The 72089-nt window shown below is 35.8% G+C and overlaps 1 pseudogene; it reads right to left on the bottom strand.

Moving 5' to 3' along the window:
• Positions 1-44809: 44809 nt before the first annotated feature.
• LOC129501945 (glutathione S-transferase P-like) lies at positions 44810-45428 on the bottom strand (annotated as a pseudogene).
• Positions 45429-72089: the final 26661 nt, after the last annotated feature.

Raw genomic sequence — 72089 nt, 5'->3', positions numbered from 1 at the left:
CTATTATGAGCTGAATCATGTCTTCCAAAAATTCATATGTAGAAGCTTTGAACCTCAGAAGATAATCTTATCTGTAGATAGGTCTTTACAGAGGTAACCAAGTAAAATGAGGTCATCAGAATAATGATTTTCAAATACTACTGGTGTCCTTATAAAGACAGGAAATTTGAAGGCAGAGATGCATACAGGGAAAACATCGTGTAAACATGAAGACAGCCACTTATAAGCCAAGAAGCTAGGCCTGAAAAAGATCCTTCCCTTAAAGTCCCCAGAAGGGACCAACACTTAAAGCACTGATTTCAGAATTCCAGCCTCCAGAACTGTGACACAATACATTTCTCTTCCTTAAGTCACTCAGCTGGTGGTATTTTGTTAAGACATTCCTAGTAAAATGCTACAGACACCTATTATGTGAAAGATAATGTTCTAGGTACTGAAGAGACAGAAATAATGAACACAATTCATATTCTGAAGGAATTTTCCAGTAAAAAGAAGAAAGACAACATATATACAAATGCAATCATTGCGACATTTGCTACTCAGAGGAATGTCCAAGGCATTTGAGGTACATTGTAGAGGAGGAGACTACCTCGACAAGGGCCACCAGGAAAGTGAGGATCTCAGAGCGCAGTCTTTTTTTTTTTTTTTTTTTTTTTTTTTTTTATGATAGTCACACAGAGAGAGAGAGAGGCAGAGACATAGGCAGAGGGAGAAGCAGGCTCCATGCACCGGGAGCCTGACGTGGGATTCGATCCCGCGTCTCCAGGATCGCGCCCTGGGCCAAAGGCAGGCGCCAAAACGCCGCGCCACCCAGGGATCCCTCTCAGAGCGCAGTCTTAAAAATTAAAGTGGATTCAAGGCACTTCAGTGGCTCAGTGGTTGAGCGCCTGCTTTTGGCTCAGGTCATGGTCCCAGGGTCCTGGGATTGAGTCCTGCATCAGGCTCCCTTCAGGGAGCCGCTTATCCCTCTACCCTGCCCGTCTCTCTCTCTCTCTCTCTGTGCCTCTCATGAATAAATATTTTTTAAAAACCAACATGGATTGATGAAGATAGAAAACAAAAGACAGTCTATAGTGTAAAGATGATGAATTATAAGTGCACATCCCAGGTCATATAGGACACTGTAGATCCTTTTGGAAGATCTAAGCTTGTAGATATTACAGGAACAGTCTTTGTAAAGATAAGGAGATGCCGAAGTAGAACAAGTTTTTGTTGTTGCTGTTGTTAAGGTTTAGTATATATGCTAGAGATTTGAGATGAAGGATGTCAAGTATATTTGTATCTTAATGTATAAGATACAAATAAGTATCTTAATGTATAAATTACAAATACAAAGTTAATATAAAGTTAAACTGGGAAAAAGGGTGACCAATTTGGTTGCTGTTGTTATAATGAAATAATGATGATATTGACAAAGCAGTTGTTATATGAAAATGAGTCTGTAATCTACAAATGGGGTAATGAGTTTACAATGGTTAAGCCATTTATTTAAGATTACATAGTTGATCAATGACAGCACTGAAATTTCAAGTCACGTCTGACTATAGAACCTCTCTTAGACTACTCTACTATATTGCTTCTGAAATGTCTGTGCAGTCAACAGTGGAACCATGAGACATCAGAGAGGCAGAACAGAGCAGTGTTAAGCAGAAGGTAGTGTGGGTACAGGCCTGGAGAAGCTTCTGTTAGGGTTTGTAGCCAATATGATTGGAAAGTGGACCATGGTGTGATCAATCAGCCTCAGGATTTATAATTAGAACCCAATATAAAGAGAGGTGCCTCCTCAAGAGAAGTTTTGGGTAGAATATTGTATTTTATGAGATGTATTCACCAATTTATTTGACGGAAAATTAGAATCTCAGGGCTCAGGCTTGGGCCTTGTACCAGTCAGGATAGGCTACCTTCTGAAACAAACATTAACAATCAGATACACTAGTTTTTCTGATATAACAGGCAATCCATGAATCTCATAGGTTTAAAAGAATATTGACTTATTTCTCTAAAGACTGTTGCACCAGTAACTATATGATTTATGCATTAGGTGACCCACAACATTTCTACTCTCATGTCATTGGTCAAAGCAATTTACATGGCCATAAGAAACTTCAAGGAGGAAAAAAATAGTATTTCCCACATGCATCCAGAAAAGGAAGAATAAAAATACTTGTGAGCAGCAGTAGGGTCATCTACAGAAACAACTCAAATATTTCAATGGCTTAACTAGGAAAAAAATGTATTTCTCCTGTCACAATATCAGATTACTTAGGTCATTAGGTTGACAATACTGGTGTGTGTGTGTGTGTGTGTGTGTGTGTGTGTGTGTGTGTTTGTGTGTTCATTCAAGTGATCTGACCACACCAGCTTTGTAAGCCATAGGTCTCTTCCCTGTTTTCACTGGCTCCACTTCAGTCTTTTTTCAGATATTGGTTTGGAAGGAATTAGCAAGGACCACACATAGAAACATTCTGTGCCCTGGGGCTGGGTGTGGTGACATCTGTTCTATTTATATTCCATTGACCCAAAAGCAGTCATTCAGCCACAGTGAACTATAAGAGTCATTGGGAAAGTTCTCTGGCTGTGCCCAGGAAGAAAAGCTGAACAGATTTTTGGTAGCCATTTGCACACTGGATGGACTCCAAGTCTCTAAGCCAAACAGCTGACTGCCACTTTGTTCTGATTTCATAGAAAGTAGGTCCTTTAATAGAGACAAGAGATCATTGGTCATTTATTTTAGAAAAATCAACAAAACCTCTTAACACTCTTTGTTTAAGAAGTCAAAATGAATTAGGAAAACGTGAGTTATCAGCTATTGCTTTTGATTCAAGAGAAATATTATTTTCTCTCTCAAGTACAAACCTTCCTGATAACCTGAGTATGTAAAGAGAAAAACTTCTATTTATTGAAGTAATTCCATTTTTATTTTAAGGAAAATTTATTGTCTGCTACAAAGGGCCTTTTAACTCAGGAAGAAAATACTAATTTAAGGAATAAATTAATATATATTCCCTTTGTGCAGAGGGTCAGAAACCAGATGAATGGGAAGGCCATTTTGTTAGATAATTTTCTATACTATTATAATCTTAGCAAAGCAAGAATGGAGATTTGTTCATTTCTTTTGAATGAGCATGAGAATATGTGCCTATTGTTTATAACAAATGTTATTTGAGTAATACCATAAGGCAAATTTTGTCTGGTCTCAAAGGCTGTGGGAGAACCATTTTTCTATAGGAAATGTGATAAGAAAATGAACATTCTCTAGTATTTGCTATCTTTTGATTATAATAGACTTTGCCTCAGAATGGACCAAGCTTTGATTTTCACTGAGTATACTAAAATATATCTTGAGGTTACTATTAACAATTCGGAAATGCTTGTAAGAAAATGTGTGGGTATTTCTCTGTGAATTGCTCTGCACCCAGGGTCCATATTAATTTTAGATATTGTACATAGCTCCATTCAAGGAAACTCACCTTATGCATATCTGCCTTTGGCTATAATGACTATGGGACGAGATCGGGCACATTCAGGGTGGTATGACCGTAGACTATAATGACTATGTGAAACAGTTCATTTTATAATTTTAATATAGCTCCAACCTACTATAATTAGAAACACTAGCAATAGTGTTTTGATTGTATAATTAGAGGAAATAAAATTCTGCTTAGAGCTTACATAGATATTTTGTCTGAGATATTCAAAGTCTGCTAATATTAATCAATTGCATAATAGCTGATTCTGCAGGGCACAAATACAGAGATTCCCTTGTGAATCTGGACGTTGTTTTCAGTCTATATCCTTGAATATTGATTTTATGAGTAGACAGATGTTTTATTATGTGGCAATATCCTTTATTTAAACTAGCATATTTCTAGTTGTAAATTAAAATGTCATTCAAATGAATATTTGCAAATACCATGTTTTGAGAATCTATTCCTAGCTAGGCATTGTTTCAAAAAATAAGCATAAATACCCCTCGTGATTAAGTACTATGTAGTTCACCTCGGAGACTACGAAATGTAAGAGAAATGGGGAACAAAAAATTACTTGTCAAACTCCATACAAGTATTAACTTAAGCAGGGATAAACCCCAGGACTGGATAACCAATCCTTTACCAATCCATAGCCGCCCCCTCCCCATACATATACGAAATTATGACCACCAATTTAAAATATGACAGGCAGCAGAGGAAGTTGAAACTAAACAAATGTTGGTTTTATCTCCACAGTGTTGGGACTTAGACTCTTTAATGATAACGACCCAATAGTCTGCGGCACCTCTTGGTATCATTAGTTATTTGGTAACACTATCAAAGTTTCCCATGCAATGCCTTCGTTGGTGTATTTTCTTATCTAGAAAGCCTTTATTCCACTTCTCTGCCTGATAAATTCCCACTCTTCTCTTTCGTTTCTTCACTTTTTCTTCTAATCCTTTGAATAATTCATAGCTCCTATTGTGTTCTCTTTGCAGTGTATATTTATTAGAAAATTGTCACATCACCGTTTGCTATTTAAATGTTCATATTCCCACCTGGTTTGTGAGTTTCTTGAGGAACTCCTCAGTGCCCTTCATAATTGTTGCTCTTAGTTGGTGGGTTAGTAAAAGTGTGACAAATAGCTCTCATTTATACTGATTAAAGGGACAGTATGTTGTGGAGAAAACACTATAATTGTATGTCACTTAATTGGATCTCTATTTTCTGCTCTGTAAATTTAAGATGTCGGGCTGAGTACCTTCCATTTTATTTCTAAATTAACTGTTGTCTGATGACTCCAAGCGCTATGTTTTCACAGCGGGTATGAAGCATACATGGAAATCAAGGGAGAGGTATGACCTCTCGCCATATTCATTTTTTACATTTCTAATAGATTAAATAATAGAACTCAAACCTTTTCTATCATGATAAAAGTCAAATGTCTATAGATAGAACATAGGGAAGGAAGAATACTTTCGGTATGTGATTGTGACATCCTTTTGCTGGGATAATTGAGAAGCCATTAGTCTCTAGTCAAAACTATAATGTATACAATTGATGTTCCTTATCAAAGGCTCATTTTAAGACATGAGGATTATTCCCGATATTGATATGCATCTTAGTATTTAAAATAAGCTGAATCAGGGGCACCTCGGTGACTCAGTGGTTGAGCATCTGCCTTTGGCTCACGTCGCGATCAGGGGTCCTGGATCGAGTCCCACATCAGCCTTCCTCTCCCTCTGCCTATTTCTCTACCTCTTTCTGTATGTCTCTCCTGAATAAATAAATAAATAAAAATCTTTTACAAAATAAAATAAGCCAGTTCGAAACTCTGTAATTGTGGTTGGGATCTTATGAGTTCCATCTTTGCCATTCTCTTGCTCAGTGAACTTGAGCAAATCATTTAAAACTAAGAGCCTGTTTGCTTCTATGTGTAGGTATATATGTCAAATGAGCCAGATCTTCTGTAAGTTTACTTCCAGGTTAGAAGTTCTTTGGATTCAAAGGTACTTTATTCAGGTAAATATGTTAAACAATTCCAATTTATCATTTTAAGAATTTCCTTTAAAATCGTATTATAATTATTTGCTTTGAAAATGAAAGGAGTAAAACTCATACTTCCATTCATTTTGTCAATAAGAATACAGATATATTACAGATGACTTGACACACATACAGCAGAAAATAGTTTCACCTAAATGACCCAAAGTAAATAAACCATAATTACTTGCCATGTACTCATCTAAAATACTTGATTTCAAGAGCTCCAGGGCAGGGGGTGAAGGGTGCAATAAAGTACTTGTTGTTTGGCCAGAGTAATGTATTAAATACATTAAAATAATTATTTTCCCCATAAGAACAAACCTCATACAATTTCTGGCTTTCAAGGTCCTTTTGTTATTCCATAATGGCAAATCTTCAACACTCTCAAAGAAAGACTGTAAATTTGCAAGCATAAATATGATAATGCTTCCACAAATATGCTTCGAGCTTATTGGATAAAAGACGTGTCCTTGGTACCTTTTAGCAAAAGGCTAATTTGACCCTGAATATGTTGCCAACAAAGTTCCAGCTGTTGATTCTCCAGTGAATAAACTGGATGCACAGACTTTTGTAGAGTGCAAAGTAGAGTGCAAAAACAATGAACACAAAGGAGACTTAGTACGTAGTTTTTATTATCTACCCAATGTAGTGTTTAGAGTTGGTGATGATAGGTAAATGATAATATAAATATCTTTTTTTTTAAGTTAGCACAAATAAAGTAAGAAGGTTAGACAGTAAGGAGTGGGGAACCAAGGGCCAAAAATATATTCTTCACTAGCTTCGTACCAACTTGCAAAGTGGCTCTCAGAAGAGGTATTTATAGCAAGGTATAAACCATATTAGTGACTGGAGTTTGAAATTCAAAAGCTTTGGTTAACATGACAGTCTGCATTCAAAGCAGAGCTTAATGCCTAAAAGCTGGTCAATAAACATTTTAGTACTGCTCTTTTCCAGTGATCTGAATTCAATAATGTTACCTTTCCAGAAGCTGCAAAATGGAAAGTGAAAGAATGATTTATGAAGCTTGGCTATGCATGGCCAGCTAAGAAAGCTTTAACTGATGCTTGCAGGATTCTCTTTAATGAAGTACAAGTTGCCAAGATAAGTCTAGGTAAATGAAGCCTCTGTCACATTACGTTATAGCAAAAGAAATGACAGACATAGCTCAGCAGATGGAGGTTAGTGCAGAATGGTGGTGTCAAACAACGTAGTTTAGGTAACTGCACAAAGATGGAGCAGATGCATTAACGTTATTACTATAAACAAGTTCATAATACCACAACACATTCGTGGAATCTGTTCAAATTAAGCATAGCAGCTTTCTTTGTTTAAGTTGTCACTTAGCCTGCACGCAGGTCATAATTCTGAGCCATCAAATCCTTTCAAGTAAAAGCTCCTCTATTTAGCACCAACTTCTATTTAGGTGGTACTGTTAACCTTAAAACCCCTAGTGGGTTTCGTATAATTTCTCAAGGCGATGTCTGAATACTTTGTGGAAAATGTTACTTTTAGGGCTGTGATTTAGATGAACGAATTGTCACCCTTTCATATCCAGTTTTCTTGGTCTGAATGCAAACTGGAATCCTGAACACAATGGATTGGGGGAACTCATCTGTGTCCCCTCTGCAAAACAATAGGGGCTGGGGTTGGAGAATATAAGCTATATTTGTGACTTCACTTCAGAAGGGTCTGGGGATTGATTTTGCTTGAAAGGAATAATAATTGCCTTGGATCCATCTTGGAATTCATCTGTGGGGAATGCTGGCTGCCTGACCATCACACCAGAAATAGTCAAAGATGGCAAGAGGGAGTTAATTGTTCAGTGACATTTGACCTTGAACTTGCCTAACAAATAAATATTAGATTTCCCTTCTCCATTTCTTTTTACATATCATGTTTTTTTTTTTAAAAAAAAAAAAACTCACATGAACAAAAATAGAAAAGCAAATGTAAAAAGTACCCACATGTGCGCATGCATACAGATGCTGAGAGGGAAATAAAATAACACCAAATTGAAAACCAAGTGTATTGGGTAACCATCATAAGAAAGTATCCAAACTTTCATTTCTGAGAAGAAAGTTCACCGAGTAGAGAAGTTCTCCTAAGATATGCTTGTATTACAAACTGAGCTGCAGTCAGAAATGTATGGACCATTCTGTGAGAGAGAGCTAAGAGGCTTTGAGAGCAACCTTCTGAAGAGAAGATGCTAAACTTTTACGACAGCCATGCAACTATATTTTTGAAATGGCGAGTGGTACCTGGTGATAGACTATACAGTGTTAATTGTTCTATTTTAAAACTTTATTTCTGTACATTTTCTATTAACTGATTTTTAAAATGTAACTTTTTCTGTACTGTACTACTGTACTACTTTGACATTCTTTTCCATACTCTCATTTTTCTTTCCTTTTTTTGGAAACTTGGCATTTGGAACCTTTAAATCTTTTTATTATGGGTAAGGGTAGAAGGTTGCTGAAGAATGTTATAAATGGTAGTTTGGCTCTGGGCTTATCTACAAATGCCTACGTGATAGAACAGAAATATGCCATTTGCAAATCAGGCATGGCTTGTAGCTGATTGATACCAGATAAAGGGCCATCTGGGCAGGATAAGCAAAGTAGTTCAGAATATTTCATTTGCAAAATAAACTATTAGAGGAAAGTACAATATTCAAGCCCTAAAATAGAACAATTGACACATATAAACATTTCCCTACTCTGTCTCATTTCCCTTTTTTTAGAAGTCCATGGCCCAGTTAAATCTTAGTTTGTTAATTGCAGGTATCAAGCATCTTCTTCCTTTTTTTTTTTTTTATCAAGCATCTTCTATAATGAAGGTTTCTTTCTGCTAAATCATTTGAAGAACCTAAATGTGAACTCCAGCACAAGAGAAGGAAAAAAATCGTCCTGCAGGATGTGTTTGGGGTTGTAGTACCATTCCCATGGGGCTCTTACAGCATTTCTCAGAGGCGTCCAGGTCCCACCTACCAAACACTGCCCCCCCTTTAATAGTGTGTCACACACAGAGCATGGTAAATAATATGTTCCATAGCCCCACCTTGGATGCTGTCACCCCAGCATCTTAGATACGCTTTCGACAGGACTATGGCCTATCCCTTTTTATTGTCGGATCACCTTCTTTCTGCATTGGTATAAGCACACAGTTGCCCAGAGCTTCTAAATAATGGGGTTTAGGTTGGAAAATATACTTTAGGTTTACATGTCCTTTATGGTGACCTTCTAGCATTACTCACATACCCCAAGACTCACCAAACTTACTGATATGCCTTCTCAAGTTTCTGGAGTCCAATTGCCAGGAGACTCTGGCAGTAATCCCTGACTCTTCAAAGACTGCCACTGTGCCCTCTTCCTCACTACACCTTTCTTTTATTCTGTTGTGCCTCGCTTTTTCATTCCCCTGAACTTACCAGGATCCTCCCTGTTCTGGCATTTCAATTCTGCTTTGACATGGGGCACCTGGAGCTCATTGGGCTAAGCATCTGCCTTCGGCTCAGGTCATGATCTCAGGGACCTGGGATCGAGTCCCACATTGGGTTCTGTGCTCAGTGTAGAGTCTGCTTGTCCTTGTCGTTCTCCCTTTATCCCTCCTAACTCATGCTCGAGCTCTCTCTCACTCTTTCAAATAAATAAAAAAAATAAAAAAAAAATTCTTCTTTTTTTTTTTTTTAATTATGCTCTTACTTTTGTTGGAATGAGTCACTCTCCCTTCACCTTGTTAACTCCTGCAAATAGTTCTGGTCTCAGTTTCAACTTCACTTCAATGTCTATAATAATACAAATAATTTCTTCTATATTCCTTTTTCATAGCAATCCTAACAAGAGCAATAAATTTTTGAATTATTTTAAATCTGTTTTCTCCACTAGACTTTAAGCTTCATGGTGTCAGGGGAAAATATTGCCATACTTAACTACTGCATTTTTGGTCCTATAAAGTCATTGAGTACTAAAGAAAATTTGAGGGATGAATGAAGGAAGGAATATATGTGTAGAGGAATGAGTAAAATGCTCATTGTTAAAATATTAACAAACTACTTTCTCAACTTTTCTAAACTTAATTTACAGTTTCCTTATATATTTGAAAATGCCCATTGACCTGCATCTTTTAGTAAAATGAGTGTTAGTGGTTTTTGAAAAATGTTTATTAGGTAAGTGAAAAATGTGTTATTTCTCTACATTTTTTGATCATTAATATTTTTAATCACTGCCAATATTTTTCATGTTTATATTAACAATAATTTATCTGTTTATGTCCTCAGTATGTCTGAAATTTTAGTTTAGTCATTGATTTTTATAATCTGTACTCGTTAAAAAAATATTTTTAAAGATTTTATTTATTTATTCATGAGAGACACAGAGAGAGAGAGAGGCAGAGACATAGGCAGAGGGAGAAGTGGGCTCCTCGCAGGAAGGCCAATGTGGGACTCGATCCCAGACACGGAGATCATCCCTGAACCAAAGGCAGACGCTCAACCACTGAGCCACCTAGGGGTCCCAGTATTTGTTAAAATATTAATCATTCACTATCACTGTCTTGCAAAAATTTCGTCCAGTTTTATAATGCTCATTTCTTTGTAATTTAAAAATTCTTCATGTTTTAAAGTAGCTTTTAGGTTTACAGAGAAAATAAGCAGAAAGTTCAGAGAATTCATGTGCAGCTCCGCACTCCTACCCTTAGTTTCTCCTGTTATTAACATCCTGCAGTAGAATGGTACATTTGTTATAATTGCTGAGCTGATGTTCATCCATTATTATTAACTGGAGCCTATAGATTACATTAGGGTTCTATAAATTTTATCAAATGTTTAAAGGCATACATCCACCATCATAACATCACATAGAATAGTCTCACTGACTTAAAAATCTCCTGTGTTTAAAAAAAAAAAAAATCTCCTGTGCTCCACCCATTGGTCCCTCCTGTTCCCCTCTCCTGTACCATTCCATCGTTGAGCTGGTAGGCTAGACCATTGTGGACTGGACATCTGTCATTTCCAGCCTTATTTTGTTTGTACTATAAGGTGGAATATGGAAGTTTTAATATTTTATGTGGTGAAATCTATCACATGAAGACTCTCTTCCACACATCTAATCATTAAATTTAATAAGACATTCTAAAGAAATGACATTGTTTTCGTACCCTATCTACTATATTGAAGTAATTCTCCTAATCAGAAAATAAGCAGATTGGGAACAGGAACTGACCATAACACACAAAACATGTCCAAGCAGGGCCCTTGTTTTTGTACACAGCATAGACCCTAGAATTGTAACCAAACATGTGTATTGGGAAGAACACCCTAAAAAGAGCACTTCAGACATACGAATAGAGTGCATTACTAATTTTCTTGATGTCATCTCTTCTCCTTCTGAGAACCAAGAAGGGTTAAATAGCTCAAAAGATAATTTAACCCTCTTTTCTGAGCTGAAACACCTAAACTGAATCCTAAAGAGCTCTTCTTCATAGTAGCAATACTGAACGTATAGATGCTCATGTTTAAGGCTTCTGAATATCTCCTGACAGTGGAGGCTTTTAAATAAAGACAGGTCTTCTTTCCACTGGCTTGCCCTTCGGATTCCTCTAGAACTTTGGTGACTTTTCTTCAGAATGCCCAGGACCCATCCATTAGTCTTTTCCATTGTGGCCACGCTCCCACTCAGTTTTGTAATCATGTCAAGTGTGTGCCTGTCTTGCTAGAATAAGAGCTCCTTGAGGCCTGAGGTTTTGGCTGATTCATACTTGCTGCTTCATTGTTTGCTAGCACTGAATTGGACATAGAGCAGGTCTCTGATACCTTGGGCTCTCTGTGTGAAACAACAAATATAATAAAAAATATGAAAGAAATACATACATTAAGCATGGAATAAATTTCATTTTTAGTCATTGGCATTCCTTCACAGTGTTCGTGTAACATCTTCTGTTGCATTTTTACAGCTTCCTCAGAAAAATAAAGATGTAAAAAGAGAAGCAATTATATTAAAACAAAGCAAGAGTGTTTAAGAGAGGGTTCTAAATTCATTATTTAAGGAATTATGCTTCCATGGCCCTATTTCTATCTAGCACTTTTGCTTCTTTCAAACCCACTAATTTGTTAGCTGCAGCTTGACTAGGCAACATAAAAAGATCCTTACACATTCCTGGAAAGTATGATTATCATAATACAAGGACATCATAGTTCTAAACATTACTGTTTATATCAGACTTGTTATAACTCATAAACCCAGAGATTTTTCTTTATTTCTCCAGGGGAAAAGCATGCCGGAATACGTTGCATTTAAAAGATGTTTTATTTTTATTGGTGTTTCTTTCTTTGACAATCACTGTTTTCCTATGGGTGTGCATATCTACACACATATAATAAAATAGCTGTTCTGTATTGAGTGCCTATGATAGGCACTGGGCTAAACGGCTCTTTTGTATTACTTCATTAAATCCCCACAACAAATCTATTAGGTAGGATTGTTATTCTCTCTATTTTACAAATAAGAAAATCAAAGCTCAGTGAGATAAAGCTGCCCAATGTCATATGGACAAGAACATACTAAAATAAACATTCCAGATGGAATATGCCTACTTCAAATGCCTTTGGAAAAATGAGTCTCTACTCGACTAAAAAATAATATTGACTGATTGCCCGGGACAAACTCTGACTTAAAAAGGACACTGACAAATTGAATATTGGTTAATATACCAAATCTATAGCACATGGAGTGAGGATTTTTCTTTTGGCTGTACAGGACTAATGTCCTGATTTAGTTGTCAGTGAGGTTGTAATATTATCTATTTATTTCCTTATTTATTCCACATATTAAAATTGTCTCATTCAATCATCTCTGTTCAGACTTTTGTGGAGTTTCAGTGTAATGGTAACTAGTTATGAGCATGGAACATTGAGCAAGATTTCCTGGCTTGAATGTCAATTTTGCTACTTTGTAGCTCTTGACTTAAGGCAAGTTACTTCATGCTTCAATCTCAACAGCCCCGTCAAAGAAAAAAGAATAATAATTGCTCCTATTCTTTGGTGTTGTTTGAGGTGAATTTAGTTTTTATACTTAAAGTGCTTAGAATAGTGCCAGGACATAGAAAAAAACCAACAAGTCTAAGCTGTATTTCTTTCCCCAAACTAACAAAATGCTGTTTTTCACTCTACAGCAGGTGTAGGAACAGGAAAGAATAGAGAATGGAAAGCAGAGGAAAGAACACAAAATAGAAAGCTTCAGCAGGAAAATAGATCCATGTGACCACAAAGAATAAATTCATTTATTATAACTGTTTTTATTTCAAAGTGTCCTCGTCCTCCATCAGTGGCTCTGCCAGGAGTCAGGTCTCAATTGACAGTTTCTAGCTGTGGCCCAGTTGAGAGTCTGCCTAGGTGAAAAGCCACTGCAGATTTTTGATGAGGAATTCACCAACTTGTAAGGGCTTTCTCTTCTGCTGGGCATTGTCTGGTTGCCTTGGCAGACCTTTAGATCCCAAGGACTTCAGGAAATTTGATTCTGCTTTTCTGATGTCTTGGCTTAGCTCTGCTATCTGCTGCCCTGTACACCTTCAGGATTTACCAAAGGTCTAGAAGGGGAAACCAGTTATATATTCAGTACTCTCAATTTTCTAGCTTTGTCACTAGCCACATGGCACCGCCAAGAGCTGTGTTGTTTGGTTGGTGCCTTCCAGTGGGCCTGGACCCCAGATGCTTATCCTGTAGACTAACCTACAACAACCAAATATATCCTGGGAAAGCTAAGAATCCTCGACTCATCATTGTGAAATTCTACTCCCTCTAGTCCTTGTTTCCCTAACCTATAACAACCAAACTTACCAGGGATGCCTGGGTGGCTCAGTGATTGAGTCTCTGCCTTCAGCTCAGGGCGTAATTCCAGGATCCAGGATCAAGTCTCCGCATTGGGCTCCCTGTGGGGAGCCTGCTTCTTCCCCTGCCTCTGCCTCTGTTTCTGCCTCTATCTCTCATGAATAGATAAATAGATCTTGAAAAAATATCTAAACCTAACAGACTCTTCTAGTGGTTCTCAGAGCATTTGTGTAACATGACTTAGTCTAATCAACTCCTCAGATTTTAGCTTTTTTAAAATCAGGTATATATTTTATACATATAATCCTGGTTTATAAATGTAAACCAGGTATATATTTTAGCCAAGTCTTTTCAAGTTCTATAACTTTCTCTATGTCTCAGTTTCATATCTCTAAAATGGGGCTAATTAGAAAAGCTGTCTTATAAAATTGTTGTGATGATTAAACATGTTGATACATACAAAATGCTTACAGTGATGCCTGGCAGATAGTAGAAGATGAAGTAATATGTGTTAGCTATTATTATTGAAGAGGACTTCAGAAGACAGGAAATCAGATTCTTCTCATGCAATTAAGATGATTTTTTATTTCATATACTAATTTGGAAGAGCTTTGGCTTTTAATAAATTAAGTTATCCTAGTAGCTCCTAATTCTATTAGACTCATCGTCCATCCCCCTCCAATTTTGAAACAATTTCTGATGACCCATTTACTAACTTGAAATCAAACATACAAATAATATAATCTACATCTAAATGTAATTTTGAAAAAAGTTATAGTGTCCTAAATTAAATATAAAACAAAGGGGAAGTAATTTATAATAAATTAATATAAATTTCAATATAAACATAATCAAGCATGCATATACTAGAAGACAAAAATGTAGTCAGATGTTTTTATCCACTTACAATGAGTGAATTTGAATTTAAAAGAAGAGTAAGACCCTCTTCACTAAATAATACAGAGAAAGAAGTACAATGGCAGAGGATACTGGGATAAAACCAGCAGTGTAAGTATTAACATACTACATTTATAAGAGAAAGAAGAATATACTCCAATTGAAGTAGAGATTTTATATCAATTACTTTTGAGGTGAAAAATATGAGGTACTGGGTGCTGGGTGGTATTTATATGCACAATGGTTGCAGTAATAAAAATACCTCATGGGGAACTCAAGATGAGCATACATCTGGTTTCTACAAGTCTGCCAGAACATTTGAGAGTCATTACCAGTTGTGAAAACATTTTTTTGTTCAATGGGTGCAGTTTCAAATTTTTTGTCATTCTTTCCAATAAAAACTGAAGCTGATCAATTCTAGAGCTGGATACAGGAGACGTTTATTTGGCCAGAAATTACCCATTAAGTACTTAGATTATTAAATGCTGACAGGCCAAGGGTGGCTGGTACTTAGGAGACAAAGAAGCTTACATCCACTTGCAAAGGAGAATTTCAGTACAGCCAATACAGGTGCACCGAAGTGAACCACCCGAATATTAGCCTTCATTGTATGGGCCTGTCCTGAGCACTGCAGACCTCCAGGGGCCTCATCTCCTGCTCAGTGAACGTCAGCAATGTATTTCCACCTAGAGTGACTGAACGATCATAACCCCAGAAATTTTCAAAGTAAGCCTGCAGGGAAAGTGGGGAGCATAACACACTATTCCAGTTACAATAAAAAATGTATAATATCTATTACGAACAAAAGGCAATATAAAGAGTTGGTAGAGAAAGTACTACCCTTTAATATAGAATCCACTGCTAGTGAGAAAAATGTTTAAGAGAGAGAAGCTTTTGTATTTCTTTTTGTAAGAAATATTCATGTACTCAAGTTCTACATACAATCATGTGTGTGGTATGGTAAATACAGCCTTAAATACACAAGCAAACACACACACACACACAAAACTTATGATAAATTCAGTTTTCTTAGGTTATCTGAGCAAAAAATAATGACACTAGGTACCATCTTGCTGTTGATGCTCAAAACACTGTGACCATAACCTACTTCTTTACAGAACAATTGAAAGGCTGGGAAATAATTACTAGTGTGCCTTTGAGTGCTAGATACATGCCTAGATTAGAAACCTACAGATGAAATTACCAAATAATTTTCAATGCTTTTCAGCACAACTTTATTTCAAATTAATCTATAAATACAAATTTTAAGTGATTTGCTTATTTTGACTTTCAGGAAAAAGTAAAGCGTTTTCTTTTTCTTATCCTTTCATTATTCACCTCTAAAATGTAACTCTTTATTTACATAAATAAATATTCATCATGTGAACTTTTAAGATAATTTTAAGAAATATAGATTACTTTCCAAATCTGTAAATGGACACGTCAGCTTTATTTGTTGTCAAGCAGGAGGCAACTTGTCTACAATATGTTCAATATCATTACCACAAATATAGAATAAGGCATACTTTCTTTTTTAAAGATTTATTTATTTGAGAGAGAGAGAGAGACTATACAAGCAGGAGGAGGGGTAGAAAACAGAGAGAGTGAGGGGAAGCAGACTCCCCCAGAGCATGGAGGCAATGCAGGGCTCTGATCCCAGGACCCCAAGATCATGATCTGAGCCGAACCCAAGAGTCAGATGCTTAACTGACTGAGCCACCCAGGTGCCTGGGCATAGGTTTTATGAAAGAAAAACAATTTCAAATTTTCTAAATAGAACTAATAGTTTAAAATTTTATTTTTTTAAAGATTTATTTATTTATTTTAGAGAGAGAGTGCACATATGAGTGGTGGGAGGGCCAGAGACAGAGAGAGAGAGAGAAAGAGAGAATATCTCAAGCAGATTCTTGCTGAGAGCGGAACCCTATTCAGATCCATCCCATAACATATGAGATCATGACCTGATTTGAAATCACCAGTCTGATGCTTAACAGATTAAGTTACCCAGCCGCGCCAATACTTACATATTTTAAATGAATAATTATTTCTAGTTATAAATGACATTTTAAGAGCTCTTTATTTTGTGTTTTAGGGTTATTATTATCTTATACTGACTACTGTTTAAATTTACATCATTTTGCATTTGGATTAAGAAAAAACCTTATTTTACTGCAGAATTTTGGGGAATATTTCAGTGAATTTAGATTGAATGTAAAATTAACAACAAAATAATTATCTATGTTATAAAAATAATAATTGGAGGTCAGTATAAAAAATTCAGACAGCACAAAAAGTTTCTCTCCTATTCCTGAACCGTAACCCCTCATTGATCCTGCTATCATTTTGGTTATTTTTAAAGTATAACTTCAGAAATATTTTATGAATATACAGGATATCAATAAACACACTAACAAAAAAGAGTATCCAGTTTTATCTGAGCTAAACTATTTCTTTTTTCTCTCTCTGACTCATGGAAATTCGGTAAATCATTTTTTCAATAGTACCCTCTCCTTTTCAAAAAAATATCATTGGATAAAGTCACTTGTTCATTAGAATTTTTTATATAAATGAGGGGAGGGAGAAGATCCATTGTAGAAAAAGTTAGATTTCCCTAACTTCCAAGATATGAATGAATCCATGTAAACTGTCATAACAGGAGGAAGTGAACAAAAAAGATATAAAAAAAACCCAAACTATATATCCGTGTTTTTCTTTTAATTTATGAAGCTGCTCTAAAGAATAATTGAACCTTCAGATGCTCAATAAATGTTATTGTATGATGGATGAATGAATGAGTTGTTCTGAACTCCAAGAGAGGCTAGAAACATTCTTCATTCTGTCAACATCTGGTTCAATATGTCTATACTCAAAAACACTCAAAAGTAAAATATTTCTCAACAGATGAAGGATAGGAAGTTGACAAGATTAAAGCCTTAACCAGGCAAATAGTAAGTCAGAGATTTGTAATGGTTATAAAAGGCTTGATACTCAGGTTAAAAGCTGCTGTCACAAAATATGTGAGAGCCACAAAATACTATCACTAGGTCTACTTTTTAAAATTTATGGCCATCTCCAGGGCAAGCATTTTCAGCGGTGATTCTCAATTTGTCCTCTTTTAGGATAAAGATTTTATATTTAATATCAAAGAACGATAAGCTCATTTTTTTCCCTGTTGAAATGATATTTGCAGGTGAATTTATTGTACTTGACAATGACCATATTTATAGTCCTGGTACCTGAATCATTTTGTTATACCTGGGAATAATATATGTTTTACAGTAATTCTTACCCTTTGTTGATAGCATAGCACTATTTTCTGGAAGTACCCTATATAACACGGCTATTTTCTCCCAAATCTGCCAATAAATGGCTTTCTACATCTATCATTCTCATATACATGTGTCTATCTAAGAATAAAATTGGACACCCAACAATTACATTTAGTATTTTCACTCATGCTTTAAAAATTCACTTTTAAAAATTTTGTGAAGTTCTTCAGAATATTTGTGGGAAAGCAAGATAATATTTTATAGTCTCAAGTCCTAACCTGATTGAGCTTTTGGGTTTTTCACTAAGACATGGTTGGAGGAAACGGATGATAGGTTGTTGCTTTTCCATTTGGTTCTCATTTGAGATGTAATCAAGATAGCTGATAAAGAGTCCTATCTCCCGAGTCACAAAGATTTAAATTCTCTCCCAAACTAGCACATATTGACAACTATTTAACATTTGTGTTTGTTTCACTTTCTGTAAAATGAACATAAAAACACTTAATTTATATATGTTTTTGTAAAGATTAGATTAAATAATCAAATATGAAGTGGTTAGAAGATTTGAGACAAAAAAAGACAAAAAACTAAATAATGATGGTGATGATGATGGCTTTATGGATGAGAGTCAATCTTATTTTGTAATATATAAATAACATTGAATTTTTGGGTTCCTTATTGGTTGTGAAATATACTTATTATAATCTTTAATTACAAATGATGATAATAAGTAGCATTTATTAAGTACTTTATTTTTAATGAGGTCACTTCATATCAGAGTTCTGGACTACCCACATTTTTGATCAAATGTTTATTGTTTAATTCTGGATTGTGGAAGATCACACATAGTTTCTGGCTGTCTAGGTAGAGGAGCCCTTTATAGCATCAGATTAGCAGGAATCATAACATTTTAGTATTTTTAATAATTAAATTTAAGTGTTTCAATATTTTAACAATGCATATCAATTGAATTTCTGCTTCTTTACTATGGGATAGCAAGATTCCAGTTGGTATCTTGGGAATTGAAATGAGTAGAGAAAATATCCAACCAATGATAATTAAAAAGAGGAAATATTTTTCAATCACTTTTGCCCATCTTTATTGGAAAGGAAAAAAATCTGTTGTTCATTATGGCCTGAATGTTAGTGTTTCCCCAAAATTCATATTGTGAAATACTAATTCCTGATGTGATGGTATTTGGAGATGGGACTTTTTGAGGGCAATTCTGTTTAGATAAGGTCATATAGATGGGGACCCCATGTTGGGATTACTTCTTACGATAAGTGGAAGAGACACCAGAGCTCTTTCTCCATCTCCCATAGGAGGACATGGCAAGAAGACAGACATCTTCAAGCTAGGAAGAGGCCCTGACCAGTAAACAAATGGGTTGGCACCTTGACCTTGACCATCCAGTTTCCAGAATTGTGAGAAATAAATGTCTGTTGTTTAAGCCACCCAGTCTATTGTGGCTTTCTTTCTTCTTTCTTTCTTTCTTTCTTTCTTTCTTTCTTTCTTTCTTTCCTTCCTTCCTTCCTTCCTTCCTTCCTTCCTTCCTTCCTTTCTTTCTTTCTTTCTTTCTTTCTTTCTTTCTTTCTTTCTTTTCTTCTTTCTTTCTTTCTTTCTTTCTTTCTTTCTTTCTTTCTTCTTCTTTCTTTCGGCACTCTGACTTGATTAAGACACAATGGTTGAGATGATGTGCTTTGTTTTTGTTTTTTTTTTTTTAAGAGCAGATCAGCTTCCCCAGTATCTGACTGTTTAATACATGGCCTGTACTTGACTGCAGGTGAGCAGTAATCATGAACTCACCACCTCAGTAGCTAGGAAGGTGCACCTTTGTCTTATCACTAAAGATAGTGCTGCCCTCACTGTTGTTTTTTAGAAATATAATTATTATTTATAAGTTATATTTTGCCTATTTGTAGTATATGGCATCTGCTTCTGACTTTCTACAATTTCAATACATAAGTCTAGACGGAGGTTATATGCTCATTACAAATTTGAACTTTTTTGTGTATTTTCCTTAAACCAAAGCCTTCTGTTCTTTCTTCAGTTAGAAGTTATAATGCTTTCAAAAATATCTTCTCCATTCATTTTGTCTTTTTCTGTTGGGATTTCTATTACACCTATGATAGCAAGAATGCCTAATTAATCAAGTGTTTTATGATACTGATATCAGTGAACAATTGTTTTATCCCCTGAAACAACAAAATCATACAAATAAAAATTATTCATTTAGAAATGAAAATAATGTCTTTAGGTTTAAATTTTAGGGCTAAAATTTTTATTTGCCTCATGTTGAAGAATCTGAATTGCTGGACTTGCATCTGAATAAGTAATAACCTGATTCAATAGAAATCAGTGACCAAAAATACTATAAATATTTTGAAAATCCTTAGTGCACTAATATCTGATATTCTATGAAAAAATAAGAATTCTGAACATGTTTTGAATGTAAATGGGACTTTTTGTATTATTATTTTACAATATTTTCTGTAGAGGCTAGTAGATGTAAGGGTAGAGGGAGAAAAAGAAAGAGAAAAAGTCATATATATATATATATATATATATACACATATATATGCAGATCACCACTATATTATTGAAGTTTAAGGAGACAGGCAATATATATATATATATGTGTGTGTGTACTATAAAATCTTTTTCTTTTTTACTCTGTTTATTATTTCTTTTCTATGATTCTCTATAAGAATCTTTGTGCAATGTTGCCCTACATTTTCACAGCTAAGGCAGCCTCTTTGCCCCTCACAGCATGATTTCTAATACAAAGCTCAGAATCATGAGCTGTATTCTGGTTTGACCCAGAAAGCTTTGACATTCAAAGTCAGAGTGGCCTGAATGGCTCAGTCAAGATTCAAGTCTAAATTAATTGGGAAATTTGATTATAATGACACTTGAGGGAAGGGATCATATATTGGACTTTTTTTTATTAAAATGGTAGCTAGATAATTTAAATGAATAATTGTTAATAAAATAGCTAAAACTAAAATGTGTTCAGGTTAAATAAATGAAGTAACCTCTTCAGTCATTCTAGTGTTTCAGAAATAGAGCCAATTGCTTCTGGAATGAAATGGCCTTAAAATGACTGGAAGAAAAAAAATATGAATGTGTAATCATAATTATTAGTATAGTGCTGAGATGAGTGCATATAGCTTTTAGTTTTATATGAATTGAAATAACTCAGATACAGAAGTATCATCAGCATGTATGGTGATATTTAGCACATGTGATTGCATTGAATTACATAGGCATCTTTTATTTCCTTCTTGGGATATTGCTAAGTATGCTGTTAAGAGTCCAACTTTGCTTCTTGTTCCAATAAAGCACATCGGGTCAAGAGATTTAAAGAATTAGCAAGAGGCAATTTTGTAGCTTTTGCAGTGGCCACCCTAGGTTATAATTCAGTATCACAATAAACTACTTAATAATGTTTTGAAGACAAATGATTTATTTGTAAAAACTGATGTAAACTTTCAAACTCCTCAAATTATATCTATCTGTTTTTATGTAAGAACATTATTCATTCATTTAATTATTTAACACACAGAGAGATTCTAAATTAGTCATTGGATTTAAAGCAGACAAGACAGACATTCTCCCACTTTCCTCCACAAAACTCACTCTACTGACAGAACAAATTAACCTTCATTATGCAATTAAGAATTTGATTTCAGTTCTGCTAAGTGCTACATATATGAAAATATTGCCATGAGAGTATATAATGGGGAGCTTTTCTTGAGGAAATGACAACCTAACTAAACTTTTGAGGAAGAATAAAAATTGAATCCGGAGAGACAGAGTGTTTGAAAACCTGCAAGTTATAGGAAACTGACTATAAAGGAACTCCTGAGGTGGTTAAGAATATAGAATGATGAAGATGATAAATCAAGGATCATGAGGCTAGAAAAGAGGTAAGAGGTACATATAAGGCAGTGAGAATAACTGGTCCAGGTCATGCTGAAACTTGCAAGTTAATTTAAGGGTCTACTTATTATCTAAATTACAATGGAGAATTAATGATGATCTTTAAGCAGGAGAGTGACGTACACTTTTCTTTGAAAAAAATGTCACTTTCCTGTTGAAAATGGATCAAAAAAGGGCAAGAATAGATCTTAAAGGACTGCTTAGAAGAGAGTCTGCACTAGTCCAGGTGAGCCATGATGATAATTTGAACTAAGAAATGGAATGATCAGGGCTCTGGGACAATAACATATGAATGATAAAGGAGAGGGGACAACCAATGATTATTTCTAGTTTTCTAGCTTAAGAAACTAATACCATGGTGATGGCTGTTAACTAGACTTTGTGGTTATCATTTTGCAATGTATACAAATATTGAATCATTATATTATATACCTGAAACTAATATATGTCAATTATACCTCAATAAAAAATAACCAGTGTTTTTTAAAATTTTGCATTAAAAAAATTCCTAATACCATTTACTGAGATATAGAGTCCTGAAGGAGAACCAGATTAAATGGTTGGGGAAGATGATAAATTTAGATTCAGGCATGTCAAATTTGAGAGGCAGAGGAATCTTCAGGGATTCCTGGGTGGTTCGGCAGTTTGGTGCCTGCCTTTGGCCCGGGATGTGATCCTGGAGTCCTGGGATCGAGTCCTACATTGGGCTCCCTGCGTGGAGCCTGCTTCTCCCTCTGCCTGTGTCTTTGCCTCTCTCTCTCTCTCTCTTTGTGTCTCTCATGAATAAGTAAATAAAATCTTAAAAAAAAAAAAAAACAAAAAAACAGAGGCCTCTTCACATCTGCTAAGATGACCAGAATAAAAAAAAAAATCATATAGTAAAAGTAGTGGTGAGGATGTGGAGAAATAGAATCTAGAATGGGAATATCTATAAAGACAGAGAGTAGATTTGTGATTTTGGGGGGCTTAAAGAGTAGATGGGGAAATAGGTGATGGCTAAAGAGTATAAGGGATTAGATATTCTCAAATTAGATTGTAGTGCTGGTTGTTCATATCTGTGAATATACTAAAATCTATTGAATTGTGCACTATAAATGAATAAATTGCATTATGTGAATTGTATCTCAATAAAGTTCTTTAAGAAATTTGAGGGGCCTGTCAGCTATTTGAACTCAGGGAAGGGGTCTTGCTAGGAGAAATGTATTTGGGATTTGTGAATACATTGTAACTGAGATTGGGGTACCTAGATGGTTCAGTGTTTGAGGGTCTGCCTTTGGCTCAGTTACTGATCCCGGGGTTCGGGTTTGAGTCCCACATCAGGCTCCCCACAGGGAGACTGCTTCTCCCTCTGCCTATGTTTCTGCCTCTCTCTCTGTGTCTCTCATGAATAAATAAATAAAATATTTAAAAAAAACAGATTGTAACTGAGATTGTGAGTAGAGATGAGAAAATTTGAAATTAGGATTAAATATGGCTAATAAATGTACTTGTCAAAGTTCTAACATACATAGTTTGGGTCAACACCTGTGGGTCAGTAGAAAAGACTACAAAGGAGCAGTGAGACATGAAGTTTGAAAATAAGGTTGTGGGATTGTGGTTTCAAAGACACCAATAGAGTGTGTGAAAGAATATGTGTGAACAGTTTGGAATGAAATTAAAGGTCAAGTAGAATATGGTATGAAAAATATCTATCAGATTGAGTGACTCAAAGTCATGATACTTCAGTTAGGGCCATATTGTGCAGTGTCAGTGGAAAAAGCTTCAGGAAGCAACAACAACAAAAATTCACTGAGCCATGTGTGTAGGGGAGGATACGGTGATAATGACAGTAATTCTCTTTGCTGTAATAGGGAGTGATTTTAATTAGAAGGTAAGTCAGGATGAAGGATATTTTTGTCTTTAAACTGGAAAAATGCCAGCATGGGAGCAGCCTGGGTAGCTTAGCAGTTTAGCACCGCCTTCAGCCTGGGGCATGATCCTGGGGACCTGAGATTGAGTCCCACATCGGGCTCCCTGCATGGAGCCTGCTTCTCCCTCTGTCTATGTCTGTGCCTCTCTCTCTCTCTGTCTGTGTCTGTCATGAATAAATAAATAAAATCTTTTTTAAAAATGCCAACATGGTTAAATGTGCATTGGAAAAATCCCATAAAGCTAAATATGAAGAACATCCAGGATCTATAAAGGAATAATCAATATGAGAGGATTCCTGAGAAGGAAGATACATGATTTGGTTTAGATCACACATTAAGTTCTGATCTTAAATGATAATGCTTATACACTGGGAAAAAAAGACCTCTACATATTGGTCCTTGGTGGAATAGGGTTTGACTGAGCACTCACTATTTGGAAATTAGATTGATTAAAGAGCATTGCTACTAAATATCTGTCAGTGTTGGTACCTATTAGTTTCTTAGAACTTGATCTCATAAATACATAGATACATAAATAAAACATAATTAAAAACAAAAAAATTCAACTTTGTAAGGGTCATCATTAAGGGAAAAACGGTAGAATACTTTCAAAAGAGGAGAGATATGGGGACTCTTGTAGGAAACTGTACGATAGATAGATAGATAGATAGATGATAGATAGATAGATAGATAATAGATAGAGTGTATATTATATGCACTTTATAAATACATTTTTGCTATGAAATTATTTCTTATATACATACATATTGAATGAATGACATACTAGATGGTGTTTTCTATTTTCCCAAGAAATTAATCAATAAATCCTTTAATAATAAAGTAAAGCTACTAATGGTATCCTTTATGAATATTACAGTAATTTACATCATAATAAATGAAACTGACTCATAGCCCCCTTGTTCAACTCCACTTATGCAACTCTCAAGTTTTATTTGATTGTCAAAACTTTTTTTTTCTTTAAGATTTATTTATTTGAGAAAGAGAGAGAGCATGCACAGAGGGGTGGAGGGAGACGGAGAGAGAGAATCTCAAGCAGACTTGAGCCCAACATGGGGCTCAATCTTATGACCCTAAGATCATGACATAAGCCAAAATCAAGAGTTGTATGCTCAGCTGAGTCACCAAGGCACTGCTGATTGTCAAAACTTTTAAATGAATAATGAAAAGTTTCATTGTTTATGTATTTTTGTATAAAAAATTCAAAGTCTTCTCAATATAATAAACAAAAGAGCCAAAACAAGACAGAGTTGTCATCCATGACAACTTATTCCACATCTATATCAGTTTCCAGTGGTCAGTGTCCTAGCAAAAAATTGTGACAAATCTGATAGCTTAAAACAACAGAAATCTATTCTCTAATCATTCTGGAGTCTAGAAATCTAACCTTAGGTCCGATGAGGTGAAATTGTGGTGTTAAAAGGGTTTTACTTTTTCCAGAAGCTCTAGGAACAATCTGTTTCTTGCTTCTTCCAACTTCGGATTTTTACCTGCATCCATTGTCTTATGGCCACATCACTCCAGTCACTATTTGCATGGTTACACTTACTCCTCCTCTTCTGTGTGTACCAAATTCCTCTCTCCCTCACATAACAACACTCTTCATGACATTTGTGATCCACAGATAATCCAGACTAATCTTTTGAGAGACTACCATTAAAGGTAACCATCACAGGTCCCAGATATTAATGTGTGATATCTTTGGGAGCACCATTTATTCAAGGAAATCATCTCCAATCTACACTTTTAATATGATATCTTAACTACTCGTCATATTTTCAACCTCTCCCATTTTTGTCTTTGCCAGTCCACAATACGGCTTTCAAAACTGTATTCAAAAGCAACATCCTCATTGCTCTGAGAGAGTTTTGGTTTTTAATTCAAGTATAATCTTTACACTCTTGGGTTAAGACTTAGTTTTAAGCATCAGAATAAAGTTTCAATATATTCTTTAACATCATAAAGCTCCTTTGTATTTGTGGTGTGGCCCCTGTTGGTTTAGATGCACCATCTTCCTTCATTGTGTTTTCCTTGCTTACTACTACAGGGAAAGCAAAATTTCTGTGGCTCTTTATTCTTGTCCATAAACTCTTCCTTCTGTTCAGAATGTTTTTCCACAAGTGATCCTCAGAGCACTTCTCTTACGTCTCCCTTATGCCTCATCAATTTCCCTTCAAACTATATACTTATCTGAATGTACCATAAAATTCCATCTTCCAAATACTTATAAAAGTTTAACTGGATTTGTTCCTTAAAAAAAGGTAATAACTTTTATCATTTTAAGGATTTGCTTCAAAGGCAATTATAATGCTAGTTAGGAATATTTTATTTTAGAATAAAGTTCAGTATGGGGCACCTGGGTGGCTGGGTGGTTGAATGTCTGTCTTCGGTTCTGAGTATGATCCTGGGGTCTTGGGAGTGAGTACATTTTTGGGCTCCCCGCAGGGAGCCTTCTTCTTCCTCTGCCTGTGTCTCTGCTTCTCTCTATGTGTCTCTTAAATAAATAAATAAATAAATAAATACATAAAGTTCAGTATAACATATTAATAACAATGACGCCATAATAAACCAAAAATCAGTGTTTAGTTTTTTTGTTTGTTTAGCTTTTATTATTTGTAAAGTTACATGCAATATATCATATTTCTTACCTCATTTAATCTTCCTTCCTATATATGACATCTCCATTACATTGATGAGCAAACTTAAGAACTCTCTTAGGTAACAAACAAACAAACAAACAAACACCTCCCTCAGGTAATTGGTAGAAGAGGTGGTGTTTGAACACAGACAATCTGGTTCTAGAGCTTTCTCTCAAGTACTTCACTATGAAGATAAGAAACATTGTATTCATGCAGGCTCACATTTTGGACCATCAGGGCAGTACTGATTATTCCCAATATTGTAACTGAAACACATTCAATAAAGAGCCCTAAGAAAACTAATTATAGTTAAATATGGTAGACTCTAATTATTAGGATTTAATTTAATGTAATTAAATAGAATTTTAATTAAATCTATATATTAATAGCTAATATTTGTATAGTTCTTCATACTTTATAAATAGGATCTCATATGATTGTCACCACAAATATGTAAGAGAAAGAAATCTTTTTGTTTACCAAGTTATAAATAAATGCATTAGACTCATTAAAGAGTTTAAGAAGTTGATCCACAATGTTTGGACACCAGAATCCTTCTCTTGCACAGTTTACTGCTTGACAGCTTTAGGAACTGTAACTACTCAACCTATTTAGAAATCCAGAAATTTCAGAAAAAATGTGAAGGAGAAACCACAACAATTCTTTTTTACCTTACTTCAGCTTCTTTTTTATGCTTCCGTTCAGCCTTGGATATAGGAAAGAAAAAAACATTGGAGATGGTTCTACATTATGAGGGTAAAAGACAAGAAGAGCTCCCAAGGAACAGTGATCACATTTGGCCCAAGGGATACATAGACTGGTGCCTGCCTATCTCTTGTTTCATTTTCTTGCAGATTTTCATGTGAGAGGTTCATATAATGCACAACTCCATGTACAAGTGAGGGAGAGCCCCTTTCATTTTTGATCTGCTAGCTAAGCCAGTTATTGCAATTCATATCCAAAAACTATGAGGAATCAAATGTTTAAGTGTTTCTCTTTGAAATTAACTCATATTATAGACCCTGCTGAAAGAGATTATTGCTGATGGCATTACCAATTCTCAAAAATGGGAATTTTCAAGCTATCTTTTTCATTAATGTGGGTAATAACATACAACTCTCACTTAAAATTTTCTCGATTTACTGAGAAAATGGAGAAAAGTATTTCTTTATTGACCTTTCTCTTTAACAGTTTAGAAACACCTCTCTTTCAAATACAGCTTGACCTTGAACTAAAATTAAAATATTATTGAAATAACATTGATTTTTTTATTTTTTTAATAACATTCATTTTTATATATAAATGGATATTTAAAAAATATTTTATAGGCTGCCATAACAAAGTTCCACAAAACGGATTAAAACAAGACACTATTGTCTCACAGTTCTGGAATCTAGAAGTCTGAAATCAAACTGTAGGTAGGGTTGATTTCTTCTGAGAGCTATAAGATTAGGATCTGTTCCAGGCCTCTCTCCTTGCTCCTGGATATCATCTTTGTGTTCACGTGCATTCTACCTGTATGTAAATCTGTTTCCAAATTTCCTCATTTTTTAGTGACCTAGTTTTAAGTTGATTCCTTCTGCAAAGACCAAATCTTCAAAAAAGTTCACATTCTAAGGATTAGGAAAGTAACACAATAATTTTGAAGAGACACAATTCAACCCACATTACCCATTTACAATATTTTTCTATCCTGGCTTTCTATTCACTTTTTTTTTTTTTTTGCTTTTAGAGTTGGTGTTTATTGATGGCAAAATGCTTACACAGTTATGAATGAATGCAAGCTGCTATTGTTATTGCTGTCAATATGCTATTGTTGCTGCTGCCTTCTTTTTTGTATATTTTTTTTATTGGAGTACGATTTGCCAACATATAGTATAACACCCAGTGCTCATCCCATTAAGTGCCCCCCACAGTGCCTGTTACCCAGTAACCCCATCCCCCTGCCCACCTTTCTCTGATTGACTTACTTCACTCAGCATAATACCCACTAGTTCTATCCATATTGAAGCAAATGGTGGGCATTCATAATTTCTAATGGCTGAGTAATATTATATATATATATATATATATATATATATATATATATATATATCACATCTTCTTTATCCATTCATCTGTCAAAAGACATAGAGGCTCCTTCCACAGTTTGGCTATTGTGGATATTGCTGCTATAAACATTGGGGTGCATGTGTCCAAGTCTTTCACTGCATCTGTATCTTTGGGGTAAATCCCCAGTAGTGCAATTGCTGGGTCATAGAGTAGCTCTATTTTTTTAAAAATTTTATTTATTTATTCATGAGACACACACACACACACACAGAAAGAGAGAGAGAGAGAGAGAGAGAGAGAGAGAGAGAGAGAGAGGCAAGACACAGGCAGAGGGAGAAGCAGGCTCCATGCAAGGAGCCCAACGTCACGCTCGATCCCGGGACTCCAGGTTTACGCCTCCGGCCGAAGGCAGGCACTAAACCGCTGAGCCACCCAGGGATCCGAGTAGCTCTATTTTTAACTATTTGAGGAACCTCCATACAGTTTTCCAGAGTGGTTGTACCAGTTCACATTCCCACCAACAGTGCAAGATGGTTCCCCTTTATCCACATCCTCTCCAACATTTGTTGTTTCCTATCTTGCTAATTTTCATCATTTTGACTGGTGTGAGGTGGTATCTCATTGTGGTTTTGATTTGCATTCCCCTGATGGCAAGTGGTGCAGAGCATTTTCTCATGTGCTTGTTGGCCATGTCTATGTCTTCCTGGGTGAAATTTCTGTTCATGTCTTCTGCCCATTTCATGATTGGATTGTTTGTTTCTTGGGTGTTGAGTTTAATAAGTTCTTTATAGATCTTGGATACTAGCCCTTTATCTGATCTGTCATTTGCAAATATCTTCTCCCATTCTGTAGGTTGTCTTTTAGTTTTGTTGACTGCTTCTTTTGCTGTGCAGAAACTTTTTATCTTGATTAAGTCCCAATAGTTCAGTTCTGCTTTTGTGTCCCTTGCCTTCATCGACGTATCTTGCAAGAAGTTTCTGTGGCCAAGTTTAAAAAAGGTGTTGCCTGTATTCTCCTCTAGGATTTTGATGGATTCTTGTCTCACATTTATTTATTTTTTTTATAAATTTTTTTTATTTATTTTTTTATGATAGTCACAGAGAGAGAGAGAGAGAGAGAGAGAGAGAGAGAGAGAGAGGCAGAGACATAGGCAGAGGAAGAAGCAGGCTCCATGCACCGGGAGCCCGACGTGGGATTCGATCCCGGGTCTCCAGGATCGCGCCCTGGGCCAAAGGCAGGCGCCAAACCGCTGCACCACCCAGGGATCCCCCTTGTCTCACATTTAGATCTTTCATCCATTTTGAGTTTATCTTTGTGTATGGTGAAAGAGAATGGTCTAGTTTCATTCTTCTGCACGTATCTGTCCAATTTCCCCAGCACCATTTATTGAAGAGACTGTCCTTTTTCTAGTGGATAATCTTTCTTGCTTTGTTGAATATTAATTGACCATAGAATTGAGGAGCCATTTCTGGGTCCTCTATTCTGTTCCATTGATCTATGTGTCTGTTTTTGTGCCAGTACCACACTGTCTTGATGATCACAGCTTTGTAGTACAACTTGAAATCCAGCATTGTGATGCCCCCAGCTCTGTTTTTTTTTTTTTTTTTTCAATATTCCCCTGGCTATTCGGGGTCTTATCTGTTTCCACACAAATCTTAAGATGATTTGTTTGAACTCTCTGAAGAAAGTCCATGGTATTTTGATAGGGATTGCATTGAATGTGTAAATTAACCTGGGTAGCATATACAGTTTCACAATACTATTTCTTCCAATCCATGAGCATGGAATATTTTTCCATCTCTTTGTGTCTTTCTCAATTTCTTTCAGAAGTGTTCTGTAGTTTTTAGGGTATAGATCCTTTACCTCTTTGGTTAGGTTTTTTCCTAGGTATCTTATGCTTTTGGGTGCAATTGTAAATGGGATTGATTCCTTGATTTCTCATTCTTCAGTCTCATTGTTAGTGTATAGAAATGCCACTGATTTTGGGCACTGATTTTGTATCCTGTCACATTGCCGAATTGCTGTATGAGTTCTAGCAATCTTGGGATGGAGTCTTTTGGGTTTTCTATGTACAGTATCATGTCATCTGTGAAGAGGGAGAGTTTGACTTCTTCTTTGCCAATTTGAATGCCTTTTATTTCTTGTTATTGTCTGATTGCTGAGGCTAGGACTTCTAGTTCTATGTTGAATAGCAGTGGTGAGAGTAGACATCCCTGTCATGTTCTTGACCTTAGGGGGAAGGCTCTCAGTTTTTCCCCATTGAGAATGATATTTGCTGTGGGCTTTTTGTAGATGGCTTTTATGATGCTGAGGAATGTTCCCTCTATCCTTACACTCTGAAGAGTTTTGATCAGGAATGGATGCTGTATTTTGTCAAATGCTTTCTCTGCATCTATTGAGAGGATCGTATGGTTCTTGTTTTTTCTCTTGTTGATGTGATCTATCACATTGATTGTTTTATGAGTGTTGAACCAGCCTTGCATCCTGGGGATAAATCCTGCTTGGTCACGGTGAATAATCTTCTCAATGTACTGTTGGATCCTATTGGCCAGTATCTTATTGAGAATTTTTGCATCTGTGTTCATCAGGGATATTGGTCTGTAATTCTCCTTTTTGGTGGGGTCTTTCTCTGGTTTTGGAATTAAAGTGATGCTGGCCTCATAAAATGAGTTTGGAAATATTCCATTCCTTTCTATCCTTCAGAACAGCTTTAGTAGAATAGGTATTATTTCTTCATTAAACGTTTGACAGAACTCCCCTGGGAAGCCATCTGGCCCAGGTCTTTTGTGACTTGGGACGTTTTTGATGACTGCTTCAATTTCCTCCCTGGTTATTACCCAGTTCAGGTTTTCTATTTCTTCCTGTTCTAGTTTTGGTAGCTTGTGGTTTTCCAGAAATGCATCCATTTCTTCTAGATTGCCTAATGTATTGGTGTATAGCTGCTCATAATACATTTTTAAAATTGTTTTATTTCCTTGTATAGGTTATGATCTCTCCTCTTTCATTCATTATTTTATTAATATGAGTCTTTTTTCTTTTTAATAAGGCTGTCTAATGGCTTATCATCTTATTAATTCTTTCAAAGAACCAACTTCTGGTTTTGTTCATATGTTCTACAGTTCTTCTGGTCTCTATTTCATTGAGTTATGCTCAAATCTTTATTAACTCTCTTCTTCTTCTTGGTGTAGATTTTATTTGCTGTTCTTTCTCCAGTTCCTTTAGGTGCGAGGTTAATACTTGTGTATTTTGAGTTTTGTTTTTGTTTTCAATTTTTTAAGGGATGCCTGTATTGCGATGTATTTCCCTCACAGGACTGCTTTTGCTGTATCCCAAAGATTTTGAATGGCTGTATCTTCAATTTCATTAGTTTCCATGAATATTTTTAATTCTTCTCTAATTTCCTGGTTGACCCATTCATCTTTTAGCAGGATGCTCTTTAACCTCCATGTGTTTGAGTTTCTTCCAAATTTCTTCCTGTGATTGAGTTCAAAGCATTGTAGTCTGAAAATATGCAGGGGACAATCCCCATCTTTGGTATTGGTTGAGAGTTGATTTGTGACCCAGTATGTGGTCTATTCTGGAGAAAGTTCCATGTGCACTTGAGAAGAATGCGTTCAGTTGCGTTCGGATGCAAAGTTCTGTATGTATCTGTGAAATCCATCTGGTCCAGTGTATCCTTTAAAGCTCTTGTTTCTTTGATCATGTTGTACTTAGAATATCTGTCATTTGCAGAAAGTGCCTACTGTTAGTGTATTATTATCTAAGTATGTCTTTACCTTGGTTATTAGTTTATATACTTAGCAGCTCCCTCATTAGGGCTTAAATATTCATGATTGTTAGGTATTCTTGTTGGATAGACACTTTAAGTATGATATAGTGTCCCTCTTCATCTCTGACTACAGTCTTTGGGATAAACTTTAATTTATCTGATATGACGATTGCTAACCCAGCTTTCTTTTGAGGACCACTTGAATGGTAAATGGTTCTCAACCTTTCATTTTTAGGCTGGAGGTGTCCTTAGGTCTCAAATGAGTCTCTTGTAAACAGCAAATAGATGAGTCTTGCTTTTTTATCCAGTCTGAAACCATGTGTCTTTTGATGGGATCATTTAGCACAGTCACTTTCAGATTAACTATTGAAAGATATGAATTTAGTGTCCTCATAATACCTATTCAGTCCCTGTTTTTGTCGATTATTTCTTTGGGCTTCCTCTTTCTTTTACAGGGTCCTGCTTGATATTTCTTGCAGAGCTGGTTTGGTGGTCACACATATTCTTTCAGTTTCTGCCTATCTTGGAAGCTCTTTATCTCTCCTATTCTGAATGAGAGTCTTGATGGATAGAGTATTCTTGGCTGCATGTTCTTCTCATTTAGGACCCTGAATATATCCTGCCAGCCCTTTCTGGCCTGCCAGGGCTCTGTGGAGAGGTCTACTGTTAATCTAATATTTCTACCCATATAATTTAAGGATCTCTTATCTCTTGCTGCTTTAAGGATTTTCTCTTTATCTTTGGAATTTGCAAGTTTCACTATTAAATGTTGAGGTGTTGAACAGTTTTTATTGATTTGGGGGCAGGGGAACCTCTCTATCTCCTGGTTCTGAATGCCTGTTTCCCTCCCCAAATTAGGGAAGTTCTCAGCTATGATTTGTTCAAATATGCTTTCTGTCCCTTTGTGCCTCCCGGTGCTCTCTGGAACCCCAATTATACATAGATTTTTCCTTCTGAGGCTATCATTTATTTCCCTTAACCTTTCATCATGGTCTTTTGTTTTTCTTTTTTCCTCAACTTCCTTCCTTGCCATCAACCTTTCTTCTATGTCACTCACTATTTATTCCACCTCATTAACCCTCATCATTAGGACCTCCAGTTTGGATTGCATCTCATTTAATTGATTTTTAATTTCGGCCTGATTAGATCTAAAATCTGCAGTCATGAAGTCTCTTGATTCCTTTATGCTTTTTTCCAGAGCCACCAGTAGCTTTACCATTGTGTTTCTGAATTGGCTTTCTGACATCAAATTGTAATCTAAATTCTGTAACACTTTGGCAGAGAGTATTGTTTCTCATTTTTTCTTTTGTTGTGAGTTCTTCCTTCTAGTCTTTTTGCTCAGTACAGAGTGGCTGTATCAGCAGACTGAGTCAAGAATATCAACCAAGTAAATTTCACCCTAGATGATGTTATGAGGTCAGAGACCAGAAATTGAAAACAAAGATCAGAACAAAATAAAACAAAAGGACCACTAAAGTGAAAAATAAATTTTAAAACAATGTAGTAAAAAATAAAATGCCAAGAATCCCAAATAAGAAGAAAAAAAAAAAGAGGAGAGAAAAAAAGCAAAAGTAAAGAGGGAAAAAAAAAAGAAAAAAAAGGAGGGGGGGGCTGGGAGATGGTGGTGGTGACAAAGTTGTAGTGAAGGGAGAATGTAGTCTACCTGAGACATTCTAGAGGGTTATCTTCTTGGTTCTGAGTATATTAAGTTCTGTATGTTAGAAGATGCTCAGTCCCAAATTAATATAAACCAGAAATATTTGTAGAAGGCCCCAACATTGACCACCAAAACACAAATGAGATAAAAGAGGGGGGCAGAATGGTAATGAGGAATCTCAAAGAATGGACCAGCACGATATTCCACTTGGTTCTGGGTGCATGCTGGTCATATTTTAGAAGGTATTAACTTCTGCCATTGTAGAGCAAAATGTGGCAGAGAAAACAAAAAACACAAAGCAAAAAATCCACATCCAATATATCTCCCAAAATTAAGCTGAGTATGTTGAAGGGAATCTAGAAGTAGAAAATATATCTAGGACCTGTAATTGTAGAAATATGAAAGTCAAAAGGAAGAAACTTAAAAATGAAGAGGTGGTAAAATATTGTAATTAAGGTGGGAAGAGAAAAAATATTGGGAATTTTTAGTCTGATATAAAAACGTGTTGTATTGGAAAAAAAGGGGAAAAAAAGATGGGGGGTATCCTCTAGTTCTATATACTGTAAATCCCTCAACTTCCCTGGTGCTTTCCAGTGCTGCCTGGTCAAGAACTTGCTCTTCCCCTGTCCTTCCAGCCAGTCTTCTGGGGGAGGGGCCTGCTGTGCTGATTGTCAGGTGTGTGCTCCTGGGGGAGATGCCCCACCCCCTGCCAGGTGCACAGCTCAGTGGGAGCTGTTTACCCCGTGAGGTCCCTGTTCCCTGGCGGCCCCCCTCCGTCCCCGGCACAGGGTCACACCAGGAGGAACAACACTACTGGCGGTGACCAGGTCTCCAGCCCTGGAGTCAGCTCCCGCAGTAACTACCGCAGCTCCCGGTCTGCACTGGCCTGGATGCTCTGGGGGCAGGGGGCGCTGACCTGCACAGCTTGGGGGCGCCCAGCGACAGAAGTGTCCTCACTATCATGTACCCTCCCCACCTCCATCTGTCCTGGGAGAGCTCAGGATCCCGGCTGTGTCCCTGGGAGCCCTGGGGCCCGGGGCCTGCACTCCTGGAATTGTGCTCCCGCCCGCGGCTCCCGAAGGCAGCAGGGCGCAGCCCCCTCCGCCCGGAGCCCCCGCCTGACCCCCGGCTTCTCCCCGAGGCCCCGCCGGGCGCTCCAGCCCTTTACCGAGATCGGCCGCGGGGTGTGGGGCGCTCTCCCCCGGGCGCACCTCCTCTGTTAGTGACCCCGGGGGCCGGGAGGCCCCACCGCCCCTCCTGCGGTCCTGCCCGAGTTCCCCGCTGAGCGCCTTTGGTCGGGGAAGAATCTGGGGTGGAGTTAAAGCTCCCGCTTCTCCCGGGCTGGGCTCTCCTGTCCGGAGGCTCTCCCCGCCCCCCGCCCCCCCCCCCCGCCTTAGCCTGGCTCCTCACGGGGCCCCTCCCCCCACTGGATTCTTTTTTTTTTTATTTTTTTCCACCTTCCTACCTTGTTAGAAGAGAAAACTCTTCCCTCTGTAGTGTTCCGGCTGTTCTCTCTTTAAATCTCAGGTCGAATTCGTAGGTGTTCAGGATGGTTTGAAAGTTATCCAGGTAAGTTGGTGGGACCAGGTGAGGTGAGGACCTTATTCTTTCGCCATCTTGCCCCACTTCCTCTCTATTCAGGTTTTGTGATTGCTCATTTACTAATAAGCTTTCTGTTTTATGGTTAGAAGAGTGGTATGTACTATCTAATACATAAATGTTGATTGGAATTATAAGAAAAATTCTTAATGCAATGTACTGAAGAATCAGAATCTATTGAAAACAGACAACATATATAATGTGAGTAAATTACTAAAATATAGCAAAATTAAAACCCACAGGAAATCAATATATATTATTACAACTAGAGGACATATTATAAGAGCAAAGAAAGATAAAAGGGTGAAACTTTTCCATGGATGTTGGGAATTTTGCTCAACATCAAATAAGCAATCTTTTTCTAACTGAGGGAAAAATACTAATGAGGCTGAATATTCTTCTGATTATTCATCTCTCAGCTGGAAATATGATTCTTATAATTACCAGTTTGAGATGAAAAATTAAAGCATCTGTTTTAATGGTCCTCTCTCTTAGATGATTAGATTTATTAGCATGTTTCTGTTTCTATGTTTATGCTTTATCATACAAATAAATTTAAACCTATGTGTTCCAGAGTCTTTTTAACTTTGTTGAAAATTCTGTTTTTAATGATATTCTGATGGCTTTGGAAGTTTTAATAACTTTCCTTGGATGTTTATATATAACACATTCTATTAAAGATAATATATTGTTTCCTTTCACTACAGTCTATACTCAATCTCCAATTTTATCTGACATTTCATTCATTTTTTTTCAGAAAGATTTACTGAGCACCTATTATATTCCAGATACTTATCCAGATACTAGATAAATAGCAGTAAACAAAATAGAGAGAACATTTCTCTTTGTTGAGTTTAAGTTACCATTTGGGTAGACAGACCACATACAAATAGCTAGTGAACTGATTATGCAGCATATTGAGAGCTTTTACATACTATGGATGAAAATAAAACAAAGAAATTGGATTAAGAAGTGCTGGTTTGTGGAAGAGCAGTTTATAATTTAAAATAGATTCTCAGGGAAGTCATGATGAAGGCATTTGAACAAACATTTAAAAGAGCTAATAGAGCAAGTCATATGCAGATTTGGGGGTGTGAAAGAGAAAAGTGTCAGTAGAGGTCAAAGGGTCCAACCTGTGCAAAGGTCCTGAGGCTGAGGAACAGCATTGCAGCCACTGTAGTTAGAGTGGAGCAGACAAAAGAAGAGAAATTAATGATGAATGATGAGATTGAGAGTTAATGGAGAAAATGCAGAGTAGTTAGATAGTTTTCAACTTCTGCATAATGTGAAGGAGTTTCTAAGTTATATTAGCTCAAGGAGATAAGCATCTCTCTCCAAATATAAAGATAGATTTCAATCATCTTTATCTCCTACTCCAGTTACCAACTTGCCACATTTAGCTAGCCCTTCAGAAAAGCCATTCCCAGGTAACAGAATCACAGAAAATGTTACAGAAAGTGCAGCAATAGGGAAATTAATTTCCTTAAATGTTATTATTTTATTGATTACATGACTGCAAAGATTATATACTTATTGCTGCCATTGTAACTGGCAGCAAGGGAAGAAAATTGCCCATCTGAATTCTGAAGTTTGAATTATTGAGGCAAAAACTCCTGGAGTTTTGCAGCTTTTAGATCAGTTCTGGAACAATGATGTGACCAGAAGACATTTAAGACAATTAACATAAGGCAAAATTTTAAAAATGAGAAACTTTATTAAGAATTGTCATATTCAGAAAAGACTTTCCTTTTTTTCTTAGTGAGTTGTACTTTGTGGCTAATATCAAGACAGTATTATAGTTATATATTGATATTATTTATCATTTGGTATGTGTATGTTTAAGATAACTAGTATATTACATGCAGTTTATTTCATAGATTTTTTGTTTTCAGTTTTAAACGTATATTTTGTGGGTCTAATTTGAAATCCCATAATGAAGAGAAACCTTTTGTATATTATTAAAAAGTACCTGCACAGTTTTAAAATAGTAACTGTGATCAGAGCAGCTGATCAGTCTGGAATAACTTTTGTGGAAAGGTTTTCAGCTAAGGATTCTTCTGTCCACATGGGTCTCCTAGTGGTTACAAAGACAAAATAAACCTCACAGTTTAACAAACAAAATCTTATTTGACAGATTTGCATCTTGAAAACTTTTGTAGGTAAAAATGCAATCTCTGAAGAGAGTGATGCTTTTTCTATCTTGGGGAGCAATTTTCAGGGGAGTTATTTTTTAAAGAGCTGGGATTCTACAAAGATACTTTCCTTTTCCCCCAAATTGGTGAAGCAATAAAAGAGACCCAGGAAAATGTTTATTGAGTGGGTATTATTCTAGTAATGAGAACAGAATTACTTTTCCCAAATTGAGAAATCAGCCTGTAGTGAGTACTTGAACCAATTAAGCCAGATAGGAAAGACCATGTGTAATGCCTCATTATATTATGTATGTACTACTTGCTAAATTCAGCCTCTTTTAATCTTGTTAGTCAAAAATATCCTTCCCATTAGACAATTTATTTGTTATATCTAGTCAACATTTTCATTGAAACACGAGTTAAATGCAAAGAGAGTGCCTTTTCAGCAAGATTTTAATGTAGTTTCTTGCAATGGAAGAATGAAAGCCACACACTTTACCTGCTACTGAGTACAATTAGAGTATAATTAGAATCTAATGGATTTGCTAAATCATTTAATGATGAATAACATGTAATTTTGCATACTGTAAAAGGTATCTAATTGATATACTCAATTTTAGTAGCCAAATGAATACACTAATATAAGGTAACATTTAATGATTGTCATACAAACCACTGAATAATATGATAGTTTCAAGACTGACTGCATATGCCTACATAATCTTTTTATTTATCCTCTTTAAGGTGGAAACTATAGTTCCTAGAGTGGAAAGTAATATTGTCTACCATAGGATACCTTTGGTTTTACAACAAAAACATTCCAAATGCTAGTATGAAATGCCTATTAAAACAATTCAATATCTTCTTCATAGGGAGCTTGAAATTATTTGTAATTTTAGTTTGATTATATTTTATATTATCAATTGTGAAAATCATTTAACCACTATGGGTAAATTAAAAATATATAAAGTACACACAAATAAAACACTACAGGTTGGCAATTTTGCAATGTGAGACTATAAATATGCAAGACTACTTAGCAATGTTTCACTTGGTGATAAATTGAAAGAGCTGATGTTTTATGCTAGTGAACATAAAACAATGGAGTTGAAAGGAGAGAAATATTTGTAAACATGTCCCTTCAATTTAATTATTAATATTATTTTATTGATATTTTTGCTATCAGAACCTAATTCATAGATTTGAAATATGTTCCAGGTATAAGATGATGTGTGTGGAATTGCTGCTGTCCCAGGTGCTCAGTTGAAATTAAATAGACATATGGTCTCTCTATGAAACACTTCTCATGGATTGGATGATTCAATTTTTCAACATGTTCCTGACCTTTTCAGCATCTGACCTTCTGAGTAATGTTTGTGCCCATGATTTGAATCTACCCAGGATAGTTTTGCTTGTCATCACTCTCTTGTGTTACAGACTTTGGATCCATGACCATATTTCTGATTTTATAATCCCAGGAACAAATACAACATTCAACTTAGTTGTTGCCAGGATGTTTTATCTTGATCAAGCCCTTGTAAGATGTATCTTAGTTCTTGTGATTGGTAACAGGGCAACAAATGGATCAAATAAGTTAACTCAGGCATATCCATGATGAATGGCCAATAGTTAGATCCATTAAGGGATGTGAAAACAAGCAAACAAACAAACCAGTAGACTAGAGATCTATTTTTTTCCTTAGCCACGATACCAATTTTAACAAAACAAAAACTTATCATCAAGAAATACTTGTGGTTTGACATCAACAAATTGTAGTTTGGCTTTCTTCATGTGTTTACTTCATAAATACATTCCTGGTATATTTTATGATGGTGCCATGCTGGTTTCCAAACAGTGTGTCAAACTTCTGACCTAGGCAATATGGCCTAGATATGATTTTCTCAACTCTTCCTCACAAAGTAGAAACTATAAATCCTGGAAACAATGTAAAAGGCAACCAAGTGAGATTTTTAAATTGTATAAAGAGGAAGATAAGAATGGTTAGGTACCATAGACTGGAGGAGGAACTGAGCACCAGAGTGCCTCCTAGGCCCAACTTTCCTGACTTCCAGTTTAGCAAGGGAAGCCAACCCAGATAGTCTCGTTTCTGCCCTCAATCTCTTGGGAGTACTCTCAACAACGCCAGGGAAACATAACAATACCAAGAGATCGCCTGGGAGTGCTGCTGATAACATAGCAAAGATATAAATACATACAATAGACTCTCATTTTTCTTATAAGTGTTGTAAATCTTATTTGATAGTTCCAACAAAAATATAGCAATCTCTGATACTTAGGACAACGATGTTTAAAATTGGGATCAGATCGCAAGTAAGATATCTACAGTCATTTGAAGTGGTAAAATATTATACCAGTGACAATACTATGTCAATCTACATGTGTATATTGTAATACACATAGAAGCCATTAAAAATATATACAAGAGGCACACTCAAAGATACTATAAGTAAAACATGATGGAATTCCAAAAAATGTTCAAGTAACCTATAACAAGGTAAGAAAAGCAAAATGAATCAGTATTTTGTATCGTTTGGGTAAATATCCTTTGGGTAAACACTCTGATGTTTATAACAGTGTTATCAATAATAGCTAAATTATGGAAAGAGTTCAAATGTCCATTAATTGATGAATGGATAAAGAAGATATGGTATATATCCCCATCTCTAGCTAGCTAGCTATTATCTATCATCTTTATATGCAAACACATATACAAAGGAATATTACTCAGCCATCTAAAAGAATGAAACTTGCCATTTGCAATGATGTGAATGAAGCTGGGGTGTATTATACTAAATGAATTAAGTAAGGCAAAGAAAGATAAACACTGTATGATTTCACTCATATGTGGAATTTAAGAAAGAAAACAAGTGAACATAAGGGAAGGAAGGGGAAAAAAAGAGAGGCAAGCAAACTATAAGAGACTCTTAACCATAAAGAACAAACTAAGGGTTGATTGTGGGAAGGTGGGTTAAATCAGCGATGAGTATTAGGAAGGGTACTTGTTGTGATGAGTATGGGTATTATAGGTAAGTGATGAATCACTAATTTCTACTTCTTAAACTAATGTCACACTATATGTTAACTAACTAGAATTTAAATAAAAATTTGAAACAAAACAAAACAAAACAAAAAAATAAATGAAATGGAAGATCCAGAAACAAAGGAAAGAAAAAAAAACCCAAATTTTAAAATGATAGTCTTAGGGTAATAAATCATTACCTTAAGTATAAATGGTCTAAATATGCCAATTGAAAAATAGAGATCAGCAGACTGAATTAAAAAAGGAAAAACAAAGACAAAAGGTCAATGTCTAGCTCTGTGTTTTCTACAAAAGAAATCCCTTCAAATTCAACAGCATATGTAGACTGAAAATTAAATGACGGAAAATAATGCCAAATAAATATTAATAAAATAAAGGGGGATGACTATATTATTTTCTGATAATGTAGAACTCAAAGGAAAACCAATTAGTACTGAAAAAATGGTACATAATAAAAAAATAAAATACCTGATCCAGTAGGAAGACATAGTGATCTTAAATTTATACACATCAAACACCAAACCTTTAAAATGTAGAATGCAAACTGATAGCTGATAGAGCTGAAAGAAGACATAAATAAGCCCACAATTTTATTTAAGTATTTCAACACCCTAACTCTAACAAACTATAGAACTATTAAACAGAAAATCAGCAGTGTTATAGAAGATCTAAGCAAGGCAATCCACCAAAAGGATCTAATTAACATATGTAGAAACACCATTCAACAAAAATGAAATATACATATTTTTCTCAAGGTGACATGGAACTTTCACTAAAAAAGACCATATCTGGAGCAATAAAAAACCTGAAAAACTTAAAAGAATTGATTTCACACAAACTATGTAAAATAAATCAATCTAGAAATCAGTGCATGATTTGCAAGACAACAGGTGCATACCTAAATGCATGGAAATTAAATCATAAACTTCTAACTTCAGAAAAACTCTCAAGGAAATAAAAATATATAGAACTAAATGAAAATGAAAATATTGTTATGTGGGATATAACTAAAGCCGTGCTAAAGAGAAAATTTATGGAACAAAATCCTTACATTGAAAAAAGGAAAGGGTCTTAAATCAATTATAGTAAGTTCCTCCTTTAAGAAATAGGGAAAGTGGGTAGCCCGGATGGCTCAGCGGTTTAGCGCTGCCTTCAGTCCAGGGTGTGATCCTGGAGACCCGGGATCAAGTCCCACATCAGGCTCCCTGCATGGAGCCTGCTTCTCCCTCTACCTGTGTCTCTGCCTCTCTCTCTCTCTCTCTCTCTCTCTCTCTGTGTGTGTCTCTCATGAGAAAAAAAAAATAAATAAAATCTTAAAAGAAAAAAAAAAAGAAGAAATAGGGAAAGTAAAAGCAGAGTAAACCCAAAGCAAGCAGAAGAAAGGAAGGAAAAAGATAACAACAGAAATTGATGAAATTGAAAATAGGAAATCAGGAGAAAAAATCAAATAAACAAAAACTGAAAAAATATTAGTAAGATTCATTAGCATCCTAGCAAGGCAGACAAAAATAAAAAGAAGGAAAACACAAATCATCAATATCAGGAATTATAACAAGATTTCACTAGAGATACTGGTCTACAAAAGAATATTAAAAGCTAATAGTAGGGATAACTTTAGGCTAATAAATTCAACAACTTATAAAAAATGGGCCAATATTTCAAAATTCATAAACTACTAATACTCAAGCAAGATGAAATAGATAATTTTTTTTTTAGATTTTATTTATTTATTCATGAGAAACACAGAGAGAGAGGCAGAGACAGGCTGAGGGAGAAGTAGGCTCCATGCAGGAAGCCTAATGTGGGACTCCATCCCCAGACTCCAGGATCATGCCCCGAGCCTAAGGCAGACGCTCAATGGCTGAGCCACCCAGGAATCCCTTAAATAATTTTTAATAATCATTAAAAAATTGAGTTTCAAAAAAAAGAAAGAAATTGAGTTTCTAATGAAAATACTGAAAAAAGAACCCCAACCTCTGAGCCCAGATTACTTCATTAAGTCTACTAAGTATTTATAACAGAATTAACACTGACTCTATACAATCTTTTCCATAAAATAGAAGAGAAGAGAACATATCTGAACTCATTTCACGAGCTTATCTTTATCCTGATAGAAAAATCAGACAAAGGCAATATAAAATAAAGAAAAAGAAAGATTGAGAGAGAGAGAAGGAAGGAAGAAAGAAGGAGAGATAGAGAGGAAACCAACCTAATATCCCTCATAAACTTAGCCACAAAAATCGCCAACAAAATAAAAACAAATCCAGCGAAGTATAGAAGGACATATCCACCTTGATCAAGTAGAATTTATTGCAGGTATGCAAGCAAGACTAGCTTAACATTTAAAGGTCAGTGTAATTTACCATGTATCAAGGTAAACTGGAAAAATCATATGATCATATAAATTGATAAAGGGAAATATTTGCCAAATCCAAAGTTTACTCATGATAAAAGAATGCTGCAAGCTAAGGATAAAAAGATCTACCTCAACTTGATAAGGAATATTTCCAAAGAATCTTCATACTTAATGGTAAAAAGCTGAATACAAATACTGTAAGATTTCACTCATATGCAGAATTTGAGAAACAAAACTGATGAACATAGGGGAAGGGAAGTAAAAATAAAATAGGATTAAAACAGAGAAGGAGGCAAATCATAAGAAAGTCTTAACTAGAGAGAACAGAGTTGCTGGAGGGGAGGTGAATGGGGGATGGGGTAATTGGGTGATGGGCATTAAGGAGGGCACTTGATGTAATGAGCACTGGGTGCTGTATGAGACTGATGAATCATTATATTCTACTCCGAAATTAATAATACACTATATATCAACTCACTTGAATTTGAAAAAAAAGGGAAAAAAAAGAACAAAGCAAAATGCAGATTCTTATTCTTATTTGACATAGTCCTAAAAGTTCTACCCACTGTAACAAGTCAAGAAAAAAACATGAAAGACAAATAGATTGGAAACCAAAACCAAAATATCCCTATCTGCAGATGGCGTGATTGTTTACATTTGAAATCCAAGGGATTTATAGAAACGCCTAGAACTAGTACATGAGTTAAACAGGTTGCAGGATACAAATCAATATGTAATTATCAGGTTCACTTCTATATAACAGCAACACTGTGAGAACCAAAACTGAAAACACAACACCATTTATAATTGTTCCCTAAAATGAAATATTTATGTTTAAACTTAAAGCATATCCAGGGTCTGTAGGATTAAAATATAAATACATATTATAAAATATAAATCTTAAAAAATGATGAAAATAATCAAAGGAAACCTAAATAAATGGAGAGATATGCCATGCTCATGGTTCAAAAAGCCCAGCAGAAAGATGTCAGTTCTCCCCAAACTGATCCACAGAGTTAATGTAATTGCTATCAAAATCCACACAAAGTTTTTTGTAAATATAGGCAAGCTTATTCCAAAGGTTATATGGAAAGGGAAAGCATAGGTTCTGGTATCACTCAATCAATGTTGAAAAAAGAAGAATCACTCTACACAGTATCAAGGCTTAATGTTAAGTATAGCAATTAAAGTATAGTATTGTTGGAATGGTAGAGACATACATCAATGAAACACAACAGAGAACCCAGAAACAAACCCACAGAAACATGCCCAACTGATTTTAAAAAGAAGCAAAAGCAATTATTTGGAGGAAGGGTAAACTTTTATTTTTTTAAATTTTTTTATTAATAATAAATTTATTTTTTATTGGTGTTCAATTTGCCAACATACAGAATAACACCCAGTGCTCATCCCATCAAGTGCCCCCCTCAGCGCCCATCACCCATTCACCCCCACCCCCTGCCCTCCTCCCCTTCCACCACCCCTAGTTCGTTTCCCAGAGTTAGGAGTCTTTATGTTCTGTCTCCCTTTCTGATATTTCCTACCCATTTCTTCTCCCTTCTCTCTTTTTTTTTTAAACATTGGTTTTTTTTTTTAATTTTTATTTATTTATGATAGTCACAGAGAGAGAGAGAGAGAGAGAGAGAGAGAGAGAGAGAGAGGCACAGACACAGGGAGAGGGAGAAGCAGGCTCCATGCACCGGGAGCCCGACGTGGAATTCGATCCCGGGTCTCCAGGATCGCGCCCTGGGCCAAAGGCAGGCGCTAAACCACTGCGCCACCCAGGGATCCCTTCTCCCTTCTCTTCTATTCCCTTTCACTATTATTTATATTCCCCAAATGAATGAGAACATATAATGTTTGTCCTTCTCCGATTGACTTATTAAACTTTTAAATGGACTTAAAGAAGCAATTGGGCAATACGGCACTCATAAATTAAAAACAAACAAAAACAAACAAACAAACAAACAACCAAAAACCTGAAACTAAACCTCATATACTATGCCAAAAATTAAGTTGAAATAGATCATAAATTTATTTATTTATTTATTTATTTATTTATTTATTTATTTATTTATTTATTTTATTTTTCTCGTTTGAGAATTTTATTGGTCAAGGAAAAAGGAAGTCAGGCAGCCCCGCAGCTTCCCGCCCAGGGTTCCACAAGCTCTCACTGCTTCCCATTGCCATTGATGCTCCCGGGACACTAGGAATGCCTTGAGCTTGGGTCTGGTGCTGAGGCACGCCACATAGGCTGAGAGCAGAGGGAAGGAGTCCAGGCAGCTGTGGGCCAGGACCTGGTGAATCAGCAGTAAGTCCAGCAGGTTGTAGTCCACGAAGGAGATCTGGTTGCCCACGATGAAGGCCTGGCCCCCCTCATTCTGGGACAGCAGCATTTCAAAAGGCTTCAGGTAACCTGGTAGTGCCTTCACATACACCTCCTTTCCTGCCTCGTAGTTAGTGTAGATGAGGAGGATGTATTTGCAGTGGAGATCCTCTACAACATCGTTCACTACATCCAGCAAGGCTGCCTCCTGCTGGTCCTTCCTGTAGAGCCCAAGGGAGTGGCCCAGGTGTCCTAGGATGGCATTGGACTGGTACAGGGTGAGTTCTCTGTCCTGGAACTTGGAGAGCTGCCCATACAGACAGGAGGCCTTGAGTGAGTCCTTCATCCCTGTCTCCATGGTCACCATCTCCTTCTTTCAGTTCTGGCCCTGGTCAGCCAGCAGCATGCGCATGGCCTCACAGTGCCCTCAAACAGGGAAGTAGATGGTGGTGTAGGGTGGCATGGGTGCAGCACAGGTGGCGGTGGCAGTAGGAGTGGTGGCAGCAGCGGCAGCCTAAATAAATTTCGATGTAAAGCCAAAAACTATAAAACTTAGAAAAACTCACAAAGGAGATTATCTTCAGAATGTTGGTATGGGCCAAACGTTTTTAGACTTGACACCAAAGATAAGACTGATAAAAGGAAAAATTGATAAATTAAACCTTATCAAAATTAATTTTTTGAGTGGTACATTTGTGGTGGGAATATAAAATGGTACAGCCATTCTGGAAATCAGTTTTGCAGTTTCCTAAATAAGTATACATGTAATTTCCATATGATCCAGTAACTGTTCTCTTGGGTATTTATTCCTGAGATATGGTTACTTATAATCATACAATATCTGTACATGAATGTTCATAACAACTTTATTTATGATTGCCAAAAACAGAACAACTCAGATGTCCTTTAATGAATGAATAAACTGCTTCATCCATACCATGAAATACCAATCAGCAATAAAAAGGACTGCCCTAATTATACACTTAATAATTAAGGAACTATACAAAGTGAAAAGCCCATCACAAAAGGCTATAATACCCTACACTTCAACCTAATGACATTGAAAAGGCAAAATTATAGAAATGAAAAACTATTAGTGATTGCCAGAGATTAGGGGCAAGAGTGCATGTGTGTGTTTGTGGGGGGAGGGTCTTAGAAGGTAGAGGATGGAAGAGTAAATTATCCCCCCAACTGAGAAGGCACTTGGAGATCAGAAAAGGAATCAGGACACTGCTTCCAATTTATACAGAGTTTTATTCAGAGTAACTTACTGACATAGGGTGATCTGGTGGAGGATGATCCATGGCAGCTGCATACTTATTTTCCACAAAGTGCAGGCCTTTGTCCACAGATTTATAGAGCAAGTGGCATTGTAATGAAATCAAAGTGTTCCCATATTCAAAATGTTTGCCTGCACTTAATTGGCAGCTTGCATTTAATTAGATCTTGTGGCACCATCTTTGCATTAGGAAGGGGAAAGACTTCATTATCTTTAACAAATTCATGGAACATGAAAACATGTCTCCCCACATCGCAACCTTGGCAGGCATTTCCAGGGTATGCATATTAATACCCAAGGCCTGGACACATAGCTCCTAGAGCTCACTGGGCAAACATGAACAAGATGGAGGGCCAAAGATGGAGTCAGTATTGTCAGCACTCCTGCAGGGAATGAATAGATGGATAGAGAGAGGAGGGCAGATGATAAGGGAAGTTCAGTATTAACAGGCCACACGAGGAATTCTTTTGGTGATGCACAGTTCTGCATCTTGATTATAGTAATGAGTTAACAACTGCACATTTTTTTTAATTTTTTTTAATTTTTTTTTTTTTTATGATAGGCACACAGTGAGAGAGAGAGAGGCAGAGACACAGGCAGAGGGAGAAGCAGGCTCCATGCACCGGGAGCCCGACGTGGGACTCGATCCCGGGTCTCCAGGATCGTGCCCTGGGCCAAAGGCAGGCGCTAAACCGCTGTGCCACCCAGGGATCCCCAACAACTGCACATTTAATAAAATTTACAGAATTAAATATGCACATGCACACACATACAGGTAAATAAAACAAAAATGGGGCCATCTGAGTAGATCAGTATATTGTATCAATGTCAACATATTGATTATGTTGTACTGAAGTTTTACAAAGTGCTATAATTCACAAAACTCTGTAAGGATAAATGAGACCATTCTGTATTATTTCTCAAAATTTCACATGTATCTATAATTTCTGTCAAAATAAAAAATAATTAAAATATATGCCAGCCCCTGAGAAGCTTATGGTCTAGAAAGGAACACAAGAAATGAATAATGCTATTATATACATAACATAAAGGAGAATGTATTACAAAAGTGTTGTGTAGAAAGAAATGTCTTCCATCTATGTCAATTGAGTGATGATTTTTGAATGTCAGGAAAATTTTGCTATTTGGAAATTACAAATGGATTAGAAATACAGGTAGAGAAATGTCTGAGGAAAATTGCATTGGAGGTATAGTGACTTACGTAGATTATTAATTTGAGGTGAGTATCACAGACAAAGTAGTGGTCAAAATTAGGACTAAAGAAGAGAGAGGATATTAAAAATCAAGGTTTTCTCTTTTGCAATTTAGACAATGTTTATTAAATAATCATGAATGGATGAGTGAGACAATTTGCATGGTATTCTAGGAAGATTACATAGGGATAAATATGAAGGAAGAAAGAAATAAGAAGTGGTAATAAGGGGGAGGAAAAATAAGAAGTATCAACAATTTTAAAAGCTATGGCATAGTCCATGGGTGTGCAGTGCATTCTCTAAAAGGGAGAATGGAAGATGCATGTGTGAGCTGTTGTGGCGGTGGAATCTGATCTGATAGGGGTTTTTATTGAGAGAAACAGAGAGGTAGGTCTTATAATTGACTGTGGTTTTAAATCTTAATGAATGATGAGAGTTCTATCAGAAACAGGGGGTACAGAGTTTGGGGAAGAAAATGAGTTTCCTTATAATTATGTGATTAAAATGCCTGCCATACATCCAGCTAGCATTGTCTATGGCAAGGTTTCTCAACCTTGGCATTATTGACATTCAAGCCACATTGTTCTTTGCTGGTGGGGCCTGTCATGTACATTACAGGATTGTTAATTGAATGAAGTTGAATGACCCATACATTCTAATAATAAGGTAATCAACTTTATGAAGTCATTCTAGATCAGGGAGAAGAAAAATGTATTTTCCAATTTTAATTAAAAATTCAAAAATTTCACCATAATGCAAATGTTTGGGACATTTCTATGACCTACCTTTAAGTTACATTACACAGAAGTATGCTCTTAATTTGATTTGGATATTTACTTTTTGAAAGCCCTTAAGACAAAGTAAGAATAATAATGGTACATTGCAAACAGTATTTATTATAAGATTTTTTTTTTTAGTTTTACTTTGTCCAATACTTCTATTTTGATTTCTTTTAGTTATTACGAGGGAAAAATTTATTGTTTCTTCCCAAATGACAATTAATGTTTCTTGAATTCATTATATTTAGGCTATCAAGGATTTGAAGTATCTATAACTTTAGAGTTATGGAGTCTGGAAATAAATTTCAAAAGAAAAAAAAAAGCGTCAATCAGCACTCAACGTTTTTAAGCTTCCGTAATTAAGGCAAAATAGTCCATGGGCTATTATAAATTTTAATAAATGAACTAAATTTTATAAAGTATGTTATAATGAATATTGGCCCATCTAAAATATTGAATTTGGGAACTTTTCTAAGGAGACAAAGGACTCAATCTATTTTCATAGCCCCAGGTTTCCCTGTAGAACAATAGCCTCAACAGTTCTACAAACAAACAAACAAACAAATATTAAAGGAGAGGGAGGGATCCCTGGGTGGCGCAGCAGTTTAGCGCCTGCCTTTGGCCCAGGGCACGATCCTGGAGACTCAGGATCGAATCCCACGTCGGGCTCCCGGTGCATGGAGCCTGCTTCTCCCTCTGCCTGTGTCTCTGCCTCTCTCTCTCTCTCTCTCTATCATAAATAAATAAAAATAAATAAAAATTAAAAAAAATAAAATAAAGGAGAGGGAGTGGAAACTACTTAAACTAAAATTGGAGTTACATGGTGTAAATTAGCATATTAGCAATTCTGAGAAGTTTTACAATAAAATAATATGTTTAAGTTTGTTCAAATTACTGTGTTGAATTCTTTAAATACACTGCTAGGATTTTGCTGTACTAGTTCTATATATACATACGTGGTATCTAGTTTCATGTTATTTCTCCTATATCTCTTTACATAGAAATGGGGCCCATTTTGGTGCTCAATCAATGTTATGAATGATTCTTCATGATAACTGAAAGTAATTACCAAATGTGCTTGCCATTTTGTATTTTAATGTATATGTTTGTAATTCCTAGATAGACAATGGACTTTTTAAGAGAAGGAGTTATTACTTCTTCACCTTTTATAATACCACCCTACCACAAAAATGCATGTGGTCGAGTATTATTCAGACATAAGTATGTCTGCAGCTGTCATGTGGTATCCAGAACGCATCTCTACCTCGCTAAAGCAAAGAACATTTTCAAGGTCCTTTCATTTTTTTCAGTAGATTAGAAGATTGGTAGATTGAAGTATACAGTCTTCTATTCAAGTAGAAGACTAACAATGCCCAGATTACTTCATTAGTAAATGGTTGTGAAGAAAGCACAGATATATGTGTGTGTATGAGTGTATGTGTGAATGCCTGTGTGTGTATGTGTGTGTGTAGTTTGTGTGTGTTTTCTTGGTGCTATTTTCTAGCATATTGCTCAATCTTGGCTGACATTATTTTCTTTTTAAGATTTTATTTATTTATTCATGAGAAACAGAGAAAGAGAGAGAAAGAGAGAGAGAGAGAGGCAGAGACACAGGCAGAGGAAGAAGCAGGCTCCATGCAGGGAGCCTGACGTGGGGCTCAATCCTGGGTCTCCAGGATCAGGCCCTGGGCTGAAGGCAGTGCTAAACTGCTGAGCCACCCGGGCTGCCCTTATTTTCATTATTATATTTATCAATGTTCTTACTATGTTTACCAGTGATTCCATACAAGGGCACAGGACTCTCTTCTACTACTAAAATATGCTAGTAGAAATTGAAGCTACCTAATACATTAGATTTGTATGTCTAATTTCTCAAAACTAAAGAAAACAAAAAATATTTCAACTTTATGAGTCATTCTGAATTTCAACCTTAAAAAAAAAAAAAAAAAGAATATGACCACTAGAATAGCCTTTACTCCAAAAGAGAAAGTCTCCTTTAAAACACTTAGATGTACAAATGGGATGCTAGTTTATTGACTTCCATCTTGTTTTTTTTTTTTCATTTAATGAAATTTTTACTCAAAGAACAATATAGACTATTCATTTAAGGAAGACAAGTACTATATTCACTGGCAAGAAATTTAAGTATTAATGAACTTATTACCTTAGTGATCTACACATGAACACATATTTTCAGTGAGGTTATAAACTATAACATCTGAAGCTGGTGTTAACAGAGTAATTAATTGCTTTTAAAATACAGACTTTGGTATTTGTATCATGTTTTTGCATTTGCAGTTTTCATGTTACTTTAGTTGCAGTTTCATATTTATTTCTATAAACACATATTTCAAGTAGTGGGTGGAAATTAAGGCAGCCAGATGGCTCAATGAACTATATGAAAGAATAGAAACTCAGAGATACAATTCCCCTACTTTGATTCTCTGTCATATAACCTCAGATATAAGATGGTGATCTCAGTTTTGTAGGTTCCTGTTAGGTAACTGTTATAAGTCCAGGATTTTCTATGACATCACTGGAGTTATTTGATAAACATCACAGATAAAAATTATGTCCAATCTATATTCTGATGCAGAGTAAGCATGAATCATACATAGGTCTACATGTAGAGGTCCAGGATCATCACCAACATCATTTAAACATCTCTATGTGATTTTAACTCCTCCACTCAGTTTTTTTTTTTTTTAAATATGAAAACTGTACAGGTGCAGAAGCAGTTGGCAGCACCAGGTTGGCAAATTAGTAGGCCAAAAAGGGCAGGAGCAAGAAAGCATAATACATGGGTTTCTTAAAAGCAGTTTCCATCCAGGAACAATGAGACAAACACAGATGCAAGCAGTTTCCATGGCAGATTCCATATAAAACTATAAAAAAGTGTCATTACTCTTGAGACACATGGGGTGTCTTTAAAGTTCAAGGTTAGGGCTGTAATCCTACTTCAGTGCCTGACTATAGGCAAGACTCTTATGTTTTCTGGGCTTCTGTTGCTTCCTCTCCAAAACAATTAAAAGAAAGCATGATTCAGAGGATTGGTGTGAGATTTTAATGAGATAACTCAGTGCAGCTGGAATATAAATTCAAAGAATATTAACTCAGTGGATATATTTATGTGCTAGATACTGTGCTAGATGGTGAGACACAGTGTGGAATATCTGTGTAAAATGATTTTTTTAAGTAAAATAATTCTTGGCTTTCAGCTGGGCTTATAGCCTCCAGGCGAAAGATCACCTTTCCTTGTCTCTTGCTCCTTCTGCTAACCGGAATGAATGTTGATGATAGCTGGAGCTCAAGTAGCCATACTGAATCATTAAATGTATTACACATAATGAGAATGGTAAAGTAGCAAGATCAAAAGAACCCTGGTTCCCCAACCGCATGAAGCCACTGTACCAGTCACAGGCTAACATAACATGAAAGTAGGCTATACCATGGAATGAAAATACGCTATCATTTTTAAGTATTCTGGGTTTCCTTTCACTTGGCAATGCCCACTTTACCTGATGTTGTGAACCAGCTACTCTCTGTCTTCATAGAGCACATCCGGTGAAGGAAAAAAAGAAATAGAATAATATATCTTGTCTATTTCTGAAGCCCCAGAGATCTGTGTGGTCTGGAGATCTGTATTAGATCCTGTGTTGATGGCTAAAAAAGCATTTTTCAGGACTAGACACAAGACCCTTGGAATCCAAACATTTCAGAATAGGACCGCTGAGAATTTAAAGATTTCACAAGAGGCCAGTCTCAGGCACCACACCACGTGACTCTCTGCTGCCTCCCTTGGGTATCTGAGTTGGATGGGCTTTTGCAGTTAGTTCATCCCACAAAATGCAGTGGAGGCTGTCAGACAATCCAAGGTGATGAAGGTTTAAAGAATGTAAGAAAGGGCAATACTTGAAGCTATGAGAAGTAGTTGCGGATCAAACTGTGTATTCTTTTAAGGAGCTTAAAAAGTAGGCAGAAATAAGTATGTTGATAAGTGATATAGTCAGAATGTTTTAATAACAGAACACAGATACTGTGCAATGGGGAGAGTGTAGTTGGTTACGGGAAGCCGATAGAGAGGCAGTTCTTGTGCCTCCACAGCGCCACTTTTGATGGATCTCTTTCCGTTGATGTTATAAGGGTTGACTCCCTAACTGACTTCTAGAAGAAAACAATTGTATGGAAAGTAATAATTGGCTTTGCAGAAGATAATTGCAGTTAGTTCTCAGAAGAAAAACAGGACCTAATAAATCCCAGACAGATTGTTCCAGTACAGCAGAAAAATATCCAATCCAGCAAACACAAGCTAGTAAAATTTCAATATAAAAAGAGTAATGAGAGAAGCAATTCAAATACTAGAAACTGGAAATGGAGAAAGCAATCACCAAATAAACATCCATCTCTGAGCTTAAATGGAAAGTCTTAAAAATGATCCAAGCTTCGTAAGACATGGGTTAGGTACTGATTTGCTCAGGTTTCAGGCAATCAACTTGATGATACAGATGACAGATTCCTGAATCCAGTCAAAGTCTTCCTGATGCTTGATTTTGTGCTCTAAGGGCCTGGAAAGAGAAAGCACATTATCATTAATTTTTTTTTCTCTATTTTTTTTTTACTTTATAAAATGATGACAGAGGTACACAATTATAAAAAAATAAATAAATAAAACAGCATCAGCAAAGCACTGTTGAATTTAAGGTCTCCAATACATTTGCTTTTCCAACCTGATTTTCTGTCCATTCCCTGTCACTTACTCTCTTTTACCCTGGCCCTCTTTCAATTTTTCAAATATTCAAAACCCCTTTTCAATGCAGAACTTTGCCTGCACTGTTCAATTTGCCCAGGATGGTTCTTTCTCTGATTCTTTAGTTGTCCATACTACTCACTGAAGCTTTAGCTGACCTCCTTAGCTTTAGCTTACCTCTGTCCTCTAGTTTCCTATCTCTTATTTCTTATTTTCCCTTACTGCACCTGTTTGATTTCTTTTCACTCTTTATAGAACACAATACTCTGTTCTCCATTTGACTTTCTGCCTTTCTTGGCACTCCGTATGCAGAAGTGAGCACAATGTCAGCAGACAGTAGTTATTGGATGAAAAAAAATGATTAAAAAGTATTGCATTTCTCTTTTCCTTAGCTTTCCTGAAAAATACAAACAATAAAGTCATTTAGGATGCAGTGATTAAGGGGGCACTTGGGTGGCTCAGTTGGTTAGGTGTCTGCCTTCAGCTCAGGGACCCTGGATCCAGGATCCATGTCCAGGTCCCAGCTCAGCAGGGAGTTTATTCTCTCTCTTCCACTGCCTGCTCTGCTCCTTCTGCTTGGGCTCTCTCTTTTTCTAAAAAAAAAAAAAAAAAAAAAAAAAAAGAAGAAAGAAAGAGAGAAAGAAAGAAGAAAGAAGAAAGAAAGAAAGAAAAGAAAGAAAGAAAGAAAGAAAGGATATAGTGATTAAAAAGCACTTCTTAAGAAGAAAATTTTAGTTGTGTTGTCATTATGATGATTCTAAGGTGTATAAGGAGTGGTCAGTAACCTTTTGATCATATTGATAATTTTAAAAGGGTTTTTTTTTTTTTCCCTTAAAACAATCTCATTTGTAAGATTTTTTTCTGGAAAGAAAGTATTCTCTTTAATGAACTCTTACAAAGTAGTCTGTTTGCGGTTAAACACTTACTTCTAAGCTATTGAAGTAAATAATTTCTTTTCTTGCCTGACTTCGAATAAACCTGTAGGTATTTGAGTAAAATAATGTTCTGAAAATAACTTTCTGTTAAAATGAATTTGGTATGTTCACTCTCTATACACTAAGTGATTATCATGCAAGTTAAATAAATATTTCTAGTAATTGAGCAAATAAAGTCAGGTTCAAGGACAATTCAAATAGTTGATAAATGTTATTAGAGAAATTAAAATGAGGAGCCCCTGGATGTCTCAATGGCTTAAGTGCCTGCCTTGGGCTCACATCATGATTTCAGGGTCCTGGGATGGAGCCCCACATCAGGCTCTCTGCTCAGTAGGGAATCTGTTTCTCCTTCTCCCTCTGCCCCCCTCTCTGCTTATGCTCTCTCTCTCAAATAAATAAAAAACATTTTTAAAAAGAGAGAAATTAAAATGAGCATATAATATTTATAATTTTTAATTTTTCCTTATGTTCATGCCTAAAAATTAACAGATGATTATGTCAATAATTTCAAGGCTATCAGGGACTGATGTTTAACAAAGTTAATTGCACATAACGGATGTACTTTAGACAATGGTTTAGGTGTTGTAGGGGCCATGGTCAGTCCAGCACAAGGTGGGCCATTTTGGCATAAAATCACTTTTGTCTTAAAAACAATCAAAACCCATCTCTTTACCTACCCCTCGACTGCTTAAGAGAATTTAGGTAGAGGACCTGCTCCAGGAAATGAGCTATCATGATACATAACTACAAATTAGGTACGGTAGGCAGGGAGGACCTTACCAATGTTCTCTTGCATCCATTATTTCTGAGTGGCCTAGAAAACATTTGTGTACCAAATATTTACTCTTTTTCATCTTCTTGTGTATTGAATTCCTTGCTTTAAAATTCTAGACCTTTTCTCTTTCTCCTTAGGTCAAGAATGATATATGCACCTCATTTTGCTTGGCTGTTTTTGGAATTTCTATATCTGTATGGATTACCCATATGTATGAAATTAAATTTGATTTTCTCTTGTTAATCTGTCCCATGTCAATTTGATTCTTAGTCCAGCTAGAAGGACCTTGAGGGGCAAAGGAAATTCTTGCTCCCTAACTGTCACATTAACATCTAGTCATTCTATAGTATGACTTTAAAAGCTATTAAAAATAAGACAGATTTTGTGAGTCAGGAAGCACAAAATACACATTCCATGTTTAATTCACAGGAAAATATTTCATAAACCTTAAATAGAAAGCAAATACATTCTTTAACTAGGCTATGGCCTGTACTAAGTATACTATAAATAAAGATGATAAATCTCCATACTGTAAAATTAGTGGGCTATGTGTTTGGCAAATAGAAAATTATTCAACAGATAATCAGGAAAAATATATATTGCTTTTCTCAAAATATCTGCCTGCCTATAATACATACCCCAGAAAGCCTTAGTATTGTGCAGGTAACTGATTAACTATGATCTTCTCAAGTGACCTTAAGGAGATATCAAAAACAGGAAGACCTAGAAAACCAGTTAAGTGGAGGCATGTAAGCATTATTTTTGGATAATCAGATATGGTAGAAAATATAATGTATTGGAAAGACCTATGACTCTTTCATGTGTCTATGTGAAAGTCAATGAACCTTATTTTTTTAATAACTGATCAAATTATACCTTGTGACACACATTTGGAAAACTGCCTGGAAGCATGTATACCCGTACCCCCTTTTGGCATATAATCCCCCGTAAACCAAGTTTCAAAGCAGTTCTTCAGAGCAATCTGATATATTGTCTCTTTGCCATAGTCCTTGGTAAGGCAATGAAAAAACTATTTATTATCCAGTTTTTGACGTTGGCCTTTTATTCAGTTGACAGTATTAGAAACTATAATACTTACTTTACAAAGAATAAATGGGTTGAAACATTTAATGTTTACATGTTCAGGAAAGGCTTTTTTAAAAAGATTTTATTTATTTGAGAGACATGGGGGGGGAGAGAGAGAGGGAGAGGGGGGAGTTGGGTGAGGGGCAGAGGGAGAAGCAGACTCCTGCTGGGCAGGGAGCCAGATAAGGGACTCCATCCTAGAACTCCAGGATCATGACCTGAGACGAAAGCAGCCGCTCAACCACTGAGCCATCCAGGCGCCCTAGGAAAGACTTTATAAATACAAATTATGTCATTAAAATCTGCAGTTTCATTCTAAATTAAAAACTGATATAGAGAAGACAGATTAAGGCAAATAAATGACAGTCTAAGGAAGAAAAACCTACGTTTAATTGGGGTTCCCGAGGGCGCCGAAAGGGCCAGAGGGCCAGAATATGTATTTGAACAAATCCTAGCTGAAAACTTTCCCAATCTGGGAAGGGAAACAGGCATTCAGATCCAGGAAATAGAGAGATCCCCCCCTAAAATCAATAAAAACCGTTCAACACCTCGACATCTAATAGTGAAGCTTGCAAATTCCAAAGATAAAGAGAAGATCCTTAAAGCAGCAAGAGACAAGAAGTCCCTGACTTTCATGGGGAGGAGTATTAGGGTAACAGCAGACCTCTCCACAGAGACGTGGCAGGCCAGAAAGGGCTGGCAGGATATATTCAGGGTCCTAAATGAGAAGAACATGCAACCAAGAATACTTTATCCAGCAAGGCTCTCATTCAAAATGGAAGGAGAGATAAAGAGCTTCCAAGACAGGCAGGAACTGAAAGAATATGTGACCTCCAAACCAGCTCTGCAAGAAATTTTAAGGGGGACTCTTAAAACTCCCCTTTAAGAAGAAGTTCAGTGGAACAATCCACAAAAACAAGGACTAAATAGATATCATGATGACACTAAACTCATATCTGTCAATAGTAACTCTGAACGTGAATGGGCTTAATGACCCCATCAAAAGGCGCAGGGTTTCAGACTGGATAAAAAAGCAGGACCCATCTATTTGCTGTCTACAAGAGACTCATTTTAGACAGAAGGACACCTACAACCTGAAAATAAAAGGTTGGAGAACCATTTACCATTCAAATGGTTCTCAAAATATACCCTAAAAACTACAGAACACTTCTGAAAGAAATTGAGGAAGACACAAAGAGATGGAAAAATATTCCATGCTCATGGATTGGCAGAATTAATATTGTGAAAATGTCAATGTTACCCAGGGCAATTTACACGTATAATGCAATCCCTATCAAAATACCATGGACTTTCTTCAGAGACTTAGAACAAATTATTTTAAGATTTGTGTGGAATCAGAAAAGACCCCAAACAGCCAGGGGAATTTTAAAAAAGAAAACCATATCTGGGGGCATCACAATGCCAGATTTCAGGTTGTACTACAAAGCTGTGTTCATCAAGACAGTGTGGTACTGGCACAAAAACAGACATATAGATCAATGGAACAGAACAGAGAACCCAGAAGTGGACCCTGAACTTTATGCTCAACTAATATACGATAAAGGAGGAAAGACGATCCACTAGAAGAAAGACAGTCTCTTCAATAAATGGTGCTGGGAAAATTGGACACCCACATGCAGAAGAATGAAACTGGACCACTCTCTTGCACCATACACAAAGATAAACTCAAAATAGATGAAAGATCTAAATGTGAGACAAGATTCCATCAAAATCCCAGAGGAGAACTCAGGCAACACCCTTTTTGAACTTGGCCACAGTAACCGGAGAAGGACAGTGTATGTTCTCATTCATTTGGGGAATATGAATAATAGTGAAAGGGAATAGAAGGGAAGGGAGAAGAAATGTGTGAGAAATATCAGAAAGGGAGACAGAACATAAAGACTTCTAACTCTGGGAAATGAACTAGGGGTGGTGGAGGGGGAGGAGGGTGGGGGGTGGGGGTGACTGGGTGACGGGCACTGAGGGGTACACTTGACGGGATGAGCACTGGGTGTTATTCTGTATGTTGGTAAATTGAACACCAATAAAAATTAATTTATAAAAAAAAAACTGATATAGATAAGAATTTATTTTAAGAACTAAATACATGGTGATAAGTGTAATATAAATAAATAGCATAGAAAGGTATTCTAAGACTTATTTCTTGGGGACATCCTTTATAATTATGTCATCTGACATTCCACAAGATTCTTTCCATCAGAATAATGGAATCATCTAGAGAATTAGATATTTCAAGAAATTACTACATTACCAGAAATGTTTTAGTAACACCCTTTCATGTTTCTTTGTCTTTAAAGATGGTGATTCATGCTAACTGCATGATTGAAAGAGGGACATTTTGTACCACAAAGTCTCTGGAAAGCAATGAGTCCTCTGGCATCCTTAACAACATGCTTTGTTTTGAAGATAATGAGGATATTACAAGCCATTTGGGTCTTTTGTCTAAAAATTCCCGCCAGAGGCTCCTGTAAGCCACTGTGGTTTTCAGGGAGGGCCTGATTCCTGCAGAGCCCAAGTCTGGTTTTGCTGCTGCATCAGCTGTTACTCATGCTTTTTGGGTCCTGTGTGCCACCCAGGGGGAAAATACTCGATATTATGAGAAATCCACTCACTTTTGGTGCTCTCCATTGGGGGGAAAGTTTTGATCAGCTTTTCAAACTAAGATTCTTTCCGAAATCCTGAGCAAGGTGACATACATTACCTTGCCATGCCCTGACCTGAGCAGAAGTGAAACAGAACTAATAACTGGCATATGGTAATGGTTGGAAAGACCACATTAAATGAATATGGTGAAATATGATACTTTTTAAATTTTCAAAAGACCGATAATGTTCCATCAGGAAAATTATAGTTGAGTGTTTTGATTGAGGTGACAAAATTTTGTCTTTTGTAATGAACCATAATGGACAACTGGCTTGAACAAGGAATTCCTTTTTCTTAAACATGTCATTGCCCTGCAATTAGAACAAGATGATATATCAAGGGGAAAATATTTCAGTGACATTGCCTTACCTGTTGTAAATTTATCCAGTAGAGTTTATGACTGTAAAGCACAGATTAAGAGCAAACAGAATTTTTTGAAGAACTGCTAGGGAATATAGAAGAAAATTATCTGAATTCTGAGCCTAAAGTCTTGAAAGTAATCAGAAAAAAATCCACACTATTGTTATAAAAATAGAAATAACTTGGTATAGATATAAGAATGGAATGGCCAATTATGTATTAGTTAAGGTTTTCAAAGCTGGCAGGAAAAATAAATAAGAAAGTGTTTTTCCATTTATGAATGTAGGTATAAAAACTTAGCTAAATAAGACTATACAAATTAACTGAACATCATCTAGGAGGTTCAAATACTTAAAAATACAGGGGAGAAGGATATAAGATCATTTTGGCAACATAGCTTTAAAAATTTTGTAATAAAAAATAGTACACATACAGAAGTGAGCATATAGTTTAATCAACTTTTTTATACCCAGCATCTAAGTTAAAAAATTATTAACACTTGGCCAATATTATTGCATCTATACCACTTCCCACATCATACACTCACCTGTTGCCATAAGCTTAATGACACTTTTATAGGATACTGTGACTTTAATGACTACCTTTGATTTTTTTCTAGTACACAGGATAAGTTAGATACATATATATATGTATATATATATACACACACACACGCATAATACATACATTATATACACACCCATTACTATGTACTCAATACTATCAGAAAAGATTTGCATTAGAAAAACTTCAGTGTTTTGTTTTTTTAAAATTACAGTGTTTTAAAATAAACCTTTTAAATTACTTTAAGTAGTAGTAAATAATAACATAATTATGTTCTTGACATAGCTTAAAATAGCTTCTTCTTTATGAGATTTTGAACTTTTCTATTCTATTTTGAGCTTAAATAGTTATATTTAACTATGTTATATAGTCCTTCCTCTTACAAGCTTTCTGAGGAATACCTAGTGGGATTATTCAGGTATATTTTAAGTCCAAGGACAAGAAAGCACACAATTTCAAATCCCAATTCAAGTCGCACGAAAGATTTCTGATTTTTCTAGCATTTCATAAGGCAGACAGAAGATAATGAGGATTCTGAATGTCAGGAAGATATTAACTGATTGATTTAAATAAGTTAATAAAACCATTATGCTATTCCAACCCCATTACTCCTTGTGATCCACACATTAATGTAACATATATTGCTGAAGACTGCGGATGGGTGAGCAGAAGATTGAAAAAAAAAATGTGAGCCCATTAGCCAATCATTTGGTTTAGTTTATTAACATGAGAATTGTTTCTTTTTTTTTTTAATTTTTTTAATTTATTTATTTATGATAGTCACACACACAGAGAGAGAGAGGCAGAGACATAGGCAGAGGGAGAAGCAGGCTCCATGCACCGGGAGCCCGATATGGGATTCGATCCCGGGTCTCCAGGATCGCGCCCTGAGCCAAAGGCAGGCGCCAAACCGCTGCGCCAGCCAGGGATCCCATGAGAAATGTTTCTGATCAGGAAATAAAAATGAAGCCCATGGTTTATTCAAGATAGTACTTGGTTCTTTGAAAAGCTCTAGAGGTATGTATAGAAATTATTCTTGTTCCTATTCATCTTGAGGTAATTTTATACCTGGAAGGGATTATTATGGTTGGATTGGCTTAAACTTTATAGTAAGTATTAGACATGTTTTACTTATATAGTTTAGATACAAATGTACTTGCAAGAACACAAATCCTCAGTGTGATAAATTTTTCAGTAAATGAAAGGCACATTAGTGTGAACCTATTCAATGACAAGTGAAATTTTTCAATATGTAAATATTATTATTAACTTGCCATATAAAGCATTATAACTACCTTGCTGTTTTACAAGGAATCTTACAAATATAGAACAATCCCTTATTTTGTTATTAATACTAAAAATGCCAGTTGCATTGCCTTTAATGCCTTAAAGATAAAATGTTACTATTGTTTATAGTGGTTTCAAAACTCAGGCATTATTTAAGAAGAAGGGAAGTGGGTTTGGCAGGGAGAATTATTTCAGATGAGAGCCAACCAGAGAGAAACTGGTTCTAAAATTAGGCTTCAAGGAGAGAATGCCGGTGGGATTTACCCTGATGATATTAGAATTGTAACATCTCTGAAGGCCCTGGGAAAGTGTGGGTTTCCCTTTACTGCAGATGGAGTCCTCTGCAGTCTTGGGATTTTTGAGAAAAACATTTCTTGGTTTAATTTCAACAGTATGCTAAGGAGAGATTAGTAGAGCAAAAAGAAATAAAATTAGGAAAAGATGAGGCTGCTAAAAAAAGGTAGAGAAAGAAATAGAGGAGTATAAAGCAGCATAGAGGAAAAAGAGCTAGTAAAAGAAACTTCTGATTTTGGATCTAAAAAGCTATGTAACTTTGGAGGCATGATTTACTTTATCTGCACAAAATACCTCTGTTTCCCAAACTAACAGCTTCTCTCGAGGATTCTACACAATTAGACCATTTGTGTAAAGTACCTGTACACAGTAGGTACCCATCAAATAATAACTGTTTACTATATGCATATTCCAATGTTCAAAAACACTTTTGTATTCTTAACAATATCTTTTTCTTTTAATATTTTGTTTATTTATTCATTTTAGAAAGGGAGAATGAGTGAGAGAGAGAGAGCATGCCCACAAGGGAAGGGGGAAAGGGAGAGGGAGAGAAAGAATCTCAAGCAGACTCTATGCTCACAAGAAGCCCCACTCGGGGCTTGATCTCATGACCCTGAGATCATGACGTGAGCTGAAATCAGAAGTTAGCTGCTTAACCCACTGAGCCATCCAGATGCCTAACAATATCTAACAATATCTTTGAGTTAACTAACGATAAAAGAAATAAATCCTGTTAATTTATAATAGCAATTCATCACTATGAATTGTGTGTCTATGACACAGAGTAAAGAAACCTCATGGCTTTGCACTTTTATTATAGATACAATTTCATGTCTTGATTATATTAGCGGGACTCCAAAATTGACATCTGATTATTTAGATAATTACTCTCTACCGGAATTTGAGAATTCATGCATGCTCTTTGGATAGAACTTCTGAAGTAAGGAATTACCAAGAACCTATGTTCTTAAGCCTTTAGCGTGCTACCAGGAAATTGCATAGAATATATCCTTTTTTATAAATTGATGCCGAATCTCGTAATCCATGTAGTTGCTCAACAATTACTATTTTAACCTTATAATCTTGAAATTTAGATGAGGGAGATGTTCTCTTCCCCATATACTCTGCATTCACACAGTTGGAGTCCTCAGTTACTATGGTAAGCACCACTCTAGAAGTACCTTCACAGGAAGTACAATATAAGATCACCCAGCCTCTCATCAGAATGATGAAAATGTCTCAGAACCAGCACGTACAATACTGATCAAGCAATGAGAAAAATGCCTAGAATAATCTTATATCTTTAGGACCTTGCTCTGTGAATCTCTGGATTCATTGAGCAGTTTCAAGCTCTCTAAGAGGGATGAGTCGTTTAAGCAATGCCTCTGCTCTTTGTTTTACATCTGTGAGTGTTTTGTTTTCTTATTTTCTTACTGTGCTTTGTAAATTTATTTGAGCGAACACCACAGTACCTGGAGAGGAACCATCTTTGAGCTAGCTTGGTTTTAATAGTTATGCTCTCTCAAGTGTTTAAGCTATTCTGACTGGCTCTTGTGAGTTTCTTGGGAATAATATAGTTTGCTCCTGGAGTCTTCAGCACCAATGCTACCTGCTGACAGGAGCCACATGGCTGATTTTGGTTACTCTGGCCTGGCAGCATTGATATGTGAAGGGAAGAAGAGATATTAATGTGGCCTAATATGGCCCGCTCAGCCTGTGTTTCTCTCAACATCTATTTAAAATGAAAATGTACCAGGATATTCAAGTGCATGTGGAAGGGGGAATAAGATGTGTACCGTGAACATAAGGGATATGATCTCTACGTTACTTCCACATAAATGACTACTTTTTTACCTTAAACTGGAAGATATGCCATGATATGTTTATTGGGAAGTTCATGCTGCAGCATGAAATATGCTGAGGCATATTTTTCCTCCAAAGATCATAAAAGAGCTCCCCTGAGAATGGCAGAGTGAATTATCTGAAAATTTCCAAAGGTTATACAGTAAAATCTGGGAAAGTGTCCTAATCACTGTCCTAATGACTCACCATACTCTTCCTTCCTTTCTCGTTGTTGTTAATGCTCATTTTATGTAAAAATCTCAACTGGAACTAACTAGGACATCTTAGGGTAATGTGAGTTTCTAGGCAATAGTAATTTTCAATTAAAATTGCACAGTGTACCAGTGAATTGAAAGTCAGCTACAAGGACGATATATGATGGAGTTTTTGGTTTCTCTAATCAACCTCACACCGCATGCTTCTCTTAAAATTGGCAACAAGTTTCTGGTCTGCTCTTGGGTTTATGCCACGGTGTTTGTAGAGGGGAGACAAAATCTCCCCAGGATTTAGGCTCAGGTCTCCTCAGGCTATCTAGAGGCCTGTGTAGTTCGAGATAAGAGAAGAAAGCACTTCAAAGAGCTAGGAATTCATCAGCTGGTCTGGCTGCAAGCACGGTGTTGTCACTGAGCAATTCTGTTTCGGAAGCTCACTTACATTAACTGGAATGAAATGAGACAGGCTCATTTAATTCCTGTGTGTAAAAGGCTCTTGAAGCACAGTTTAAACCAGTTACTTTGTGATGTCATAAAGCGAAGGGGCTAATTGAGCTCATTGGAAAGGGAAGCTCCCCCCCCCCCCCCCGCAAAGAGGGATTGGACTGGCCTTTGAAACAATTTCCTTATGTCTTATTCATACCTTTATAGTGTTACACTTTGTGCCATCCATTATCACATAACCAGAATGTTTAACCTCTCTCTTGCATCAGTGCTATGTGTAATGGAGGAAGCTCTTTATGGAATACATGATAGTTTAATTGTTCTGTGAACCAATGGAACTTAAGGTCTTACTCTCATTCTCTTTATACCTCAGAAAGACATTTCTACATTTGAGCAACAGCATTAATTATCATATTGAATAATTCCAGAAAACAGACTTTTCTTATGCTGATGGATTTTGACTAAGTACTCAAACACCAAGTAAATACAATAAACCAAAGTATTTCTTGGTTTTCAGTCTTCTAATCTAATTTCTAATAAAATTTCTAGTTTTATTTTCACTAACAACTAAGAAATAGGTGTGCATATATTTCCTTCATATGTTTCTATTGGAATTAATTATTCAATAACTTTTATGTAAAAGCAACACTAAATCTCATTTTCAGATTTCAAGAATAAATTTGCACAAAATAGGTCTACTCATTATTAAAGTTTGAGAATTGTCTTGAATAAGTTTATTAACAAATGTTATCTATTTCCTAATTAAATGACTAGCCAATCAGAGTAATCAATGTATACTAATGATAAGGCTAAAAGTAAAGTCCCAAATGGGTTTAAATCTATGACTCTAAACTCAGGATCATCTGTTGTAATGATTAAACCATTTGCTCTCTATATATCAGATACTAGCCCATTAGCTTAGTCAAAGATATTGAAAGCTTTTTCTTCTACAGGCTGTTAGTAAAGCAAATAAAACATTTCTCTATGTTATTGACAAGCTCTTAATGGATTTATTCATTAGACACTGTGACCCTTCAACTAAGCTTTAGTCATGCAGAGACAAACATTAAGAGCATTTGAATATCTCTGGTGTTGATTAATATATGATCCTGCATGAAGGTTAAAGTTGTTCAATACATTCAAAATATATTTTGTGTCTGGATAACTCAATAATAACAATTTAATTGTGACTTCTTTAGTCGTTTTCATGAAAAGAAAACTGAATTTAATAAAAAGCAAAATTGAAAATCTATAATGCTTTGCAATGCGGTGGGAATATTTTTCTTAAATATGGATTTAAATGGAGAAAGGTTTCTAAATAGGTGGTCGATACAGAAGGATTTAAATATGAAAGAGAACAGTGATTCAGTTACTTACTAATGTTCCACATTAATTGAGAGGGCATTGATAGATAATGCTGACCACCATAGATATTCTCTGTCTAGATGTTGACCTTAAATGAACTGATAGCACTGTTTGTAATACAAAAATTTAGAAATAGCCCAAATGTATATCAACAGCAGAGCGGGTTAAATAATCATATGATCATATAGTGATATTTGACAGTGACAAAAGAAAAAAATATACTATTACATATTAATTTGGAAGAATCTAAAAAATTTCTGTTGAAAGATAAAAGCAAAGTACACATTAATATACATAGTATGATCCCATGTCTATAAATGGTACAACCAGTTGAATTTAAGGAATATATTTTATAGAGATGCATATGAAAATGTTAAACTAAGTAGAACAACAAGATCATAATTGAAGATATGTCTAAAGCCCTTAAGTATATGCCAGATATTTTAAAAAATACAGTATATATTTTTTTACCATTATTATTTTTTCCAATTACAGATGGAAAATGGCATACAGAGAGACAAAGACATACAGAGAAATGCCCCCCAACCACATAGCTATAGAGTAGAAAATCCAGGATTTAAATCCAGCAGCCATGCTCAGGAGGTTGTGCTCATTCACTTTGTTCTACAGCTGAGGGAGAACAATTAACAGAAAATTCACTATAACATTTACTTCTTGGAAAGGTGACAGAAATGGGTATAGCATGCATTTGATTGAAAAGAACTGAGAGAGGGCTTCAAAGTAATGATAATATTTCTGTTGGATGGCGGTTATATATACATTCTTTTCATTGTTTTTTTTTTTGGTTTTGTTTTAAAGATTTTATTAATTTATTCATGAGAGATACAAAGAAGGAGGCAGAGACATAGGCAGAAGGAGAAGCATGGTCTCTAATCAGAGCCTGCTGTGGGACTTGATCCCAGGACCCTGGCATCGCAACCTGAGCCAAAGGCAGACACTCAACCACTGAGCCACCCAGGTACCTCCCTTTTTATTGTTTTTTAAACATACGCATAGCTTATATACAGAGTTTATAGAATTTTTATATTTTTAGTTATGCTTATCTAATTTACAGTTAAAAATACATACCTAAAAACCTTTCCACTTTCAGCTTAATTCATCAGAATTAATCAAAGTATTGTGGTAATAGAAATAAACTTTTGACTATTTTACTACAAAAGAAATAAAGTGTTTAAAATTAACACATTTTGTAATCAAATTCTCCTGTTATTTGGGTTTTAATACATTTTGTAACCAAATTCTACTGTTATTTGGGTTTTAATAGTGCATTTTTTAAACCCTGAAAGTTGATGAGAGGAAAATTACTAATGACAGATTTAATGCGTGATAACATTGAAAGGAAGAAATGAAAAGACACATATTCACCTAATATGTGTCTTACCTAACTATACAATGCTTAGTATATGCCTGAAAGCTAAGATCAGCACTTCACATATTGTTTCTCAGTTATTTCAAGTTAGTAGAAAAATCTGTAAGGTAAGAGTACGTAAAAAATGATATTAGCAGCAAATGTTAATTGAACACTTAATATATTACAGACATTTTGATTGGTGCTGGCATATATGGTATTTTATGTCACGCTTACATGAAACTGACAGAGGTGTTTTATTATCTCTATTTTTTAAATTTTTTAAATATTTATTTATTTATTTATTTATATTATCTCTATTATTCAGATAAGAAAAGGAGGCTGGAATAGTTTAGGCAACATTTATTTTTACTCAATTATCAAGTTGCTGAGCTTAAGTTAAAGCCTAAAGAATCCTTATAATTCCACAGGCAATGCTCCTGATCACTATCCCCATGATTTTTTTTTAGTCTTTTTTATATGTAAATTTTGATCACATTAGAGTTGAAAGAATTTTACAATAAATACCTATCATTTTAATTTTCTTGGATTACCATAACAAAATACTGCAATGGCTGGCTTAAACAATGAAGTTTATTTTTTCACAGTTCTGGAGACTGGAAAGTCCAAAATCAAGTTTCAGTAGGGTTCAGTTTCTGGTGAGGTCTCTGTTCCCGGCTTGAAGACAACCATTTCTTTCACATGACCTGTATGTACATGAAAAGAATGAACACGTGTGCCGCAGAGATGGAGAAGAGAGACAGAGAGAAAGAGAGAGGAGACAGAGACAGAGACAGAAAGACGGAGGGAACTGACTCATGTGATTATAGAGGCTGAGAAGTCCTCAGATGTGCAGTTGGCAAGCTGGTGATCCAGGAGAAACAGTGGGTAGTTCCAATCTGAGTTCAAAGGCATGAGTACCTGGAAATGTGATGGCATAAATTCTAATCCAAGGGCAGAAGAAGACTGATGTCCCAGCTCAAAGAGTCAGGCAGGTTGAGTTCCCTTTCATTTAGTCCTTTGTTCCACTCAAGCTTTCAACTGATTGGATAAGGTTCACTCATATTAAGCAGAACAATCAATTTTACTCAGTTTCTCAATTCAAATGAAAATATCATCCAGAAACACTCACAGACACACTCTAAATAGTGTTTGACCACTTTTCTGGGCACTTTATAGCCCAGCCAAGTTGACACAAAATTAACCATCATCCCATTTATTCCAGCCCCATTGTTGAAAAGACTGCTAAAAATCAGATGACTATGTATAAATAGTTCTGTTTCTGGGTGAAAGAAATACTTATTATTTTTATGGATTCATTGAATTCAAGGTGCTGACTCTTGCTTCTTTCAAAAAGCTTTTTAGTCTATTGAGGATAGTGAGAGGGATAGCAGAAAGGGCCAATTGCCAAGTAAGACTCACAAAATTCAAGGCTCTTACCCAAGGATCAAAACTGACTAATAATAAGTAAGAGGCTTGCACATTTTTAAAAAAATAAGTGGACAGAAGGCAAATATTTTAGACTTCACAGGGCACACATGGTCTCTATCATACATTTTCTTTCCTTTCCTATTTTTTTCAAACAACTCTTTAGCATCTGGGCTATTGTTTGCTGATCCTTGATTTAAAGGAAAGTAGTCACATATTGCCAAAAAATGAAGTCTGAAAACTTTTTATACAACACTTTAGGTCTGTATTTCCTTCGCTAAAATGCACTTCAATGTGGATTTAACATATAGGATAGCTGAGTTACCCATGCATGGCATTGCTCACACAAAGGGGACTAATTCATTTATTAAAAAGTCATCTCCATTTTATACTCTAATAATTATATAGCTGACACAAATGAATTTCAGCAGACGAAATGGAAAAATTACAACCTAGATAGAATACACATATCCTGCTAAAAGCATTTTAGTAAATATCACCAAGAGGTCTGGTAGTGTGTTTGCAAGCTGAGTTTGGAACATTTCTTTCTTTGTCCAGATTCTCTCCCCACTTGTGGCCAAAGTGGGAAGAATGAATTAAAGACTACCTACCATTCCTTGCTTTCTAGCAGGATTAAAGACATTTGGTTATTGGTACTGAAAAGACCTGAGAATGGTTTCAAATGATAAAAATATAATAGAGATCAAATGAGAAATTATGAAAATGAGTAACACAAGATCTTTGAGAATCTATGGGTAGATAAGGTCTTAGCCCTTAGTTGGAGAAGGTTTATTTTTCTTCAGCAACTAGCTGAAGGGAGAGTGAGTATTTGTTTAAATATATTTATATTTAAATGTATATTTAAATATAAAGGGATACTCTTGCATGGATAAAATGACAAAGCTATATTCATACTGGATAAACTTGACTGGAAAATAACCGTGGAATTTGTGTATCTGCTACAAAGGAAGAGGGAAGAATGAATATGGGACTTGAGAGAAGTAGAAAAGTTTGGAAGAAACACTCTAAGGGATGAGGTAAGCCACCAAGAAGCTAAAATAATTAGCGGTTGTGGTTGCTTTATACTAGTCATTAAGGAATGAATAATGATCACCTATTGTGATTTCATATATTCAAATACATTGTCTGAGAATTTCCAAGAAAGGACAGGTCAACTACATCTCCTGAAATCTAATATAGCCACATTTTCCTTCAGCACTGAAACAGATTGTTATTTGTTTTTAGAATTGAAATCTTGCATTTTGGGAATATGTTGCATGACAAGGATCTTTGACTAAAGTTCCTCTTGTCATGTTTACTCCAGGGAAGAGACCTACTTGGTAGAATGGCTAATGGAACCATCCATTCCATCTACCTTATTCTTTCTTTCTCAAGCAAAAACATTTCATTTTGAGTAAGTTAAATACCCAGGTAATGAGACTCTATGATTCACACAAAGACTGAAACTGATGATATTCTGATTTTACAGATGAGGAAATTCATGCTCAGATAATGTCAGTACCTTGAAAAAGGCCAAATTATTAACAAGTAGCAGAGCTGGCATTTGAGCCCAAGTTCCTTTGAATCTAAAGATTCTAAAGATCTTGTTTTGTTTTATTTTTTAAAAACCCTTGGCTAATATTCTGCAGCTTTTGAGTAAAAGATGAAAAAATAGAGATGACTTTGACTAGTGATTGATGAAGAGAACAAAGAGACTTAAAATGACATTGGTTTTTAGAGTGTTCAACACATTGATGAAATCACTTATTTTAGAATCCTAACTAGTTAGGGAAAAAAGGGAAGACTAAAGTGAACACATATAGGACAACTGGAAAGATCCAGAAACAAAGAGTCAGTAGTGTTCAATACATATAAATTGAACTAACTCATACTGTGTTTCCATGGGAAACTGACAAGGACAAACATGAAGTTGAACTATAGAATACCATGTAAGTGAAGGTCAGTTTTAGTAAGAAGGAGTTGAATAAAGTTCAGTTGTACTTGAAAAACTAGATTCACCCATGAGGGCAATTAGTGTTGTATATATTGGAGGCTGTGGAAGTGATTCGTCATTTGGTGGCAAAGGACAGAAACATTTTAAAGCAAGTTTACGTGAGCTCGAGTTTTTAGTAAAAGACTTATGAGGAACATCACATCCCCCTACTACAGAAATTATAGCCAAAGATCATGAAGACTAGAACTTCTGAAATGTTTGTCAATCATTTCACTACATAAATGTTTACGGATTTTGACATTTTCTACACACACACACACACACACACAACACACACATTCTGGCAATGCAGTCACTAAATGAATAATATTTAATACTTTGAAAGTTATTTCTTTGAGATAGAATGAGATTTCTGATTGGCAGGATTTTACAAGTTGATTCAAATAAAAAGCTGTGAAACAACTTGTCATCCACAAAAAGGATTATAAGACATCTTCAAAGTATTCTTTACTGACAGTTGTTTGGTAAAAGGGTGTAATGCTGAAATAATTAGCAACAGTTACAAATTAAAGAAAATCAGAGGGGATCAGTCCCTCTCTTCAGAATGTGTGTGAGACCACAATACACTGTGGATTTAGCATAGTTTTCAAAAACACTCAAGGCTACTAAAGTGAGAAAGAGGTAAGAAATAACCTTAAATGCATCTTTTTAATGTGACTTATCTGTTGGAGAGTTTTATTTCAGGCAGGCTGTGTAAAAAAATGAGAGAATACAGGGATGAGCTAGTATTATTGTTTTTTATTAAACTTTATTTTTTTTTTTTAGTGCATTTCCTGCCTTGAAAGTGTTCTAAGAGAAACAGAAAATACATTTCTAGTTACAGTTGAGTGTATTTTCAGGAATGATTTTCAAAACTTGAAAGAAACTTCAAAGAGATGTAAATACAGTGCTCTGTGCTCTCCCAGTTCCCCTAAGGTCAGTTTCTTGGCACTGTTCTTTTCAGTCAAGACGATTGTCTTTGCCAGGACCAGTCTACTGGGAGACAATTGTGCGTTGGGCAGCTGCCTCTTCAGTGAGAGATGTGTCTCTTCTGCAAATCTTTTTCTTGTATCTTCTCAGGAATAAGAAAGCTGTCCTCTAGTTGTCACTCCATATGTTAAGCCATATGCTAATTTGACACAAAGCTGTATTGCAGGCAAGTTTGTTTCTCTAGGACTGAAAAGGACAATAAAGCCACGCAGACATGGGATCAATTTCAGACCCATAAAGTGGGGCCCACTCGCTATTTAAGCTGTAGTCATTAGGGGTGAAAAGATGATTTGGAGCTGGTCAATCAGTCTTATTTTGGGTCTAATCTCCGAAAGCAATCAATATGTTCTAGTGATAGATGCAATACTCACTTTCATAAAATTTCTTTGTTAGAATTCTGACTTCAAAGGAAAGACTCCCCTAATAAGAGGGAATAAGCTATGTTACACCTTTTTATAGGCAGATGTAATTTGATAATGACATTATCCAAAGGTCTGTTTCTCAGGCACACTTGAGATGTGGCTGTGGAGTTGTTCTTTTTTGCATGGATGGGAAATGAATTTTTTAAATTAAAGATAAACAAGAATGCATTTCAGAAGTGTTTTGAGAAAATATCCTGTTTTTTAATCTTTATCCAACTATTTGTGTTTGTGTAGCCACCTTGTGACAATAATGAATGATATTAAAGGAAACACAGACAAGCAAATAAGGAAAAAAGTCAAATGAATAATTTTTCCTCCTTTAATGCCCCCACAAAATCATTAAAGCAATTGGAAGCAGAATGAGATTTTAAGAACAAGGACTCATGATGAGCTCCAAAAACATGTGATTGTCTCCAGTGAAAACGAAACAGACTTCATTATTTTAATCCCTGGGGAGAGTTTGAAGAAAATTGACCAAAAAATGATAGAAACAAAAGAAAAACAACGCAAAACTTTCCCCTTTCACTGTTAAGAATGTGAGAAAATGACTACATTTGATTTCGTGGGATACTAATAGGATGGTGAAAGTTGTGACTATTCCTCTATATCCCACCATAATTCTCCTCAGAGAATTTCTATTCTGATGTATGTCCTGGAGCAGCTGGCAAATTTCTGTTGTGATGTATGTTCTGGAGCAGCTGGTCTCAGACACATCTGTACTTGCTCATTGTGTCAATCAGCCATTTGTAACAGAAACTTGGCATTGAAAGTCACATGTATGGTATACATATTAGAGGTAGTGGTGTTTAATTAAAGCAGGATGATGAGGATAATGATGATGATGTGTGTGATTTCCTTAAGTTGGGTGAGGGAAGTTGGCTGGGAAGGTTGTACATGGTTTTCTTGTACATGTTTCTATTTAGGGACTATTCAGTCTTATAGATTCTGAAATTCAATTTTTCTGAGCTCTACTAGGGCTTATAGGCTTTGTGGATTCGATGCTGACAAAACTCTCAAGGGACCAGTGATAAACGGCAATGTCAATTTATTTACAGTGGAATATTTATCTGGCCTT

Source organism: Nyctereutes procyonoides, unplaced genomic scaffold (assembly GCF_905146905.1).
Source record: "Nyctereutes procyonoides isolate TBG_1078 unplaced genomic scaffold, NYPRO_anot_genome, whole genome shotgun sequence".
Classification (NCBI taxonomy): Eukaryota; Metazoa; Chordata; class Mammalia; order Carnivora; family Canidae; genus Nyctereutes; species Nyctereutes procyonoides.
The sequence above is the reverse complement of the archived record's forward strand: the minus strand, read 5'-3'. Positions and strand labels throughout refer to the sequence as shown.